General features: G+C 46.5%; 1 protein-coding gene across 1 annotated transcript; it reads right to left on the minus strand.

The window, feature by feature from the left end:
- Positions 1 to 25,243: 25,243 nt before the first annotated feature.
- Positions 25,244 to 42,848, minus strand: LOC123091706 (proline-, glutamic acid- and leucine-rich protein 1). Its single transcript, XM_044513305.1, has 13 exons — positions 42,412 to 42,848; positions 41,725 to 41,841; positions 40,411 to 40,475; positions 40,117 to 40,216; positions 39,960 to 40,031; positions 38,887 to 38,946; positions 38,580 to 38,709; positions 38,314 to 38,504; positions 38,009 to 38,190; positions 37,654 to 37,781; positions 36,667 to 37,010; positions 26,656 to 26,890; positions 25,244 to 26,252 (listed from the first exon to the last, which is right to left on the minus strand). The coding sequence occupies exons 1-13, from the start codon at positions 42,676 to 42,678 to the stop codon at positions 25,513 to 25,515; spliced, it is 2,631 nt and encodes an 876-aa protein (XP_044369240.1). The 5' UTR covers positions 42,679 to 42,848; the 3' UTR covers positions 25,244 to 25,512.
- Between the last annotated feature and the right edge of the window lie 29,241 nt (positions 42,849 to 72,089).

Below are 72,089 nucleotides of genomic sequence, written 5' to 3' on the forward strand. Positions count from 1 at the left end.
TTCCGTTCGACATAACATATAAGCCACGGCGAGCCATCAAGTCGCAAGCCTTGGCCGACTTCGTCGCTGAATGGACTAAAGCCGAACTCCCTAAAGAGTACGGCACATATTCCAACTGGACCATGCACTTTGACGGCTCTAAAATGCTTGCAGGTCTGGGGGCTGGCGTCGTCCTGACGTCCCCAACAGGAGATACAGTCCAATATGTACTCCAGATAATGTATACGGACTCCAACAATGCAGCCGAATACGAGGCCCTTCTACATGGCCTCCGGATGGCAGTCTCCATGGGCATTCAACGCCTAGAGGTGCATGGGGATTCGAACCTCGCGATATCCCAAATAAATGGAGACTTCGACACCAAAGATCCAAAAATGGCAGCCTATCACAATGTCGTCCTAAATATATCAGCTAGGTTCAAAGGACTGGAATTCCACCATATAGCCCGGGAAAATAATCAGGCAGCAGACGTCTTGGCACGCATCGGCACAAAACGTGATGCAGTCCCCCCCAACATTTTCCTGGAAAGGCTATTTAAGCCATCCGTACAGTGGGACGGGGGATCCGGAATTAACAATCCGGATCAAGCCGCATCACCTCACCCCGAACACCCTGACACAATGAAAGATTCCTTCAATGGAGTCACACCCTCAGCCCATGTAATAATGGCAGTAATTGCCCCGTGGACAGAACCATTCTTAGCCTACTTAACTAGGCAGGAACTCCCCGAGGTCCAAAATGAGGCACGCTGCATGGTGCGGCGATCTAAAGCCTATAAAGTCCACGAAGGAGAGCTTTATAGGAAAAGCACCACCGGAGTCCTTCAAAGGTGTATCTCCGAAGAGGAAGGGCGGAACCTTCTGGCGGAAATTCACGCCGGACTTGGCGGGCACCACGATGCAGCCCGAGCCCTTGTGATCAAGGCCTTCCGTACCGGATTCTATTGGCCGACGGCCCGGGCAGATGCTCAGGACTTAGTCCAGCGATGCGTAGGCTGCCAACTATTCGCTAATCAAAGCCACATGCCGCCTACCGCCCTACAAACCATACCCATCACCTGGCCTTTTGCGGTCTGGGGGCTTGACATGGTGGGACCCCTTAAAGGAGGAACCCACAAGCAAAAATATCTACTGGTCATGGTGGATAAATTCACCAAATGGATAGAGGCCAAGCTCGTTAAGACGGCCGAATCCGGACCGGTGATAGACTTCATATCCGGGGTTGTACACCGTTACAGCGTCCCCCACAGCATCATTACTGACAACGGCACAAACTTCACGGCCGATGAAGTTAAACTTTGGTGCAAAAACATGGGCATTAAGCTCGATTACGCTTCAGTCTATCACCCACAAACTAACGGTCAAGTCGAGCAGGCCAACGGTCTAATCATGAGCGGCATCAAACCCAGATTAGTGCGATCCCTTACGGAATCCAACACGCACTGGGTAGAGGAGCTTGACTCTGTACTCTGCGGGCTGCAGACCATGCCGAATCGCACTACCGGATTCACACCATTCTTTATGGTATACGGCGTAGAGGCAGTCCTTCCCTGCGACATAATTCATGACTCACCTCGCGTGCGCATGTACGAAGAAAGAGAAGCCGAGCTCGATCGGCAGGACAGCTTGGACGCATTGGAAGAGGAGCGCGACGTTGCAAAGGCCCGTTCCACATTCTATCAACAGCAGGCTCGAAGATATCAAAGCAGAGAAGTACGGGCCAAAACTTACAATGTTGGCGAACTAGTTCTACGCCTGCCGGACAAGAAAAAGGACAAACTCAAGCCCAAATGGGAGGGTCCCTTCATAATCGACCAAGTCCTGACTGGTGGAGCGTACCGTCTGCGAAATGCATCGGACAACCAACTCGAGCCAAACCCATGGAACGCAGCACGCCTACGAAGATTCTACGCCTAGCGCCGGACTCTGTGTTCGTCTCCTTCCTCTGTCACCTTCCTTTTTTTAGCTGCCTGGTATTTTTCTCCTCTTTCCTCCCTTCCTTCTTCCAAGCCTTTAGGGGCTTTCTTGCGCGATTTGTTCGCGCATAATTGACGTGCTATCCGCGCTCATTATACCTGGGGGCTTCTTTATCAGAAGCTTATACACACGAGCTTCAGGCCCAAAACATGTGTGACACTTCTGCATGAACCTTTTATGCACCATTATATGCATCGATATGACTTAAGTTTTGGCCAAGCTGGGTTGCCTGGCTCCTGTGCTTACCCCTACGTTCCCGTTTGTACGGCTAGGTGGTAAAGGGAGCACCTCTGCGATTGTTACTGCCGGGTCAGCCGGACGTGTACCTCAGACTGGGTGAAGCCAAAAGCTAGCGTTCTTAAGGGAATATTCGGTCGGTGAAATAAAAGATGACTTTTCACTTATTTATTTATCTGCCCCCAGATGCTTTTCTGCTTTTTTCGCAGTCCGGACATGCACTTTAGGGCATGCCTCCCAGGGAAAGGAACCCTTAACGGAACTATTCTCCCTGGAAGATGTTTCTTAATAACCATGTAATATAACATAACAAGTTGGGCACTTGTCTGCTAAAGCACTTATGACCCCTACGCCTGGTCTCCATGCATTCCCCGGTTCTTACATAACCGAGAGGGTATTCGGACACACTCCGGACTATCGGGTCCAGGAGGTTGAAGCGAAAAGGTCCGCACTGACAAACGATCTACAATCCGTCTAGAAGGCATCATACATGTCATTTTAAAATTACATAGTCAATTTGACTGGGTATATTCTTCTTCAATACCATCTAACAGGTTGTCTAATTTACAGTCCTGCTAGGAATACTTGGCAGCAAGCTCTACCTGGCCGTACACTAAACTGACAGGAATCTCTTTCCCGTCGGGCCCCACAGGGCCGACCTTGGCCATGTGGTTTGGGTCAGCCTTCGCGTACCGCGTCTTCACCATGGCCCAGGCCTCCCTGGAACCTTGACGGCAGGCCGATATCTTCCATAATCGGAAGCACTGCCGCACTCCCTTCAGCTTCTCAGCAAGCTCTCCAAGGCCTTCGGGCAAGGAGAGGGATGGCCACAACGCCTGGAAGGCGCCCTGCATCACCTGCCGAACTTGTTCGTGCAGCCGCAACAATTCGGGAAGAAGGTCCCCCGCATAACCGGGCATTTCCTCACCCGGCCGACCTGTCAGCATGCCTGCGGACATAGCCCTGTCAGTCGACTTCCTCGCCGAACTCTTTTTTGAAGATTCATTTAAGCACTTACTAAAAATGTCACGCCGAAGTCGCCGATTCTCCTTTACAGAATCAGACAGCTGAGCACGAACATCCTTTAGTTCCTCGCCCAGCTGGGTGTTGGCGTCTTGAAGCTTGTCCTTCTCCTGCCTCACCCTCGTCAGCATGCTCTCACTGGCCTTCAACTAGCGCGGGAGTTGTTGCTCGTCCGGATTCACTCCGGCCCTATCTGCATCGTTATTGTCAGAATTGCACACATGCCGCACGTCTCAGCGGAATTATCTTTCGAAGCATATATTACCTGAGCGTATTCTTCTTTGTAAGATCCTGCATTTCATATGATCCTTAAATCAATTATCTTAACTGCTTCAAGTCTCGGGGGCTACTGATATATATAACCATCGGACTTACTTACCCGTATGTCTTTCACATACTGCTTTGTGGCTCTGGCTAGACCATTTTGAGCGGCACGGAGGTACGCATCTCCCGTATTAAAGGCGTCCAACGCCTCTTGGGAAAAACATGCGTCGCGAAGAATAGTCCGGCGACGCCTGTGGTTCATGACACTCTCCACCTCTGAATTGGTGGCAGATAGCCCATTTGCGTCCTCTGTCGGAGGAACGTCCGGTGCGCGCCCCATGTTCGCCTCCGCTTCCGGATCTGGCCTTGAAGCCTGGCCGGTAGATATAGTCCGGCGGGCGCTCTTTTTCCTGAGGAAAGCATGAGCGTTAGTGCGACTCGAGGGCATAAACCCTAGACGTTAAAATTGCACGCCGTACCGTTGCGCCAGAGTCTTGATCCGGTCCGCACTTCTTTTTGTCCCGCCTGGCTTCGACGGCCCTTGTTGGCTACCCACCGTGGGCTCGGCCCTCCGCCGCGAGGATTTCCCCTGCAAAATGAAACACTATTGGTTTATGACAATCAAAATGAGCATGGATGGATCCTCCGAAGAGTACTGGGACTTCGATCTCGGTCACCTTTGAGGCTGGAAGTAGTCCGGGGTAATCGGCCGTAATGGCCACTAAGGTGTTGTCCTTACTTAACTGATGAAACACCCCATCAATTAGCTTCGCACATAGGTCCGGGTCCTCCTGGGAGTCCGGGTCGAGGGCCTGTTCATTTCCTTCATGCTCTGGCGCAGCTCCTGCGTTGCAACTGCTAGATTAAATACTTAACCATGGGAATTTGAAAACACGTAGGCAAGTGAAAGCGTTCGCTCACCCAACTTGGAGGATTGTACATGGAGAATCCGCCTTCCGGGTTGACACGGAGGAATTCCTTTTCTTCTCCCTTGTACAAAGCGGATAAGATTCTTGTTAAAGTGGCGGCCGAATCCGACCCCTTACGACCGCACCAGGTGGCATCATCCTCCCCGTTGAAATCCCACATGGGGTGGCCTCTGTATTGAAGCGGCTGCACCCCTCGCGTAATGCATATGGCCATGACCTTGATCATGGTCAGTCCGGAATGAGCCAACAACCTTATCCGGTTCATCAGGTAAAGGACGTCCCTGTCGGTTTCCCTCTGAGGGTTCCACGGGCGCCAGCTCAGGCGCTTCTTCAACGGAGCATTATTGAACTTAGAGAGGCCAATCCGTACAGGGTCCGGCAGGGGGACGTCATCTATATAGAACCACTCTGAAGGCCAGTCCTCGGACGCCCTCTTTGGGGTACCGGATAGATATCTGGTCCCAGCGATGCGCCATAGTTCGGCTCCGCCCACTTGATAAATAGACCCCTCCTGAGAGCGGAACACGAGGCAAAACAACCTCTTCCACAGCGCGAAATGGGCCTCAATGCCCAAGAACAACTCGCAGAGGGCCACGAAGCCTGCGATATGCAGTATGGAGGCAGGTGTGAGGTTGTCTAGCTGAAGGCCATAGAACTCCAATAGCCCTCGGAGAAACAGGTGAATTGGAAATCCGAGTCCTCTTATTAAGTAAGGGACTAGGCACACCCGCTCTCCTCGGGGGGGATTGGGAATGCTCTCCGCCTGCTCTCCGTTGCTATAGGTGGCAATCCCGGCTTGAACCGGGACCATATATGCTGGGGGAAGAAGCCCCTTGGACTGAAGCACTACTAGCTCGCTATGCGGGACAGAACACCGCCCCCAATCTCCGGGCCGAGGGCTGGAGAGGCGAGAGGAGGAGCTGCACCGACCGGCCATGGTGGAATGGATCCCTGTCGAAGGCGCTCTAATGAAGGCTCACGGAGGGAAGATGGTGTGGGCTGGATCTAAATCCCCGTCTCTTTTATGGGCAGCTTGTTCACGCGGCTAGGGGGTCAATGAAATAACTCCCTGGCTTTTCGCATTCATTTGACACGTGGAAGATGGTCATTATTGGGCACAGAAGTTGAGGAGTACAACATGCACTGGAAGCCGGACACTATTCGACGGGTACATGGGATTTGGAGAAGAACCCGCCTTGCAATGCCGAAGACAAATTTGCGCACCGGACTCGTCGTCATTGAAGCCTGGTTCGGAGGCTACTGAGGGAGTCCCGGATTAGGGGGTGTCCGGATAGCCGGACTATGACCTTTGGCCGGACTCCCGGACTATGAAGATACAAGATTGAAGACTTCATCCCGTGTCCGGATAGGACTTTCCTTGGCGTGGAAGGCAAGCTTGGTGATTCGATATGAAGATCTCCTCCCATTGTAACTGACTCTGTGTAACCCTAGCCCTCTCCGGTGTCTATATAAACCGGAGAGTTTTAGTCCGTAGGACGAACAACAATCATACCATAGGCTAGCTTCTAGGGTTTAGCCTCTCTGATCTCGTGGTAGATCAACTCTTGTACTACCCATATCATCAATATTAATCAAGCAGGAGTAGGGTTTTACCTCCATCGAGAGGGCCCGAACCTGGGTAAAAACATCGTGTCCCTTGTCTCCTGTTACCATCCGCCTAGACGCACAGTTCGGGACCCCCTACCTGAGATCCGCTGGTTTTGACACCGACACCCTCCGTCGTGGCTGAGGCCAACAGGTGTGAAGCGCCTCCATGACGAGGATGAACAAGAGCGGCGAGACCGGGTCTCCTTGCCGCAGACCCTGTTGGTTGAAGATGATATCCCCAGGTACACCGTTCAGTAGAACCCTAGGTTAGGAGGAGGTGAGCAGGCCTGCAATCCACGAAATCCACTTGGCCCCGAAGCCCATATGTCGCATGACATCCATCAGGAAAGCCCAATCTACCGTGTCGAAGGCTTTAGTAATGTTGAGCTTGAGCATCACCGCTTCCTTCTTAGAAGCATGCAGTTTTCTAGCCATCCCTTGCACCATCATAAAGTTGTCATGGAGCCATCGTCCTCTGATGAAAGCGCTATGGTCTGGCCCGACCAGGTCCGGCATCTCACCCGCGAGCCGTAACACCAACACCTTGGCCGCCAGCTTTGGAAAACTATGAATCAAACTGATCGGCCAAAACTCACAAATCTCCAAGGCAGCGGGGGACTTGGGAAGCAAGGTGATGAACGCTTGATTGATGGAAGTTAGGCCATGGAAATCCAATCTTTGAAGGGAGGCAAACACATCCATCACATTCTCTCTAATGACCAACTAGCAAGCCACATAGAATCTGGCTGGGAACCCGTCGGGCCCCGGCGCCTTGTCCAGCCCTTGCGCGCGAACAGCCACTAGCACCTCCTCCTCGGTGAAATCACAGTCGAGGTGGGAGAGATCCTTGCGAGGGACGCCAATTTCCTCCAAATCCAAGGTGAACTCACGCTCAGTGGTTTCCCCAAGCAGTTGGGGGAAGAAGGAGTCCACAGCCCCGGCCATCACCTCGTGATCCGTCGAGAGCACACCGTCCACCTTGAGCTTGGTGATGTAATTTTTGCGTCTTCTGTGGCTGGCATGTGCATGGAAGTATTGGGTGCAAGCATCCCCCGCTCTAAGCCGTAGAAGCCTGGCACGCTGCCTGGCAATCTTGCGCTCCAGCGAAGCAGCTTGCGCTTGAGCAGCCTCCTGAGATCCACCTCTGCCTGCGACAAGGTCCTCCCCTCCATGGCGATATCCAAGCGTTGAATGACCTCGTTCGCGACGCGAATCTATTGTTTGACACTCCCCACATACTTATTGCTCCACTTGGCGAGTTGCTTTGCCGTAGCCTTGACCTTAGCTGCCAGCCTCTTCAAAGGGTTCCTGATCCACGGCTAGCTACTCCACACTGCCTGGACCACCTCCTGGAAGCCATCTACCTTCGTCTAGAATGATTCAAAGTGGAACCTCCTGCCAAGCTTCAAGTTGGCCTCTAGCATGAGGTGCATAGGGCAATGATCTGATATATTCGTGCTTAGGCCGATAGGAAAGAGGTAGGGTACAGCGCCTCCCAATCCAGGGAGACGAGGGCACGATCCAGTTTCTCGAACGTTGGTTTCGTCCTCTCATTTGACCAAGTATACCTCCTACCGTTGAGGTAGAGCTCGTGCAAGTCCTGGTCTGTGATGCACCTTCTAAACCTCCCCATCATCCGCCTATTAGTCTGATCGTTGCTTTTATCAGATGGGTCCACAATCAAGTTGAAATCACCAGCGACCATCAAGGGACCTGCATGTAAATATCAGATGTCTTTGAGCTCCTGCATGAAAACCACCTTGCCGCCATCCTCCTGGGCCCCGTACACCCCAGTGAACCACCATCCCACCGAGTCGTGAAATTGCACCCACGTTGTCACCGCGTTCGTCGTGATGTGAGGGTTCGACAGCTGCGCGCATGTGGACTTGCAAGCCCATAGAATCCCGCCGCGGGTTCCGAGGGCCGCGCGTAGAAGAACTGGTCAAAGTCTGGCCCGAGGCAGTGTCACACAAGCTGCATGTCCACGTCCTGTATCTTTGTCTCCTGGAGGCAAACCACACTCGCGCCCGAGCTCGAAATGGCATTATTAATAGAATTGTGCCTAGCAGGGTTGTTAGCCGCGCACGTTTCACACAACCACCGTATGATTTGGATCTTCCATATGAAAAGATCTACAACAAGCCACCAGGCGAGAAGCATCTAAAATGCTACCCTCTCCGCATCTCGACCAAGCGGCAGCACGTGCGCCTACCAGCCGAAGAGCCCAACAATGGCCGCAATGTGAGCTTGTTGGAGCGGCTTCGAAAAGAGCTCCAGATATGCCTGCATGGCCTCCTCACCGATTACCTCTCCCTCGCGCGCGATCCCAAGCTGCACCATGAGCGTGCATTGTTGGGATTTCACCAAAGCGCCACCTGCCAGCTGCCCATTGGTCCTCAGGCTACGCTGAACCGTGGAGGGCGGCATCCTACGCTTCCTCTTCTGCCTCATGCTCTGCGGCCTGGGCAGGACATGCGTCACCTTTTTCACGTATCTTTCCTGAACTTTGACAGAGGACAGTTGGTCGAGCATGTCGTGGAATGCCCGTTGCTGGCCCCCGAGCCTGAGATGCTGACGACAAAAGTGTCGAGCGCCCCCACCTGCCCACCAGCCGAGCAGGCTAGCCCTGAGCCGTCCGAGCTGGCGCTGGCAGCCGAGAAAGCGCGGTTCGAAAATTGAAACTCGTCGCTCTCCACCGATCCTTCCCCAAGCGATAGGAGCCACCGATCCTAGCCACTCATGAACTACCGCGGCGTATCTACCGGATCCTCCTTGTCCCCGCATGGGACAGGTGTCGAGAAAGCACCGGCTGGCTCGAACTCTGGCATCCCGTCCACCCTGGTCAAAAGTGGGTCGCTGACCCTGACCTGGTCCGCGGGCCCCGCCACGTCTACCGACCCGCCAACATCGGCCCGCCTTTGGACCTGCACGGGCCCTACCAACCCAACGGCCATGGCCGCCGGCATGACCGGCTGGGCGACCACCATCTCCACCTAAGTCGTCGTGGCGCCCTGGGCCGTGCCGTCACCTGCCGGTAGCGGAACCGACCTGTCAGGGGGAGCCACGTCCACCTCGCCGCCGTTGGCGTCCAGCAGCACCACGCCGCCCGAGACCAGCCCCACCAGAGAGGCAACCTCACGGCCGGCCGGCCTCGCAGCGGCACCCGAAGTAGGCCGCAGCGCACGGGGCACAATTGTCGTGGGCAAATCCACCGTCACCCTGCAATGACCAAACACATCGCCGCGGCGGCCAGGATGTTGCCGCCGCCCCTCCTCACCGTCTTGCGATCCCCTGGAATATGTGAAGCGATGGCGTGCATTGCGCGCGCCGCCCGGTCCATCCGGGTCTGCCGTGGGCGGATCAAAGCCACCACCATCACCGTCATCTCCTTCGTCGCTGGAGGAAGGGATGGACCCCTCCAGCGTGTTCTCCGTGGTGACCAAATGAACCTTGACAGCATACTCCAACATGTTCTTCTCTAGTGGCACCAGTGCGACCGCTGGCAGGACAAGGCCGTCCGCCAGCTCCACCTCCATCGCCTCATCGGGCTCCTCCACCAAGATTAACTTCTCGATGGGCAGCTGGGAAGGATCGTCCATCCAAGCGTACGCCTCGAAGCTACCCAGGTTAGTGCGGCTCACCGTCAACGTACCAAGGAGCTCCACCCACGCTGCCGAGCCGAGCACAATCTGAGCCGAGTCGCGACTCCAAACGTGCGGCGGCAGCCCCTCCATGTCGATCCGAACGCGGTAGTGGAACCTTCGCTGAGTGGCCTGCAGCTGGCGGTTCCAGGGAGAGAACCTCGGGGAGAAGCCCCGCCCGCACACCTCGCCGGTGTCGGCCACCGCATCGCGCGCCACCGGGAGTCGAAGACGAGCAAGAAATCTGCCAGACAAAAACGATGCATTGTGAATGCCTCCACCACCACAGGGATGGCCTCCTCCACAGCCACGACGACCGCACTCGGCATGACCCATGGCCTGTTGCCCGTAACCACGGCGACCAAACTCCAGCACAACGCCTCCTCAGCCGACGTCATGGCGGCCGTGCGCGGAATCACAGAACGCTCCAGCACCGGCCACAACGAAGGAGAGCCCGGTCGTCCCCGCCTGCTAGACTCGCCCACCTCCGGTGCCAACTCCGAGGGCACTCTGCCGGCCAGCGGTGCAGCAAGCCCAGGCGAGCCGGCTCCAGAGGGGAGCATTGTTGCGGCCGCCCAACCCCACCCGCGGGGCCGCCGTGCTCCGAGGGATCCCTACCAGGTGCATGGACTGTAGTTCCCAAGCGAGCATGCACTGGCGTGGCCCACTACAGGGGAGGTGGGGACGCGCGATGAGGAGAGGGCGCGGGCAAGGAGAGCGGGGGGGGGTCCCGACACGGGAGCCAAGGCGCTCGCGGACCGGACGAGCAGGGGGAACCGGGGGGAACGAGAGCGGGGGAGACAACACTCCATGGCCAGATGGCCAGGCTGACGGCAGCGGAGGCAGACCCGCTCGTTGGTGCACATGTCGGCGATGTGCTCCTAACTGAGGCAGTTGAAGCAGAGGCTCGCCGGATCCGGAGGCAGGCCGGGGCAGATGTTCATGGAGGGGAGAGGCGAGGAAACCAGACGACGCCGCGGCCTGCGACGCTTGCGGCCCGTGGTCTGCCATCCACCGCGGGAGGCCGGAGGAGGGTCCGCCTCCCGGACAATGATGGAGGCCAAGCGCGGAGCTTGGGACGGTGAAGCGCCCGGCGCATGGCGCGGGGAACCCGCGGGGCGGGGCACCGGCGCGGGGGATTGGCGGGGCGACGAGGGTCCAGACGGCGGCGATAAGCTCCGCAGAACCTCGCAGTAGGAGCGCGAGCGGTCGAGCCCCTCGTCCTTCGATGAGGGCACATCTCCCCAAAGAAGTGGGCTAGCCATGCCATGAGACAGGGAAGGGTCCTGGGCGGGAGTGGAGGCTGGACTAGAGCGGCCATCGGCGAGGGGGGCGTCGGGGTCGGAGTGGCCGACTGCGCGGGCTAGGGGACGCCGCCACCGGAGTGGCAGGCGGCGGGGGCAAGGGAAGCGGGGGAAGCGAGGGCTAGGGAAGCGGGGGAAGCCGTAGTATTCATTATTAGTAGTACTGGAAAAGTCACACAACTTGGTGTTTTCTTGAGACATAGCGATTCTCAAGATCATAGGGCATCGAATTATTATTATTATTATTATTATTATTATTATTATTATTATTATTATTATTATTATTATTATAGTTATTATTGTTATTATTACTATTATTGTTGTTGTTGTTGTTATTATTATTATTATTATTATTATTATTATTATTATTATTATTATTATACGAATTACCATAGGAATTGCCATAATTATTAGAGGAATTTCCAGGAAATGGCCTGGATTGAAATTACCCCTATAAGTGTTGTTGTTGAAATTTCGAGAGACAAAATTCACATCAATAACATCATTATTTTGCTTAATCAAAGTAGATAACGGCACATCATTAGGACCAACATGACCACTCTTACTAGCAACCATTTTCATAAGCACGTCCATTTTATCACTCAAAGTATTAATTTCTTCGACAGACTTTACCTTCTTACTAGTTAGGATTCTTTCAGTGTGCCATTGTGAATAATTTGTCACAATATTATCAAGGAGTTTTGTGGCTTCTCCTAATGTGATGTCCATAAAGGTACCCCCTGCGGCTGAGTCTAAAAGATTTTTAGAAACAAAGTTCAATCCCGCACAAATATTTTGTCTTATCATCCATAAGCTTAAACAAAGAGTGGAGAAAATTCTTATCATTAATTTCATTCTCTCCCAAGATTGTGCAACATGTTCATGCTCAAGTTGCTTAAAATTCATGATTTGATTTCTAAGAGAAATAATCTTAGTGGGAGGAAAATACTTGGCAATAAAAGCATCCTTACACTTATCCCAAAAATCAATACCATTTCACGGCAAGGATGAAAACCAAGTTTTAGCATGATCTCGTAGCAAGAACGGAAGTAATTTCCATTTAACAATATCATTATTCACATCTTTTTTCTTTTGCATATCACACAATTCAGCGAAAGTATTAAGATGGGATGCAACATCTTCATCAGGGCTACCCAAAAATTGTTCTTTCGTAACAACATTTAACAAAGAAGCATTAATATCACACGACTTCGCACTAGTGGCTTGAGGAGCAATTGGAGTATTAATAAAAAATATTATTAGTATTGGAAAAGTCACACAACTTGGTGTTTTGTTGAGACATAGTGAATCTCAAGATCAGAGGGCATCATATTATTATTATATGAATTACCATAGGAATTGCCATAATTATTAGAGGAATTCCCATGAAACGGCCTAGGATTGAAATTACCCCTATAAGCATTGTTGTTGAAGTTATTTCTAGAGATAAAATTCACATCAATAGCATCATTATTTTGCTCAATCAAAGTAGATAATGGCACATCATTAGGGTCAACATGAGCACTCTTACTAGCGACCATTTTCATAAGCGCATCCATTTTATCACTCAAAGTATTAATTTCTTCGACTGAGTTTACCTTCTTACTAGTTGGGGTCCTTTTAGTGTGCCATTGTGAATAATTTGTCATAATATTATCAAGGAGTTTGTTAGCTTCTGTTAATGTGATTTCCATAAAGGTACCCCCTGCGGCCGAGTCTAAAAGATTTCTAGAAACAAAGTTTAATCTCGCCTATTTTTTTGTATGATCATCCATAAGCTTAAACCATAAGTGGGGCAATTTCTTATTATTAATTTCATTCTCTCCCAAGATTGTGCAACATGTTCATGCTCAAGTTGCTTAAAATTCATGATTTTATTTCTAACAGAACTAATCTTAGTAGGAGGAAAATACTTGGCAATAAAAGCATCCTTACACTTATCCCAAGAATCAATACTATTTCACGGCAAGGATGAAAACCAAGTTTTAGCATGATCTCATAGCGAGAATGGAAATAATTTCAATTTGACAATATCATTATCCACATCTTTTTTTCCTTTTGCATATCACACAATTCAACAAAAGTATTAAGATGGGATGCAACGTCTTCATCAGGACTACCAGAACATTGTTTTTCGTAACAAGATTTAGCAAAAGCATCATTAATATCACATGATTCCCCACTAGTGGCATGAGGAGCAATTGTAGTACTAATAAAATCATTATTCATAGTATTGGAAAAGTCACACAACTTGATGTTCTTTTGAGACATAGCGACAAAGTGAGCAAACAAGCAAACGAAAATATTTTTATGTTTTTGTAAAAATTGTGTTAGAAGTTGGGGAAATGAAAACGAGGCGAATGGAAAATGAAAGTAAGAACAAGTAGATAATAGTTTATGCGAAGGTACTTGATAGGTTTTGGTGATGTCTCCCCAGTAACGGTGCTAGAATTTCTCCCTGCTACTTGTGAGCCGCGTTGGGATTTCGTCGAAGAGGAGAGAATGATGCAGTACAATAGATATAAGTATTTACCTCAGTTAAAACCAAAGTTATAAATCTACTAGGAGAACCACGCGAAACCTCATTAACAACACCTACACACAGAAAAGCAAATACTTGCACCCAACGCAAGTAAGGGGGTTGTCAATCCCCTTGGCGGTTATCTACAAGGATCAAATCTCATAGTGATAGATAGAAAGGCGCATAGTTATGACGATATTCAAGGCAATGATCATGTATATAGGCATCATGTTAGAGACAAGTAGACTGACTCTTGCCTGCATTTACTACTATTACTCCACCCGTCGACCGCTATCCAGCATGCATCTAGAATATTAAGTTAATATAAAAAAGGAGTAGCGCCTTAAGAAAGATGACATGTGGTACGTCCATTTTGCATCATGTTTTCCTACTATTATTTATAATGTTTTTAATCAATATAACACTTTGTTGAGCAATTCTAATGCATTTTCTCTCTTAATTTGCAAGATTTACATGAAGAGGGAGATTGTCAGCAATTAGAATTTTGGACCGGAATAAGTTATGCCAAAGATACCTATTCTACACATCTCCAAATGAGCTGAAATTTCACGGAGAATTATTTTGGAATAAATAAAAAATAATAGAATAAATAAATGCCAAAGGGGGCCACCCAGGTGCCCACGAGACACCAGGGCGCGCCCTGGTGGCTCGTGGGGCCCCTGACAAGCCTTCGGTGCCCATCTTCTGGTATATAAGACCATTTTCCCTAGAAAAAATAAGGAGAGGGCTTTCAGGACGGAGCGCCGCCGTATTGAGGTGGAACTTGGGCGGGAGTACTTTTGCTTTTCGGTGGAGCGATTCCGTTGGGGATACTTCCCTTTGGGAGGGGGAAATCGAAGTCATCGTCGTCACAAACAACCCTCTCATTGTGGGAGGACCAATCTTCATCAACATCTTCACCAACACCATCTCATCTCAAACCCTAGTTCATCTCTTGTATTCAATTTTTGTATCAAAACCTCAGATTGGTACCTGTGGGTTGCTTGTAGTGTTGATTACATCTTGTAGTTGATGCTAGTTGGTTTATTTGGTGGAAGATTATATGTTCAAATCCATTATGCTACTCAATACCCCTCTGATCTTGGACATGAATATGATTTGTGAGTAGTTACTTTTCTTCTTGAGGACATGGGAGAAGTCTTGTCATAAGTAATCATGTGAATTTGGTATTCATTCGATATTTTGATGATATGTATGTTGTTGTTTCCCTTAGTGGTCTTATGTGAACATCGACTACATGACACTTCACCGTCTTTGGGACTAAGGGAATGCATTATGGAGAAGTAATTAGATGATGGGTTGCTAGAGTGATAGAAGCTTCAACCCTAGTTTATGCGTTATTCCGTAAGGGGCTGATTTGGATCCATATGTTTAATGCTATGGTTAGATTTATCTTAATTCTTCCTTCGTAGTTGCGGATGCTTGCGAGAGGGGTTAATCATAAATGGGAGACTTGTTCAAGTAAGAACAGCACCCAAGTACCGGTCCACCCACATATCAAATTATCAAAGTAGCAAACGTGAATCAAACAAACATGATGAAAGTGAGTAGATGAAACTCTCATGTGTCCTCAAGAATGCTTTGCTTATTATAAGAGACCGTTCTGGCATGTCCATTGCTACAAAAAGGAATGGGCTACCGTGCTGCACTTTTGTTACCGTTGCTACTTATTTCCCGTTACAAATTTGTGACGCCCCCAATTCAATCATACACTAATCATACATTCAAACATGTACGGTCAAGATCAGGGACTCACGGGAAGATATCGCAACACAACTCTAAAAACAAATAAGTCATACAAGCATCATATTACAAGCCAGGGGCCTCGAGGGCTCAAATACAAGTGCTCGATCATAAACGAATCAGCGGAAGCAACAATATCTGAGTATATACATAAGTTAAACAAGGTGCCATAAGATGGCTAGCACAAAGTGGGATACAAATAGAAAGAGGTGCAGGCCTCCTGCCTGGGATCCTCCTAACTACTCCTGGTCGTCGGCGGCCTGCACGTAGTAGTAGGCACCCTCGGTGTAGTAGGATTTGTCATCAACGGTGGCGTCTGGCTCCTGGGCTCCAGCGTCTGGTTGCGGCATCCGAGAAGAAAGGAAAAGAGGGAAAAGAGGGAGCAAAGCAACCGTGAGTAGTCATCCAAAGTACTCGCAAGCAAGGATCTACACTACATATGCATTGGTATCAATGAAATGGGTAGTATCTGTGGACTAAACTACAGAATGCCAGAATAAGAGAGGGATAGCTAGGCCTATCGAAGACTACGCTTCTGGCAGCCTCCATCTTGAAGCATGTACAAGAGAGTAGCAAGTGCAGCATCAAGGAACAACGCATAGCATAAACCTACCCGCGATCCTCCCCTCGTCGCCATGTGGGAAAGCAATCACCAGGTTGTATCTGGAACTTGTAAGAGGTGTGTTTTATTAAGTATCTAGTTCTAGTTGTCATAAGGTCGGAATACAACTTCGGGTCGTCCTTTTACTGAGGGACACGGCTATTCAAATAGATAAACTTCCCTACAGGGGTGCACCACATTACCCAACATGCTCAATCCCTCCGGTCGGGCACACTTTCCTGGGTCATGTTCGGCCTCGGAAGATCAACACATTGCAGCCCTACCTAGGCTCAATAGAGAGGTCAGCATGCTGGTCTAAATCCTAAGTGTACAGGGGTCTGGGCCCAACGCCCATTGCACTCCCGCATGTTGCGAGGGCGGCCGGAAGCAGACCTATCCTCCCTAATACAAGAGCGGGAGTTCCAGTCCAATCCGGCGTGCGCCGCTCAACCATTGACATCAAGAAGTCTTTGGTTGATACCACGATGTCGGGAGCCCATAACTATTTCCGCATAGTTGGTTAGTGCGTATAGGCTTGTAGCCAGACTCAGCTCAAATACAAAGTTATCGTTAAGCGTGTTATTTTGAAGTAACTGCGGACGCCGACCAGGGACCAGCACCACATGTCTCCTAGGTGGTCACAAACTGCCCTGTCGCTCCACCACAAAGTAACAATCACTGGGGCTGCCGGAAACCCAGGCCCACCACTACCTGGGTGGAACCACCTGCCCCTTCAGCCCCCATCTCCGAATCATCAACATAAGTGTGTAATAGTATAGTATATACCTGTGATCACCTCCCGAGTGATCACGGCCCAGTAGTATAGCATGGCAGACGGACAAGAGTGTAGGGCCACTAATGTAATACTAGCAACCTATATTAAGCATTAGGATAGCAGGTAATGGTATCAACAATTGTAGCAACAATGACGGGCTATGCAACATAATAGGAGCTGAATCAACAACAATAGCAAACCTAATGTAAGAATAAGAGAGAAGAGAGTGGGCGATATCTGGTTGATCAAAGGGGATTTTCTTACCTGGAAGCTCTGGCAAGAAGGAGGGGTCGTCAACACCGTAGTCGATTGGGGTAGCAGCGGCGTCAGTCTCGTAGTCTACGGGATTTAAGAGGGGGAAGAAACAATGAATATAATGCAAGCAGATGCATGACGATGCATGACAGGACATATAATGGTGCTAGGTGTGACCTAACGCGGTATTAGGTGATACTGACAAAGGGGGGAAACATCCGGGAAAGTATTCCCGGTGTTTCACGTTTTCGGACAGTCGAACCGGAGGGGTACGGTTGCATGTTCGCTATGCTAGGGACGTGTGGCGGACGAACGGAATGCGTATTCAGATTTGTCTTGTCGTTCTGAGCAACTTCCATGTACAAAGTATTTTCATCTGATGAACGGTTTATTTTATATTAATTATCAAAGTTTTAATTCATTTTTAGAATTTAACTTAATTCGAAAATAAATGTGAAATGCTAGGTGCACCCAACTTTGGTTGTACCAGAGGGGCTAACATGTGGGACCAGGGGGACCCAGTTGACCAGTCAAACTTTGCCTGTCGGTGGGGCCCCCTGTCATTGCCTGCCTAGTTAACTAACACATTCAGTTAGACTAATTAGGTAGTTAATAGGTTAATTAACAAGATTAATTAGGTTAATTAATTAATTAATTTAATTATTATTATCTTTTTTTAAATCTCGTTCTGGGGTGAACCCCTCGTGGGAATGGCCCAGGGGGTGGCCTAATGGGCGTGCGCGCGTCGGCCGTCGCCCGAACGGGCGAGTTTGTGCGGGACTGGACCCGGGCACGGCCAGCGGGTGCCGGCGCCGGCGGCCACGACCGCGGTGGCTGGGGGTGAGGTTAGGGGCGGCCACGAGCGAGGCCGGCCGAGCGCAGGGATGCGGTGGCCGGCACGAGGCGCATGGGAGGGCTGCCGGAGCGTAGGGCAGGGGCGGTGAGGCAGAGGCGATTGAGGCGAGCGAGGCGGCGAGTAGCGCGAGCAGCGCCGGTAGCGCCATGTGCAGTAGTAGCAGCAACAGCAGCGACAAGCGGCGGGATGGTCGTGGTGCAGGCGAGCACATCGGGCATGGCTGGGGGGCTGCGGGTTCGGCAGCGACGAGGCGCGGGCGGGTGACGGCGCGACCGTGGCGGAGTAGGGGAGCGGAGGGGGTGCAGGGGATGACGTCGTCAGCCATGGCGCCATGAGGTGGGCACGAGCAGCAGAGCGTCGATGCACGGCCGGCCGAGCGGGTGGCAGGCGGAGGCCGCAGCGGGCAGACGGGAAGGAGAGAGGCCGGAGCCCGAGGCCTCATCCGCGTTGGAGGGACAAGGGCAGCGAGGGTCGAGGGGGGCGGCGGGGAGGAGATGTGGATGGGGCGAGGAGGCGGTCGAGGGGGCATCCAACGCGGGGCGGGGCGTGGCAACACCGGCGAAGACGATGGGGCGGCGTTGAGGCGGTGGAGATCGGCGACGGGATCGGGGCCGTGCCCCGATTCAGATCGGGCAGAGGGGGTGAGGAGCGAGGGGAGTGGGGGATCTGGGGATTTAGGGTTAGCGGGGGGAGGCCGACCTAAGTAGGCCAGAGGTGCGCTGGTGGGCCGGCCAGTCAGGTCTGGCTGGGACCAGATGGGCCTAGCGGCCCAGTGGGCCATGGGGGGTTCCTTTTATTTAGTCTTTTTTTTCATTTTTATTTTATTTATTTCTTTTGTATTTTATTACATTCATCAATTTATTTTAGTTTTGTAAAATATATTATTAGTACCTAAATTAGTTTTACTAGTTACACCACTGCTACAAAAAGTTTAAACCCCAAATAAAATAGTTTAATATTTTATAATTAATAAAAGGCATTTATTTAATTGTTTAAGTTGTCGTTTTATTTATTTTAGTGCATTTAAATAATTTATTAAAATTTGGTTTCACCACCGTAATCATCTATGATTTATTTGCTACATTTCGAACACTTTAGTTTTACTATTTGAAAACTTTTATTGTTTGACTTGATTTTGATTTTGAATTCGAACTAGATTTGAATCATCATGAAACTAACAATAGTAATCGTGATGACATGGCATCATTAGTAGAGGGTTGTTGTAGCTTAATTATCCGGGCGTCACAAAATTATCTTGCTATAAAACTACTTGTTACCAATAATTTCAGTGTTTGCACAAAATACCTTACTGAAAACCGCTTGTCATTTTCTTCTACTCCACGTTGGGTTCGACACTCTTACTTATAGAAAGGACTATGATTGATCCCCTATACTTGTGGGTCGTCAAGGCTCTTTTCTAGTGTCGTTACCAGGGAGTTACGCGCCTTTGGTGAGGGGAATTTGATAAGGAAACATTTATATTACATGCTCGAATTTACTGTCACTTGTTACTATGGAAAACAATCGTTTGAGGGGTTTGTTCGGGGTATCTTCACGTCGACCGGAAGCACAAAGATTTTCTTCTCAAACTACTGCACCTACTAAAATTATTTATTATGAGATTCCTTCGGGTATGATAGAGAATCTGCTGGCTAATCCTTATGCAGGAGATGGAACAATACATCCTCATATGCATCTAATATATGTGGATGAAGTTTGTGGATTATTTAAGCTTGCAGGTCTACCCAGAGATGAAGTTAAGAAGAAGATTTTCCCCTTATCTTTTATGAGGAAGGCATTGACATGGTATAGGCTATGCGATGATATTGGAACGTGGGATTGGAACCGATTGAGATTGAAATTTCATCAAAAGTTTTATCCTATGCATCTGGTTCATCGTGATCGGAATTATATATATAATTTTTGACCTCGTGAAGGAGAAAGCATCGCTCAAGCTTGGGGGAGGCTTAAGTACATGATGTACACATGCCCCAATCATGAGCTCTCAAGAGAAATTATCTTACAAAATATTTATGCTCGACTTTCTCATAATGACCAAACCATGCTCGATTCTTCTTCAACTGGTTCCTTTATGAAGAAAACTATTGAATTCAGATGGAATCTTCCGGAAAGAATTAAACACAACTCTGAAGATTGGGAACTCGACAAAGTTAATGAGTCAGGTATAATACTTGAGTTCGATTGTGTTAAATCTTTTATGGATACCGATGCTTTTCATAAATTTAGCTCTAAATATGGACTTGACTCCGAGATAGTAGCTTCCTTTTGTGAATCATTTGCTACTCATGTTGATCTCCCTAAGGAGAAGTGGTTCAAATATCATCACCCTATCAAAGAAAAGATTGAGGAACCCATTATAATTAAAGATGTCATTTACAATGTTGATCCAGTTGTGCCTATCGCTTATATTGAGAAACCACTGTTTCCTGTTAGGATAAAGGAACATGCGAAAGTTTCAACTGTGGTTAACAAAAGTAATATTAGAGCACCTAGACCCTCTGAACAAATTAAAGTTAAACCAAATGTTGTTATGGTCAAAGATCTCTTGGTCAATAATATATATGGGCATATTATTTACTTTTATGGTGAAGCCGCTAGAATTGCCAAGCCTGGTACTAAAGACAAGAATAAACAGGTCGTTGTCATGCCTATTGTCTCAGTTAAAATAGGAGATCATTGTTATCATGGCTTATGTGATTTATGTGCTATTGTGAGTGCTATTCCAATTAGCTTATATCAAGAGATTATGAACGATATTGCGCCTGTTGAGATAGAGGATATTGATGTTACTAGTAGGCTTGCGAATAGATATATTATTTCATAGCTTGGGATTATTATAGATATTGAAGTTTTGTGTGGAAAAATAAAATACCCTACTGAGTTTCTAATCTGTGGTTCTCCACAAGATGATTTTGGTCCTATTATATTTGATGGACCCTTCTTGAACACCGTTAATGCTAAGATTGATTGCAACAAAGAAACTGCGAGTGCTAACTTTGGTGATGTATCTCATGAGTTTAATTTCTCTAAATTCCATAGACAACCTAATGATAGAGAATTGCCTAGTAAAGATGAAATTATTGGTCTTGCTTTTGTTGTCGTACCTCCTACTGATTCATTGGAACAATATTTGCTAGACCATGAAAATGATATGCACATGAATGAAAGAAATGAAATAGATAAGATGTTCTTTGATCAACCACCTATCCTTAAACACAATTTGCCTGTTGAAAATTTTGGAGGCCCTCCTCCTCCTAAAGTTGATCATGTGTTTGAATTAAAACAATTGCCTGATACATTGAAATATGTTTATCATGATGAAAAGAAAATATATCATGTTATTATCAGTACTAACCTTTCAGAACATGAAGAAAAGAGATTACTAAAAACTCTAAGGAAGCACCATGCCGTTATTGGATATACTCTTGATGATATTAAGGGCATTAGTATCACTCTATGTCAGCACAATATTAATATGGAACCTGATGCTAAATCGGTTATTGATCACCATCGATGGTTAAATCCTAATAAGAAGGATGTGGTAAGAACTGGAATATTAAAGATTCTAAGTTTTGCTCGTTGTTTGTATTTCCTTTTTGAAGGGGAGCCTTGGCGCAGTGGTAAAACTACTGCCTTACAAAAAGTGGGGAAAGGCTGCGTACAATAGACCCAAAGTGGTCGGACCCTTCCCGGGACCCTGCACAAGCGATAGCTACATGCACATGGTTTCACTTTTTGTATTTCCTTTTTATTTTGTTTTTATTTTATTATCTATGTACCACTATCAGATTTAATCCTTGCAATTGGTGAGAACAAGGGGATTGACAAGCCTCTTGTCTTTGTTGGGTGCAAGCATTTGCTTTGTGTGTGTGCAGGTACCGCTTATCTTTTTTGTGTGATATCTCCTATTGGTTTGATAAACTGTGGTTCTTAACTGAGGGAAATACTATCTGCTACTATAATACATCACCCTTCCTCTTCGAGGAATCCCATCGCCTATCACAAGTAGTAGGGGCAGGCATCGCAGAGCCTGGGCGCGTGAGCTAGAGGCGTGCATCAAGGTCGTCTGCGAGCTTCTTAATGACGGTGAACTTGTCGAGGAAGCCGACGAGGGCCTCGTCAAATAAGGGTACGAAGATGTCGTCCAAGAGGCTCTCGCCCTGGCGGCTGCAAGCACCACCTGGAGATGTTTCTCGGTGCTGGGCCGCAAGCTGGCGTCGTGGATCATCTGGCACAGCCGACTGATGCTCGCGCTCATCGCCTCCGTGGGTCTAGCATCTTTTCACTTGATCTTGCGATTGGAGTGATCACTTTTGCCCTTGGTATAGGTGTGTAGGTGCGTACGATTTCGTAGAAGGATTGGACTGGTGGGGAGCCTTTATATGAGAAGCACAAGCTTCGTTGTATTCACGTGTGCATTGGCCATCTACTCCTCGGTCCATACTAGTAGTAGTATACTAAACGGCATCGACTCGTTGCATATTGCTTCTACCACTATTACTTCCCTCAGCATGCGAAGGATGATGCATCATTGGTCGTCTACGTATTGGGAACCGCTTCTCCTCGCCTTTTTACCCTCATTCAAACCATATCAGCTTCGAGTGGCCGTCAATTTATCTAATAAAATAAAGTTTATATGTAACAAAACCTCCCTCCTTTCCGGTTTAAAGGGTTCATCTAAATTTTTCGGATTTCCACTATATTACGCTCACTTTGAGTCCAATTAAGTTAAGGTTCTTTGACTCTCACGCCACATTTAATTCATAGAAATAAGAGATAGGGAATTAGTGGTCATGCATGCATCTTATTCCAAATGCACCATGTGTTCGAAGTATGCCCTAGAGGCAATAATATTGTATTATTATATTTCCATGTTCATAATTATGAGTTTATATTCTATGCTATAACTGCTATGATCTTGTAATGTGCGATTCAGTTGAAAACTTATATACACGTGTGAAATGATAAACGACAAAATAAGATTTCTAGTCTCGCTTCTAAAACTAGCTCAAGTGTTGTTTGTTGTTGGTGATCATGTTTTCTCGAGCTTAGGATATCATGAAGTATAACATCCTAAAACAACATTTAAAGCATGACGTTAGACGAACGATCATATTGAATTGACCCAAACTTGGTTGTTATACTTTGAGATAATACCGTTAGAAGTCAATTGTTATAACACAGAGTGTTTTTTTACAAACTACTACAGGGCAAAGCCCAACGGTCTTTTATTAGCAACCAAGAAACCAAGTTCAATTGTACAAGCTAGCTACTAAAGACAGGAAAGAAGGAAACAAAACTACCTACCTATTACATGCCTCAAGGGAGGCCAGCTAGCCAGGCTTAGAGCTTGGGTCTAATAGAAGCATTAACCCTATGTGCTAGCAAGAAAAAATCATATACAAATTTACATCTGTAGACACCAAAAGTGACCCTTTCACCCCTAAAGGCCCTCCCATTTCTAAGGATCCATATATTCCATGCTGCTGTGAATATCACTTCAACGAAGTAGGGTGTGTAAACCTCCTCCTAGCCATGATAATGCACTGTTGAATATCATTGCCACCAGACCAATCAATCTGCAAGTAGTTTCATATCCTAACACTGAAATTGCAAGAGAAGAGGTATAACACAAAGTGTTAACGTGTGATTTAGTTTCTTAGACCATGAGAGTGTCGTAGCCACTTCTTACTATACGATGAACTTTGAGGTTGCTCAAATGTCATCTGTAACACGATGATTATAACGACAACTTACGGGTTCATCGGGAAGTTTGACAAAGGACTAGATAGCTCGAGAGTGGAATTTGCTCTTCCGATGATGAAGAGATATTCTTACAGCCCTCTTAGTGTAACGACATCCATCATCGTCTGGCCATACACAGGTGACTATGTCACAGGGATGCCGAAATATGTCAACGCGGAAGAAGAACAAAACCGATAACGAGAACACCGATATAGTAAGCATGTGTATGACTCAAGAGGATACCGATATATCCACCTCGGGTTTTATAAATTGTATCGCGAAGCAAAGGGAATAGCACATTATAACCAAGGGTTCACTCGAATGTCATTTGTGTAATCATAAGGATCAATATGGATGTCCACGATTCCGCTATCGGTCATTGAATAAAGGGGTTTTGTTCATGTCTATTTATTACCAAATCTACAGGGTCACAAGCTTAAGATAATCACAATCCGTTTCATGATCGTTGGATGTTGATAGGAGGGAAAACTTTGTTATTGCCACTCTAGTTTTTGCCAACTTTGCTTATGCCACTCTAGAATTTGACATTTCACTTTTGCCACTCTTAGCTTTTGATAATATATCACTTTTGTCATTCCATGGCAAAAGCAAAAAAAATAGAGTGGCAATTGTGATACATGTCAAAAGCTAAGAGTGGCAAAAGTGAAATGAAAAATTATCGTTTTTGCCACGAAATGGCATCTGTGATGTATTGTCAAAAGCTAAGAGTGGCAAAAGTGAGATGTCAAATTCTAGAGTGGCATAAGCAAAGTTGGCAGAAACTAGAGTGGCAAAAACAAAGTTTTCCCTTGATAGGACAGGAGTAACGAGGAAATATTTTTTAAATTGTTTTATTAATATTTAAAATAGTTTCAAGAGGAACCGGAAGCGTTTTGGGATCACCGGAAGAGTTTCAGAGTTTATCAGACAATACCGGGTATTACCGTTGCTCATCGTCGGCCATGTCCCGTCCATCTCCGGGGAGCAAGGGATACCCCACCGAGTCCACATGGAGTAGGAATGGTTGGAGGAGCTCTGACGGTGGAGGAGCATTCGGAACCGGGAAACGAAGCAGGCTGCGCGCGTGCGTACAGACGAGCTGCGTGACTTTTCTGTAATTTTGGAGATCTTGGTCGAGGCAGGTGACGTCTTCACCTATCTGTAATTGTTGTATAACTAAAGAGAGCTGGTTATTTTTAATATGGGGCATTTTACATGCGACATATCAAAGATGGGGTATACAATCAATTGCAATATGACCTTAAAAAAAATCAATTGCAATATAACATGGGTCATTTTGACCGAGGCAGAGCAAAGGCGGCAAATGATTAATTGGCCCAATAAATTTGCCCTCGTCTATGGCGATATAAACTGTATGGCGTTTCTTTCATGCTGCCGTGAAGGATACAGAACTTGGCAGCGCAGAATACCTTTTGATGCCATGTTTCTTTTCGTTGCTTCTACCGTTCTACGATGATCAGACGTAATTAACAATTGTTAATTTACTGATCTGATGTCAAAAACAAGTGCTTGTACTCAGGCTTTCGTGCATGGAGTCTAGATTAATTAGTTTTACCCAACTCAGCAAGTGTTATACAGTCAACCATTGGCGTTTTATATTATTGTTCTGCTTGAACAGCTGGTTTGTATCACCACTCATTTTTGGCTTGGAATTCATGGTTAACGTTTGTCAACTTGTCCCTCTTCAGGTTCTCAAAAAAAGTAATAACTAATCCTCGTATAATTTTTCTACAGAGCTGCCACATCTTCCTTGCACTGGGCACAAAGGCGCTGGCAAACCATGCAAGTGTCATATGTACGGAAAGCAACAGAATACTCGAACGTTAAGCCGATGGTCATTCTTAGATAAACAGAGCCATATACTCGGTATACGTTTTGGGAATGGCAAAAATGGCTCGACCCCAAGGGATATGCTGATAAAGATGGACGAAAAAAGGCAAGGGTATATGTTTATCCTTGATTGAAGGAAGCTCAATAGTCAGAATCCGGGTCGCCGTCTTGTATCTCTGGCATCGAGTCTACTGACTCTGTATCAGACAAGTCTGCCTTGATGGGCTGAATGAAGCGGGTTGAAGAGACATCTTTATAGCTGCTCGGAGCAGCAACACCTGGGTCAGATGGTTTTTCACCTGAGGTTGCCAGATTGCGGAATGGTAGGTTGACCACAGCTGAGCTTTTATTCTGAAGAAGAGAATCAACATGATCCGCACGCTTTTCCTCTCGAAAGGGGGTAGCTGCAGCTTTCTGTGCTTCAGGTGGCCTTGAGTAGATTGGATTTGAAGCAACATTGGAGCTAGAAGGATTATCCACTGTCATTGGCTCGGAGGTTTTTTCTGTGGCCGCAACCACCATAATGGTATCACTCCTGTTGCATGCAGGAACATCTTCTTCTGCCTCAGCAATTGTATGTGAATCAATTTGCGGAACTTCTTTTACAAGAGTGGACTTTTCTGACGGTTCATTATCCTTGATGGATGGCAACCAATCATCATAAGTATCTTCATCCGCAATAACCTGCCGCTGCCCTTGGGATGGTGAAAAGTTAAATGTGCTAGCACCAAAAATTGCCTTTTCTGGTTCACTGCGGTTGAGTCCAGGAACTAAAGGACCTGCCTTTTCTAGAGAAAGGGCTCGTGGGTGCGTAAGAACATCCAAAGCCAGCAAAGCATGCGAACAAAACTCTGCGAGCGTAGTGCCTATCTCTAGCTTCCCTGTAATAAACAAGAGATGATAGTTGTTACTTTAAAGGATATCTGGAACCCCCCTAGCCAACACTATTACTTTCATGAAAATATGGAGCCACCCTAGCCAACTGCTAACTCCTTCCATATACCAAATCCACAGGCCAAAAAGGCAAATCAAGCTCATGCCTAACGTGGGCAGGCATGAACCATGAGTGTATGAATGTACCAAGTATATTTTATCTTTTGTTCTTGCTGCAGATTGCACCATGTCATAGAGCTAATAGTACAAAGCCTGCTTTTGTTGTATATATCCAGAGATAGTTCAAGCAAAACTCTCCCTTTTTCCTTTCAATTAACCATCTATTAATTACGAGATACAAAATTAATTACTCCATCTGCAGAAAAGTAAATGATAGACATGAGATTTTACCTTTTCTAAATAGTTCAGTTCCTTGGGCTAAATAAAGTGGCCGGGCATGAGGAGATGAAAGAAAAGATGCCAGCAATGCTTTCAATGAAGCAAGTCGATAGTCTGATATGCTTGTCTCCCCGACTTTGGATATTGATGGATCATACCCTGCTCCTGAGTCGCAAGCACTTGTAGCTATGTTAATTAGGAGCAAGTCCACTTTTGCCCTCCAGTGATCTGTCCTCAATGAACCCCCCTGATAAAGGCAATAAAATGTATATTACATCTAACTGTTGCAATTATACATCAGACATTGTAGCCAGAGAATTGAGACCCAACCACCATTGTGACAATTAGATAACATTGCAATTGACTCTAAATGATATTGTAGTGCACAGTGTCATTATTTCATGATAAAACCTATCCCCATTCCAAAGGGACTCTACATCTTTAGCATGGAAAATTGACAATCAAGAAAATTATTTCTAAACCCTATATTTTATTGTCATCCTATGTTGTCTCAACATAGGCGGTCCCAAGCCCGGGTAAAGGAGGGTTATGGTAGGCTTGGCGAGGCAACGTCAAAACTCAACTACTCTTATGGAGATGAAACCCAAAAGGTTTTGGTTGGGGCGTAGCCCTCTCGGCGACGTGCCACATCGGAAGGCCGTCAAACCACCCCCACCCACCCCCCACCCCCCCGGGTGGCGCGCCGTATCTTGATCTGGATACGGTGGCAAGTGAGCGAGGATCGAGTCGTGTCATCCTTAGTGGCGCGCTACATCTGCGCCCGGATGTAGTGGAAAATGAGCAAGGGCCTTCGCATTTGACTTGACGAGTGCGAAGGGCAAGGAGAAATGGAAAACGACTACCGAAATTGCATTGTACATCCAGAATAAACCTAAGAAAACATGATCACAGGCGGATACTTGACATGTTCCCCCTCGGCCATGCCCATCGCAAGGAAAGCGAAAACCTAGATTTGCTTTATTGAGTATCAAACGGGAACTCCGAGCAAATAAAACTAGCCGAGCTTAGGTGGATCCGCTTAGGTAGTTGGAACGTAGGTCTATGACAGGGAAGCTTCAGGAGCTAGTTGATGCAGCGGTGAGGAGAGGTGTTGATATCCTTTGCATCCGAGAAACCAAATGGAGGGGACAGAAGGCGAAGGAGGTGGAGGATACCGGCTTCAAGCTGTGGTACACAGGGACAGCTGCAAACAAAAAATGGTGTAGGCATCTTGATCAACAAGAGCCTCAAGTATGGAGTGGTAGACGTCAAGAGACGTGGACACCAGATTATCCTGGTCAAGCTGGTAGTTTGGGGACTTAGTTCTCAATGTTATCAGCGTGTATGCCCCGCAAGTAGGCCACAATGAGAACACCAAGAGGGAGTTCTGGGAAGGCCTAGAGGACATGGTTAGGAGTATCCTGATTGGCGAGAAGCTCTTCATAGGAGACCTCAATGGCCACGTGGGTACACTAACACAGGTTTTGAAGGGGTGCATGGGGGCTTTGGCTATGGCACCAGGAATCAAGGAGGAGAAGATATCTTGAGCTTTGCTCTAGCCTACGACATGATCGTAGCTAACACCCTCTTTAAAAAAAGAGAATCACATCTAGTGACTTTTAGTAGTGGTCAACACTCTAGCTCCTCTCGAGAAGAGAAGATAGGCGTGCGTGCCTAGACTAAAAGGTGATACCTAGAGAGAGTGTTATCCCTCAGCATAAGCTGGTGGTTGCTAACTTCCGCTTTCGAATTCGTGTCCAGCGGGATAAGAGTGCCAAAGTCACTACAACAAAGTAGTAGAAGCTTAAGCGGGAGGTAGCTCAGGCGTTCAAGGAGAGGGTCATTAAGGAGGGCCCTTGGGAGGAAGAAGAGAAGTACAAGATGTCAAAGAAGGCCGCAAAGCGAGCTGTCAGTGAAGCAAGGGGTCAGGCGTCAAGCGTATGAGGACATCTACCAGCGGTTAGACACAAAGGGAGGCGAAAGGGATGTTAGGAAAGCAACTTAACATTATTGAAGGCCCAAGGGGCATATATATATTACACATAACTTGAGGTGCAAGGAAACTAAACATAGACTAATAAGGACTCCTAGACCAATACTAATACTCCTTAACACCTCCCCTCAAATGCAAAACGTCTGCAATAGCATTGCATTTGAAGAAGTGTAAAACAAAAAAAAATGATAATCTAAATCGGCGTCTTGAGTGTCATCATAGCATGAAGAGTCTTCAAAACCTGTCGAGTCGCCAAAGGGGATAACGAAGAGATGGCACATCAGAGGGAGACACCGCATCAATAGAAGATACAAGAGAAGTATCAAGAGAAGATGGGTTGTCGAAAGAAGATGGCACATCAAGAGAATGAAGCATTGCTTAAAGAGTCATGGCCCATGAAAACCGACGGCGAAGAAGCTCGGCGGCAAGGGAATGGGCTTAGATCAACAATGCAAAGAGAGGCCACATAAAGCCTATATGGAGGACAATGACCAGAAAAAGGCTGACGGACAAAGGTATGTTGGACTCACATGGCATGAAAAACACACAATATCAACGAATTTGGTGGACGCAGCGGAAATTGTAGAAAACTAGGAAGCTAAAAAGAGCACACTGGTGAGATATGATGGCAGCGAAAGAAAAACAATATCTTGACGGCGAAGGCCAACGAAGCAGAAGCAGCAGCAACAGGAGCAAGCAACCCATACAGTGCTATCAGTGGCAATCAGGCAAGCTAGACGGAGCAGCACCAACCCGTACATGGCACGAGAGGCATACTGCATGCACGCGCAAGGAAGAGCAACACGCTAGGAGTAGCGCAGGCAACTCTGCGCTGTTGTAGGACAGCGGACAAAGATACATGCTGGACAGAAGTGGACGCGTGTGGCACGATATGAAGAGATGCTCGATCTGAACATGAGCAGCTGCGGCGGAGGCCAGACGAGGCGATGGCACGCCTTGAAGAGCTGGCGCGGAATCCAGCGGGAACCGATGACTGGCGGCGGGATGAAAACGGCGGACGAGCGGTAGGAGTCGCAAGCATGGGCGAACACCGGCGGAGGTCGTTGGATGCGGCTGCGTTGACCTAAAGTACCGGGCTGATTTGGATCGAGAGCAGGATCAGAGTGACCCAAACGGAAGCAGCAGCAACACAACAGCGGCTCACCGGATCGATCAGATCGGGAGCTAGGAATCTCCAGATCGATTAGATCGAGCGCAACTTGACGGGCGAACGAATCGGATTGGAACAATAGGCCCGCCGATCAGACGGACCAGGGTGGGAAGCAGCACGCGGCCGTGGAGGAGACTTCGATGACAGATCGGGCCAAGACGTGGAGATCGAGAGGAGAACTCGATCGGGAGGGCGGGTTGCGGCGCCAAAAAAAACCCTAAACCTGGGCTCTAATACCATGTTAGGAAAGCAACTTAACATTATTGAAGGCCCAAGGGGCATATATATATTACACATGACTTGAGGTGCAAGGAAACTAAATATAGACTAATAAGGACTCCTAGACCAATACTAATACTCCTTAACAAGGGACATCTATACGATGGCCAAGATCCGAGAGAGTTAGACGAGGGATGTTGACCAAGTCAAATGCATCAAGGATGGAGCAGACCAACTCCTGGTGAAGGACAAGGAGATTAAGCATAGATGGCGGGGGTACTTCGACAAGTTGTTCAATGGGGAGAATGAGGGTTCTACCATTGAACTGGACGACTCCTTTGATGATACCAGTAGGCGTTTTGTGGTGAATCCAAGAGTCTGAGGTCAAGGAGGCTTTAAAAAGGATGAAAGGAAGCAAGGCGATGGGCCCTGATTGTATCCCCATTGAGGTGTGGAGAGGCCTCGGGAACATAGCGATATGGCTAACCAAGCTTTTCAACCTCATTTTTCGGGCAAACAAGATGCTAGAAGAATGTAGAGGGATTATATTAGTACCAATCTTCAAGAACATGGGGATGTTCAGAGTTGTACTAATTACCGTGGAATTAAGCTGATGAACCATACACTGAAGCTATGGGAGAGAGAGTCATTGAGCACCGCCTAAGAATGACAAGCGTGACCAAAAATCAGTATGGTTTTATGCCTGGGAGGTCGACCATGGAAGCCATTTTCTTGGTATGACAACTTATGGAGAGATACAGGGAGCAAAAGGACCTGCATATGGTGTTCATTGACTTGGAGAAGGCCTATGATAAGATACTACGAAATGTCATGTGGTGGGCCTTGGAGAAACACAAAGTCCCAACAAAGTATTACCCTCATCAAGGACATGTACGATAATGTTGTGACAAGTGTTCGAACAAGTGATGAACACTGATGACTTCCCGATTGAAATAGGACTGCGTCAGGGTCAGCTTTGAGCCCTCATCTTTTTGCTTTGGTGATGGATGGGGTCACAAGGGATATACGAGATATCCCATGATGTATGCTCTTTGTGGATGATGTGGTTCTAGTCAACGATAGTCGGATGGGGGTCAATAGGAAGTTAGTTATGAAGACAAACCTTGAAATCGAAAGGTTTTAGGCTCAGTAGAACTAAAACCGAGTACATGAGGTGTGGTTTCAGTACTACTAGGCACGGGGAGGAGGTTGGCCTTGATGGGCAGGTGGTGCCTCAAAAGGACACCTTCGAAGTTTGGGGTCAATGTTGCAGAAGGATGGGGGTATTGATGAAGATGTGAACCATCAAATCAAAGCCGAATGGATGAAGTGGCGCCAAGCTTATGGCATTCTCTTTGATAAAGAGAGTGCCACAAAAGCTAAAAGGCAAGTTCTATAGGACAGTGGTTCGACCCACAATGTTGTATGGTGCTGAGTGTTGGCCGACTGAAAGGCGACATTTCAACAGTTAGGTGTGGCGGAGATGCGCATGTTGAGATGGATGTGTGGCCATATTCAGCGTAGGCCTCCAGAAGCTCTAGCCTGCTAGTGCATAGCGAACGGCTAAAGCGTGATAATGTCAAGAGAGGTCGGGATAGACCGAACTTGACATGGGAGGAGTCCGTAAAGAGAGATCTCAAGGATTGAAGTATCACCAAAGAACTAGCCATGGACAGGGGTGCGTGGAAGCTTGCTATCCATGTGCCAGAACCATGAGTTGTTTGCGAGATCTTATGAGTTGGTCGCGAGATCTTATGGGTTTCACCTCTAGCCTACCCCAACTTCTTTGGGACTAAAGGCCCAGTCGTTGTTGTTGTTGAAGTTATTACCCAACTCTATGTATATGATTAAAAAAAGGAATTGCTTCAGCAACCACACTCTACGTGACAACGATGAGCGGGTGGAAGCAATCAAGAAAATTACTTCTAAACGCTAGATTTTATTGTTATATGAATAAAATTATATAAATTTCAATTTATTCCCTAACTCTATATATAAGATGAGAAAAAGGAAGTGCTTTAGCAACCACTCTCTACGTGACAATGATAAGCGGGTCGAAGGATGGTATCTCAATACCGGCGCCACCAATCATATGACAGGCCACGGCGATGCTTTCGCCGAGCTCAACCACACGATCATCAACATCGTCCAGTTTGGTGATGGCTCCATCGTCAAAATCTGCGGCATGGGCACAATCATCTTCACTGGCAAGAACATCTAACACTAGGCCCTCAGCAGCGTCTACTACATCCAAGGCTCAAGAACTCAATCATCAGCATTTATCAGCTAGATGAGAATGATGCATGTGCGCTGATCAGAAGAGGTGTGCTTCCAATCTGGGATCAGCAAGGTCGACTCCTTATTCGGTTTAGACGTGGCTGGAATCACCTTTACTTACCTCCTACATCTTCAGGTGACCCAGCCAATATGTCTCTCTACCCACCATGACGACATGGCTTGGCAGTGGCATGAGATATGGGCATCTCAATTTCGACGCATTAGGGTGTGTTTGGTAGCCTGTACAAAGGGTGCATGAGCCTAAAAGTTCTCCATCGTGCCCACTTTTCGCTGTTTGGTAGAGTGCATGGGCTCTTGTGGGCTATGTTGAACCGATGGAAAAAGGGCCCTCAACTATGCTCGAGCGAGCACCCCCAGCGAGGCGAGCCGGGGCCAGCTAGGCTACGTTCGACCCACCACCCCCTCAAACGACCACCCTCCCGAATCCCACTCTCCCTCATGACCCCATTTTTTGACCTAGCCGCCCCTCTTCAACCTCGTCACCGCCGTCGTGGGAGGTAGCGCCTCCACCCGTCCTCCCTTCTTTCACCTCCTTCTCCCTCCTCCCTTCCTTACTTCCTTCCACTAACCCCTCCCCCTTCCCCTCCAGCGCCACGCCTGAGCTCCAGCCAGTCCGTCCACCCCCGTGGCGACGGCGACCGGCGCGCGAGGCCTCGCGGGGCTGCGCTCACGGGGCCGCAGTAGACGCTGGAGTTTGCCAACGAGCTGATGTTGGTGGTCAACGGGATGGAGGTCGACTGCGTCCTCCGCGCTATGCGCCTCTGTAGTGCCTGACAGTGGTCCTCGATCTGGAGATGCTGCCACCGCTGCACCTCACACACTCCCCGTTGATCCATTCCTCACTCCGTTTCACTTGTTCCTTCCTCTTGATTTTGATGCATTCATCAGGTTCAGGTTCAGTAGGTTCAGTAGTAGTAGCAGCACTACTGAAGCACAAGAAGAAATCGATTTCTTCAGTGTTATGCAACTGTTATTGTTCAACTGGAATCCAATGAAGCTATGTAATATGAATCTAGTGATGTTATATTGCTGAGATTATGTTTATTGTTCCAATATGCTGAGATATGAATCTAGTAATTGTTTCTTCATATTTATATATAGCCGAAATAATTGTTCATTGTTCAGATTATGTTGAAACGGTGAAGTTTTATTGCTTGGATTATTAGTGAAATGTAGAAATGTTGCTCGGAATTGTATTAGCACCAAAAACTTTATTGATGCAGCCCACCTTAGATACAGGCTACCAAACAGAGTCTCTGACAGAGCATGTCTCAACACATACATCACAACCAAACGACTGCACATGCATGTACCCAGCATGTCTAGACTTAACATGTCTCAAAGAGGAACGACTACGCTAGGGTGGGAACAGCTGCCAAACACACCCTTAGAGAAGATGTGATGCCTCGCCATAACACGCAGGCTGCCAAAGCCGGATCACGTGGAGCAGCTCTGCGACACGTGTCATCACCAAGCATCGTCGCGTGGCACAATTCCTCGGCAAGCAAGGTACCGCGCGCAGCAGCTACTTCTTGGTCGTCCAGTGCAACCTCTGCGGTCTTGTTTCACCGGTGACACCTGGAGGACAGCCCTACTTACTACAGGTGGACAACGCCACTCGCTACATGTGGGTGATGCTCCTGGATGGCAAGAGCAGCGCACCTGATGTCATCAAAAGGATTCAGGCACCTGATGTCGATCAACCACAATGGCCGTGCTCTGCTGAAACAGAGGAGCACACCAGCTGAATTTTCGGGGGAGGCTGTGAGCACTGCTGTCTTACTGCTCAACCGTACTCCCACTAAATCCCTTGCTGGAACGACACCTTGTGAGGCGTGGCAAGGCCACAAGCCAGCTGTCCACTACCTTCACACCTTTGGGTGCTTGGCGTATGTTAACAGGGGAACCTGCATAAGCTCAACGGCCGCAACTCTCCCGCTGTGTTAATTGGCTATGAGGAAAGTGTGAGGCGTACCGGTTGCTAGACCCTGTGACAAGGCGCATCCGCATTGCCCACGACATCATCTTCGATGAAGAACGTGGCTTGGGATTGGGCAGCAGACGACTGCGCACACTCAGGCAGCAACTTCGATATCCAGTACATCTGCCGTCACGCAGCAAAGGCATCTAGCTATGTGTCCAGCTCAGGGCGAGCTGAGCCTGTGTCAACAGGACATGTGACTCGGGGTACTTCACCTGTCACACCACCATCACCTGCATCAGCTCCAGCAACTCCAGAATTTGTCACGACACCAGCACATGATGATGATCGACTCGATGCCGCTCACAGCGACACGCCAGTTCGATATTGGATGGTCCAGAATCTGATTAGAGAACCACTGCCTGGACTTGCACCGCGCAACATCGACGCCAAGCTACACTTGTCGAGCATGGGGGAGCCGTGCTAATTTGCGGAAGTTGAGAGAGGCAAGGCATGACAAGCAGCCATGCGCAAGGAAATGGGCGTGGTGGAGCAGACAAGGTAGCTCGTCGATTTACCACATGGGCATCGACCAATAGGCCTCAAATGGGTCTACAAATTGAAGAAAGATGTAACTGGTGAGGTGATCAAGCACAAAGCACAGCTGGTCGAACGCGGCTTCGTGCAGCAAGCCAGCATTGACTTTGATGAAGTATTTGCACCTGTGGCTCGCATGGAATCCATCCGTCTGCTTCTTGCTTTGGCTTGCTTCTTGCTTTGGCTGCCCAGGAGGGGTGGCCTGTCCACCACATGGACATAAAATTAGCCTTCCTTAATGGAGAACTGAAGGAGGAGGTCTATGTGGAGGAGACGCCCAGTTCATCATCACCGAAGAAGGAAAAGTCATGCTGCTGCATAAGGCCCTCTATGGCCTTAGGCAGGCGCCACGAGCATGGAACGTGAAGCTTTACTGCACGCTCAAGGAAATTGGCTTCAAACATCGTGGGCACAAACACGCGATCCACCGGTGCGTCACCACGCCATGAGCATGGAACGTGAAGCTTTAATGCACGCTCAAGGAAATTGGCTTCAAACATTGTGGGCACAAGCACGCAATCCACCGGTGACGAAATCGTGCTTATTAGAGTCTATGTAGATGATTTGATCATCACTGGTTCATCCAAGGGAGCAGTGGAGAGCTTCAAGGACAAGATGGAAGCAAAATTCCAGATGAGTGACCTTGGACTGCTGTCATTCTATCTCGGAATCGAAGTCCAGCAAGATGGCGATGGCATCAGACTATGTTAGGCACACTATGCCTCACGCATCCTTCAGCTTGGAGGAATGGAAGGCTGCAACCCAGCTCACACTCCAATGGGGGCGACTCAAACTGAGACGTGAGAGCATGGTGAAAAAGGTGGATGCCACAGAGTATCGATCGTTGGCAGCCTACAAGAGCACAAGGCCGGATCTGGAATTCGCCATCGACTTTGTGAGTAGCTTCATGGAGCAACCTACAAGAGCACATGATGGCAGCGAAGCGCATCTTTCGCTATGTCGCTGGCACCAGCTACTACGGTCTAAGCTACAGGTGGAAAACTGGAAAGACACTGCTGATTGGCAATATTGACAGTGAGCATGCCGGTGACAGTGACCTCGCCGGTGACAGTGACACCAGGAAGAGCACGAGTGGCCCAATGTTCTTCCTCAGTAGCAGCTTGGTGAGCTGGCAGTCTCTCAAGCAGCGAGTGATGGCTCTGTCCTCCTGTGAGGCAGAGTATGTGGCTGTCACATCTGCTGCAACACAAGGACTTTGGCTGGCTCGGCTGCTTGGTGAACTCCATGGGAGAGAAGCTGAGGCAGTCGAGCTAATGGTGGACAGCAAGTCCGCCTTGGCGCTGACCAAACCCAGTCCTCCACAAACGCAGCAAACATATCGATCTACAGTACCATTTCATCAGGGACTGCTTGGAGGATGGGAGTGTCAGTGCCAACTACATCAACACCACAGACCAACTGGCTGACATTCTAACATAAGGACTAGGGAGGGTGAAATTCCATGAACTGTGTGCTATTTTGGGATTGATCCAAATGTTAGTAACCCTTGCTGCAGTCAGTCAATGAGTCAAGTCTTTTCCTTAGGTAGTAAGCTAGTGGGTCAAGTCTGTGTCTCATCTTAGGTTAAAAGTCAATGGCTCAAGTCAGGCTGTAAGAAAGCCACTGAGGTAGTTCTGTAGTAGTTCCTTTCAGCTATAAATAAGGGGTAAAGCCAAGCCAGCTACATTCATCACAGCCCAGAAATTGAGTCCCAAATCAGCGTTACCTGTACTCTTTCTACTAACAAGAATAACAAGAGAAGTAATAAGAGAAAAATTCCGAATAATAGGCACGTGAGAAAAGGAAGATAAATTTTAGGCATACCACATTCAGAAGAATTTCCAAGGTTTCTAGTGCAGCTATTTTAACAGAGAGTGGTGTGAACATTCTAACATCTCCTGGAGTTTCAGGGGTCATTCCCTTCGATGAAGTTGGCATGGAAGAGGTTTTCATTTTCTTTGGGCTGATTGCTGCTTTCTCCATACCCAAGGCATGTGAATTTTGCATTTGTGGTTCTTGCTTCCTCTTCTTGGAGTAACTTTTTGACAAAGATTCACTATTCCCTTTTGATGGATTTGTGCTGAATAGAGTCATTTCTTTTACACAATTATCATCCAGATCACCAACTGCATTGCTGACTATTACCTCTAACAAATGGAGAGACATTCCTGGTAAAAAAAGACATCATTTATTCAGCCATGGGTGTGACTTGCAATCGACTAAAAGACGACCAAGGCTATGTACCAAACATGTGTATGGATGCAGCTCGAAGTGTGACAGTCAATCAACAAAGAAAAACACGAGACAGACCAGTGCAGGGAATGTGAATGTTAACTTATGGATTCATGTTTTGAAGACATGGAGGAATGGTTAGACCATAGGCCCCTGGATGCAGCATGGTCATGCCTCAAAGATCTAGCCTGTTGTTAAATTTGAGTTCTGAGAGAACATCATTGCCAAAGGTTTGTATGAACAGAAAAACTATATCCCTCAAACATATGATAGTTTTACCACATGTGCAATGCCATAGATAATAAGGTATTTGAAGGATGATGCATTTCAAATTATTTCTCTGCAGTGGCAACAGGAAAAAATAAGGCAAGAATTAGTGTTCTATCTCCACTCTGAAATAAGCGGAATCATTGTTAAATTGTTACCAACTCTGGAAACAGGCAGTCCCCATATTCATTTCAAGCCTGAGGTATGATTAAACATAATTATGACAAAACAACTCGCTGTTCAAATTAACATTAAAATATAAAATCATGCAACTGTGAGCATACAAACAAATAAACAAAAGGAATCACCTACCAACACCCATGGAGGTCAGCAACAGCTGAACAATGCTGTAAACTTTTGTCCTCGTAGTAGGCAGCTTCGCAATTTTGAAGTAATCAGTTACAAGCCGTACAATATTAGCAGCATGCGGTAAAAGTTGGCTGCAATATGACAAGTAGATAATTTAGATATTCCTTTTCCAGTACAAACTCAGATCCAGACCAATGTTAATTCTATAATAAATCCAGTTTCCGAAGTTACTTCAAATTCAAGTATTATCAAACGCTTGTGTCTATGTCACTGTATTTGACGCAAGCTTAAAACTTGTGGAAAATATACATTGAGATGTGTCTTAGATAATAGTGATAAGAGGCAATACACATGGTACCTTCGCATTCCTTTAATAGTTGCATGGAGCAAATCCAAGAAAGATGAATGCAATGATGGAAGCTCAAAACAAATAAGCTCTTGGTGCAAGGAAGTAGTTGAAGGGAACGACTTCTGCAATGATCCATCAACTAAGAGCACTCTCCGTGACAGAGCTATCAAAGCACGGACAGGAACGGTGACCTTTTTTGGCAATGACAGGTAAAAAAATATAGTTTAGAGCAATTTCATGTTTAATGGTAAGCTTATTAGCGCCATTAGGTAACAAGTAATGATAATGTACCAAGAGATGAGGCTTGGACAAACCTGAACCGGGTAATGACTAGTCAGCATCATGCAGCAGCAATGGGCAAGCGCTGAAATAGTAGGAACAGTGAAGACACGAAATTTCTTTGTCACATGCAAATTGCCTCCCAACTTTACTTGATCTCCCAACACTGGTGGAGGGTCATTACCAGGTGGAACTAGAAGCATCATAATCTCACGCCCTTTCTTTTCTGCAAAGATAATTTGTTCAAAGCCAACCTAAAATGGTACAACCGAAAATGAAAATAGCTCATCACAAGCATTACCTTCTTCCAGCCCAACAAAAGCATCATTCAGAAGATTGTTTATACCCATCAGTACTTTCTGAATCATCAATGACCAAGTGCCCTCAGATACTCGGACAGAAGGAAGCATTGCTAAGACTCTCGCAAATTTCTGAAGGATTGGAAGATGCAAAAAAAACAGAGGTTTGTCAGCACAATGAGAAATTTCATGGCAATGAGCGACAGAAGAAAGAACATCAAAATGGAGAATGGAACACATAAATGTTACTTTGCACAGCCTCCCGAAAAGATTAATTCGAAGATAAAGCATGAAGCATACAGTGCTCACCTTTGATAATTTTACATTGACTTCTGTACTCATAATCTTGGATGCAATGGTGGATTCGACCTGAATTTTGTAAATTAAGCACAATATGACATAATATAACAGGCAGTAAAATAGTAGGGAGCTGTACATCTGCTGTAATTTCAGAGGTACTCCCTCCGTCCCATAATGTAGGACGTTTTTTGACACTACACTAGTGTCGAAAAACGTCTTACATTATGGGACGGAGGGAGTATGTACTAGTAACTGATTAGAAAAATGGTAAATAAGTGGCACATGATAAATAAACCTAAAAGGAACATGTTACATAAAGAACTCTTGCGTCCCACGCGCCTACATTTAAATCACAATTAGACATATTGATAGTAGCTCATGTGGATCATCAATAAAGATGTTCCAATTCAGTAACGAAAATAGATATTGAGAGTGGTTTTTCTACACCCCAGCTCGGTGCACCCCTCCTTCTACACCCACGCAAGAAAACATACTCCCTCCATCCATATATATAGGGCCTAATGCATTTTTCGAGACTGCCTTTGACTATTGATAAGTTTTATAAGTTTTGGCTAGACGCGTATCCAAAACATCAAGTTTTTTGTAACTGGAGGAAGAATATGGGAAAAGATTCCCTTCAACCGATAGATTTTGTGCGAGCGTCCGCCGTCTCTATGTCCGTCGGATGGACTCTTAATCAACGGTGGGGAGCTAACCTATCCGTGCCCACTTTCTGCAACTGATCCATTGTTTCAGAAAGGTATTCTGCAACTAGCCCCTTGTTGCAAAGTGGCCAGCGGCTAGATACTGTTGTGGCTCGCACTAGGGAGGGCAATTGTTTTCTGCAACACGACTCATGTTGCAAAAAAAAAAAAACCTGTAACACGATCCGTGTTGCAAAAAAATTCCCGCAATACAACCTATGTTGCAAAAAAAAACGCAACATAACCCTTGTTGCAAATGTTTCCGCAACAAGTCCTTTGTTGCAAAGTAGAGAAAGATGTTTAGCGGACGCGTAGCAGTCCCCAAAGAATATATGTACTCACAATAAGAAATGAATTACAACATGAATGTAAACATACTTTATTGTAGTGTCGATTTACAGATGAGGGATACAATTTAATAACTGTCCTTAGCAAATCAATTGCTTCATCCTGCAAATACAGACAGAAGTAGTAAATATTTACTCTTGCATGCTTGGAGTCAAACAGAGTAAGCCTGTGGATGAAAACAACATACCGCCACTGGACCATTTTCATTTAAAAGCAGCAGCAATGGTTCAACAACTCTTCCAGCAAAGGATGATGCCTCTTTCTTTAAATTCAAAAATTTCGCCAATCTAATCAGAGAACAAGTTATGTTGCTTTCGACTGAACAAAAAAGAGTAGCACACAAAAGAAAGGGCAATGGATATGGATATAATGTCGAGCTTTAGTTTCAAATAATCACATTCACAATACTACAAAGTACCGACAATCCAACTATGTGCTTGACAGCTTGAGCGAGTAAAAGGACATAGCTTTCATGACATACCTCGCAAATAGATCAGACATGGAAGTACAAGAGACCACAGTAACAAGTTGCAAGCTAGACGGTCCCTGCTAGGTGGGAAAAAAGATATATCAGATAAATAATAATGTATGAGAATGTTTAATCAAAAGAAAACTAGAAAAATATTTCTCTCTGGGGATGTGCAGACTATGGATTATATGAACTTCTGCAAAGCGTTATTTAAGATCTTCGATAAAAACTTTTTTTTGGGGGGGGGGGGGGGGGGGGTATTGTTGTTGTTGAAATAGGCCATGCTCAATCTCAATCAGTCAAACTTGCTAGTGTATAAAGCCAAGCCAATGAGCTCAGTGAAGCGATAAAGATAACTAGCACTACTACAGACCTATCAAAAGCAAAATATACTGAATAGGTAATAATGAGAAAAAAATGCCATCATCTGCAAGTTCAATTTGTGATATAATTTTCCAAATGTAAAGGTTTATACTTAGATCAATATGGAATAACATGGATGGCGTTATATAATTTCCGATTGATTGGTTGCGGTGGTAGCTTAGCATGCATCAGATATATATAATAAATTTAGAGAAAAGTGATCTAGTGAACAAATGCAGTTTTATAATAGACTGAACACCTACAATTTAAATATAGAAGAAAATGCTGACTGGTATTTCATTCTTTGGTTTAGATGTGACCTCAAAACAATCACAATATAATACTAAAAAATAAGGGAAAATAGCAATATCCACAAAGAAAGTTGTGAACAACCACAAACACAGGCAGTCAGAAGGTGCTAAGCCAAACAGACTTAGTTAACCCGAGGGACACTAAATTTACAAGGATATCACTCCCACAGAGAGCAATGCCGAGGACAGACTTCTTCATCTGCTTTCTCGTAGGTGTAGTAAATCTCAACATCACATTTAATTTCATGGAAGTTGTCTTAGGCCAATCAACTAGTATGACGTCAAATGTAATTCCAGCAAAGGTTGATCACATCTGGAATATCTAAATAATTCATTTCGTGGAAGTTGTCTTATCCATGAAGGAGGTCAATCAAATAGTATGACGTCAAGTGTAATTCCAGCAAAGGTTGATCACATCTGGAATATCTCTATACTTCAAGATATTCACTACCTTCATGTCTATAATCTGCTTGGAATTTAATTAGCTCAACCAATTCAAAGTTAATAATGGGATTCTCAAGACATTAGAACAGTGATGAAACATGGGGTTGGGGGGGGGGGGGGGGGGGGGGGGGGGACACAATAGCTCAGAATAAAAACAAAACAAGAACATAAAATTCCACGTAAAACTGAAGCAAACAATGTGCAATACCTGCAAGTTCCTCAGAATCTTCTCAAACCAATCAGAGTATGATTCAGCAAAGCGCTCACTGCTGCATTCTTGGAAAGTCACGCCAAGAAAACAAGTTCCCAACCAACGACTATATGGCTAAAGATTTATAAACAGAGGACGCCAATATTAGTAAAGCATGTCTGATGCATTTTCTTTTACATCGAAGATTTAAAAACTGTTAAAGCTATCAGAAAAACAGTTACAGATGTTTAGATTTTATTCTCAGAATATGTTGTATATTGTTCGAGCATGCATGTTTCTGCAGCACAGAAGAACAAAAATATAATACATGCCAGAGTAAAACTATCTAACCAGATGACATAATTCATACTCCCTTCATTCCGAAATATAGGCCTTTTTAGAGATTTCAATACAGACTACATATGGAGCAAAATAAGTGAATCTACGCTCTAAAATATGTCTATATACATCTGTATGTATACAACTTTAAAAGAGGGTGGTAACAAGTAGCACTGAGGAAACATAACAGAACTAAAGTTTCAGTGGTGTGTAGCAACAACTAGCTCAAATCCGCACACCTTGTCACATTGGGTTTAGTATACAAGTGCAACACAAGTTCAGCATTATGATAGAGAGATTTTTTTAAAGTAGCAAATTAGCCCAAATTAGCAAAGTACGGTGAGGGGGGGGCATAAGGCAACATACCGAGTCGCTCTCCACGAGCTCGCCGACGCGCTCGACCCAGGCGTCGACCGTGGCGCGCCACGCCTCGGCGAGCTTTTGGTCCGACGGGTCCTGGAGGACCTCGTTGAGGAGGCCGTGCGTGCGCACCGCCTCGAGGATGGAGGCCAGCTCCTCCGGCGGGACGGTGCTCCCCGGCTGCGGCATCCGCTCGCCAACCACCACTCGGAGCAGACGTGGCTTAAGCCAGTTGTCGTTCACGTCCGCGAGGAAGCCGACGGCGCCGGCCATCGCTGGTTAGTGAGGGGTCTGTGACTGGAGGTGGGCTGAAAGACGTCTCGGCCGGACTTGGGGTGGACGATAATAGGGACGGGGTGCAGGCGGAGCGCGCGGTTGGAAGGAGAGACCGAAGAAGGCGGCGGCTCCGGGACGGAGGGATGGGACGCTGTAAAACCCTAGCGGCTTTGAGCAGCAGAGTTTGGGTAGTTTAAAAAGAAAACTAACTTTGGTCTAAAAATAAAAAGAAAACTAACTACTTTCTCAAAATTCATTTACAAAATCAAAATGTGACGCATACAAGTTTTGTACATATTGTTATTTTTCTGAAAAATATATTCTTAGGCTTGATCAAGTTTTCATAAAAAAACAAAATGTCTATAATATTGTATTGTACCCGATAAACAAACTATAAAAGGTGGGTTGGCTTCTGAATCGCTTTCCTCCTACGCGAGCAGCCAGAATCCCTAGCCGCCGCCGGGGAGCCAATCCTTCTGGCGGCTCCCCTCCGTTGGCGACCTTTTTGTCGTCAGTGGTCAGGGGGATCGTCGAATCCCGCGCGTGCGGTCGTTTTAACTTTAGGTTAGGGCCCTAGTAACTTAGGATTTGGGGTCATTCTACGTCTTGGCTTTGGCAGCGGCGACAGTGATGCTGAATAAAGAAGTTTTAGATTCTTCCGCGATGGGGCAATCGTCTCTATGGCCGGTGATGGATTTGGGAATTAGTTTGTTCAAGTGGGGATGTTGTGGCGGTGGCAACGTCCTTGTGGTGGACTTGCATCCTCGGTCTCCGCCGTTGCGACAACATCTGCTCCAACGTCGGCGCGGAGCTTGGGAGGTAGTCCAGGAGCGGATGCATGTTATGGTCTACATTGACGACATCTGGAAGACGAAACATGTACTGGGTTCGTGGTTGCTAGCTGGCAAGTATGGTTTCCTCTGGCGTCTTAGTCGTGATGAGGTGTCGGATCTGGAGTTCACTGGCGTGTCTGGGTGTTGCCTCGGCTTGGTTCGTTCAATGGCAATGGCTTCGCCTTTGGTAAGCCACCTTGGAGGTCGGCAAAGCTGCATATCAGCTATGGAGTCGCGTCAAGCTCGGGTGAGGAGGTGATTCATTTTTTTTTCTTTGTGGTTGTGGTGGGGGTGCCGGAGAAGTGACGGGCATTGGTGTCAAGTTCAGAGGATTCTTCGGCTTGATTGCAATTTTACTTCTTGGCTGGTGGTCATGTGTGCAAAGGTTAGCGTTTTGTTGTCTTCTCAGCTTTGTCATGTCGGTTTTTATGTGACTTGTACTATAATCTTTATGATATAAATGTGACACGTATTACCATGAAAAAAAAGAAGTTCAAAATAATGGTATTAGGTTTTCCTTCCCTGTCCCTTGACGACTAGGGCAAACTCTCCCCTCCAAGCTTTGCTAGTGAGCCTGTGGATTCGCTTCCCCTCTTCTTGCCACTCTAGCGGCCGGTGGCGGGGTGAAGAATCCCAGTGCCTTCACTCTGATTAGTAGTTTAGGTTAGGTTTTTTAGTCCTCGAATGTGCGGCGCTTCTTCTTTGTGTATGTCTTTCGCGCTTCAATACTCCTCGAGTTCGTCCATCTGACGTACTCCACGAAGCTTCGTCGCAGATTCCTGTCGCCTTCTTGGGGCGGTGACGTTAGGGTTTATCCTCATGTGGCGAGATTTGATGTCAGGTGCTTCAGATCTATTCAAGGGTTCAACGACGACGATTGCAGCTCCAGGGCAATGGTCCTTATAGACACGTGCACAAAGACTTCCCAGCTATCATCGACAAGGTCAAACCGGCTCCGATAGGGGAGCGCCGACAATAGTGCGTCGGAGGCTCGTTCTGGCGATGGTAGTAGTTGTTCAGTGCCCTCAGAATGTTGATGTATTTTTTATTTTGTTTAAGATGCTTTATACTTCCAACGAACTTTAAAAATACCTCAAAGGTGTCGTATACTTCGACACTAGATCGTAGATCATCCCAGAAAAATTCTCACAACTTGTAGGTATATGCTAGCCGCGGGAATCGTCCTGCTTCATCAACATCTACTTCTTCCATTGTGTGGACTATTAGTGCGATGATCATTATCTTTACCACTATGGTGATTCTGGGCATGTTCGCGTGTAGTTATTTTTTTGTTGCATATCACGTTCCCCTACAAAGAATTCACCGCCTAAACTTACTTAAGTCACAAGTTAATAGAAGTGGAACCTCTATATCCAACAAACAAGTAAAGGAAAGCAATAACACAAGGATAATTCATCCTCGAATCCTTGCGGGAGATGAAGATCTTGAGAGATAGTTCTTCCCCGATCCGAAGAGAGGAGGGCTTGAAATTCGGAGGGACTCTTCTCCATGTAGAAGGTTTAAATTGAGCAAATCTGAAAGGATCGAGAAGAGGGGTCTAGAGGGGGGTGATTAGACCCTGAACAAGCAAAAGTGGTTGTTTTTAGTTTCTTCAAGTTAAGGTTGAGATTTAGCACAAGTTTAGGCACTCGTAATACATTTCTAGCAAGCGTGACAAGAGTATATGCAGCGGAAAGAGTAAAGCATGCTAATTGCAAGAAAGTAAAGGGATGGGTTTGGAGTGTGCAAAAGCAATGAAGACACGGAGATTTTTTGTGTGGTTCTGATAGGCGGTGATATCGTACATCCACGTTCATGGAGAGTTCGACCCACGAAGGGTAATGTTTGCGCGAGTCCACGGAGGGCTCCGCCCATGAAGGGTCCATGAAGAAGCAACCTTGTCTATCCCACTATGGCCATCGCCCACAAAGGACATGCCTCACTCAGGTAGTTCTTCACGAAGTAGGCGATCTCCTTGCCCTTACAAACTTCTTGGTTCAACTCCACAACTTGACAGAGGCTCCCAAGCGACACCTAACCAATCTAGGAGACACCACTCTCCAAAAGGTAATAGATGGTGTGTTGATGATGAACTCCTTGCTCTTGTGCTTCAAATGATAGTCTCCCCAACACTCAACTCTCTCTCACACAGACTTGGATATGGTGGAAAGATGATTTGAGTGGAAAGCAACTTGGGGAAGGCTAGAAATCAAGATTCTTGTGGTAGGATTGGAATATCTTGATCTCAACACGTGAGTAGGTGTTTCTCTCTCGGAAAATGTATGGTTGAAGTGTAGGCACGTTCTGATGGCTCTCTCGCGAATGGAGAAGGGGGTGGAAGAGTATATATAGCCTCCACACAAAATCCAACCGTTACACACATTTTACCCATCTCGGTGAGACTGAATAGTTAAACTCGGTGGGACCAATTGTTGGGGAACGTTGCAGAAAATAAAAAAAATTCTACGGTTTCACCAAGATCCATCTATGAGTTCATCTAAGCAACGAGTGAAAGGGGAGATGCATCTACATACCACTTTGTAGATCGCGAGCGGAAGCGTTCAAAAGAACGGGGTTGAAGTAGTCGTTCTCGTCGTGATCCTATCACCAGAGATCCTAGCGCCGAACGGACGGCACCTCCGCGTTCAACACACGTACGGTCAGCGTGACGTCTCCTCCGTCTTGATCTAGCAAGGGGGGAGAAGAGGTTGATGATGATCCAGCAGCACGACGGCGTGGTGGTGGATGCAGCAGAACTCCGGCAGGGTTTCGTCAAGCTGCTGCGGGAGGAGGACGAGGTGTAGCAGGGGGAGGGAGCGCCAAGACTTGGGTGCGGCTGCCCTCCCCCCTGCCCTCCTTTATATAGGCCCCCAGGGGGGGCGTCGGCCCTGGGAGATCAATCTCCCAAGGGGGGGGCGGCGGCCAAGGGGGGTGGAGTGCCCCCCAAGGCAAGTGGTGCACCCCCCCCCTCACCTAGGGTTTCCAACCCTAGGCGCAGGGGGGGCCCAAGGGGGGGCGCACCAGCCCACTAGGGGCTGGTTCCCCTCCCACTTCAGCCCACGGGGCCCTCCGGGATAGGTGGCCCCACCCGGTGGACCCTCGGGACCCTTTCGGTGGTCTCGGTACAATACCGGGTGACCCCGAAACTTTCCCGATGGCCGAAACAGCACTTCCTATATAGTTTTCTTTACCTCCGGACCATTCCAGAACTCCTCGCGACGTCCGAGATCTCATCCGAGACTCCAAACAACATTCGGTTTGCTGCATACTCATATTCATACAACCCTAGCGTCACCGAACCTTAAGTGTGTAGACCCTACGGGTTCGGGAGACATGCAGACATGACCGAGACGGCTCTCCGGTCAATAACCAACAGCAGGATCTGGATACCCATGTTGGCTCCCACATACTCCTCGATGATCTCATCGGATGAACCACGATGTCGAGGGTTCAAGCAACCCGTATACTATTCCCTTTGTCAGACGGTATGTTACTTGCCCGAGACTCGATCGTCGGTATCCCAATACCTCGTTCAGTCTCGTTACCGGCAAGTCACTTTACTCGTACCGTAATGCATGATCCCGTGACCAGACACTTGGTCACTTTGAGCTCATTATGATGATGCACTACCGAGTGGGCCCAGTGATACCTCTTCGTCATACGGAGTGACAAATCCCAGTCTCGATCTGTGTCAACCCAACAGACACTTTCGGAGATACCTGTAGTGCACCTTTATAGTCACCCGGTTACGTTGTGACGTTTGGTACACCCAAAGCACTCCTACGGTATCCGGGAGTTACACGATCTCATGGTCTTAGGAAGAGATACTTGACATTGGAAAAGCTCTAGCAAAATGAACTACACGATCTTGTGCTATGCTTAGGAATGGGTCTTGTCCATCACATCATTCTCCTAATGATGTGATCCCGTTGTCAACGACATCTAATGTCCATAGTCAGAAACCATGACTATCTGTTGACCAACGAGCTAGTCAACTAGAGGCTTACTAGGGACGTATTGTGGTCTATGTATTCACACGTGTATTACGATTTCCGGATAATACAATTATAGCATGAATAAAAGACAATTATCATGAACAAGGAAATATAATAATAATCCTTTTATTATTGCCTCTAGGGCATATTTCCAACAGTCTCCCACTTGCACTAGAGTCAATAATCTAGTTACATTGTGATGAATCGAACACCCATAGAGTTCTGGTGTTGATCATGTTTTGCTCGCGAGAGAGGTTTAGTCAACGGATCTGCGACATTCAGATCCGTATGTACTTTGCAAATATCTATGTCTCCATCTTGAACATTTTCACGGATGGAGTTGAAGCGACGCTTGATGTGCCTGGTCTTCTTGTGAAACCTGGGCTCCTTGGCAAGGGCAATAGCTCCAGTGTTGTCACAGAAGAGTTTGATCGGCCCCGACGCATTGGGTATGACTCCTAGGTCGGTGATGAACTCCTTCACCCAAATTGCTTCATGCGCTGCCTCCGAGGCTGCCATGTACTCCGCTTCACATGTAGATCCCGCCACGACGCTCTGCTTGCAGCTGCACCAGCTTACTGCTCCACCATTCAACATATACACGTATCCGGTTTGTGACTTAGAGTCATCCAGATCTGTGTCGAAGCTAGCGTCGACGTAACCCTTTACGACGAGCTCTTCGTCACCTCCATAAACGAGAAACATGTCCTTTGTCCTTTTCAGGTACTTCAGGATATTCTTGACCGCTGTCCAGTGTTCCTTGCCGGGATTACTTTGGTACCTTCCTACCAAACTTACGGCAAGGTTTACATCAGGTCTGGTACACAGCATGGCATACATAATAGATCCTATGGCTGAGGCATAGGGGATGACGCTCATCTCTTCTTTATCTTTTGCCGTGGTCGGGCATTGAGCCGAGCTCAATCTCACACCTTGCAGTACAGGCAAGAACCCTTTCTTGGACTGATCCATTTTGAACTTCTTCAAAATCTTATCAAGGTATGTGCTTTGTGAAAGACCTATGAGGCGTCTCGATCTATCCCTATAGATCTTGATGCCTAATATGTAAGCAGCTTCTCCAAGGTCCTTCATTGAAAAACACTTATTCAAGTAGGCCTTAATGCTGTCCAAGAATTCTATATCATTTCCCATCAAAAGTATGTCATCTACATATAATATGAGAAATGCTACAGAGCTCCCACTCACTTTCTTGTAAACGCAGGCTTCTCCATAAGTCTGCATAAACCCAAACGCTTTGATCATCTCATCAAAGCGAATGTTCCAACTCCGAGATGCTTGCACCAGCCCATAAATGGATCGCTGGAGCTTGCATACTTTGTTAGCATTCTTAGGATCGACAAAACCTTCCGGCTGCATCATATACAGTTCTTCCTTAAGATGCCCGTTAAGGAATGCCGTTTTGACGTCCATCTGCCATATCTCATAATCATAGTATGCGGCAATTGCTAACATGATTCGGACGGACTTAAGCTTCGCTACTGGAGAGAAAGTCTCATCGTAGTCAATCCCTTGAACTTGCCGATAACCCTTAGCGACAAGTCGAGCTTTATAGATGGTTACATTACCATCCGCGTCCGTCTTCTTCTTAAAGATCCATTTGTTTTCTATCGCTCGCCGATCATCGGGCAAGTCAGTCAAAGTCCATACTTTGTTTTCATACATGGATTCTATCTCGGATTGCATGGCTTCAAGCCATTTGTTGGAATCTGGGCCCGCCATCGCTTCTTCATAGTTCGAAGGTTCACCGTTGTCTAACAACATGATTTCCAGGACAGGGTTGCCATACCACTCTGGTGTGGAACGTGTCCTTGTGGACCTACGAAGTTCAGTAGCAACTTGATCAGAAGTACCTTGATCATCATCATTAATTTCCTCTCCAGTCGGTGTAGGCACCACAGGAACATTTTCCTGAGCTGCACTACTTTCCGGTTCAAGAGGTAGTACTTCATCGAGTTCTACTTTCCTCCCACTTACTCCTTTCGAGAGAAACTCTTTTTCCAGAAAGGATCCGTTCTTGGCAACAAAGATCTTGCCCTCGGATCTTAAGTAGAAGGTATACCCAATGGTTTCCTTAGGGTATCCTATGAAGACGCATTTTTCCGACTTGGGTTCGAGCTTTTCAGGTTGAAGTTTCTTGACATAAGCATCGCATCCCCAAACTTTTAGAAACGACAGCTTAGGTTTCTTCCCAAACCATAATTCATACGGTGTCGTCTCAACGGATTTAGACGGTGCCCTATTTAAAGTGAATGTAGCTGTCTCTAGAGCGTATCCCCAAAATGATAGCGGTAAATCGGTAAGAGACATCATAGATCGCACCATATCCAATAGAGTGCGATTACGACGTTCGGACACACCGTTACGCTGAGGTGTTCCAGGCGGCGTGAGTTGTGAAACGATTCCACATTTTCTTAAGTGTGTACCAAATTCGTGACTTAAATATTCTCCTCCACGATCCGATCGTAAGAATTTTATCTTTCGGTCACGTTGATTCTCTACTTCATTCTGAAATTCCTTGAACTTTTCAAAGGTCTCAGACTTGTGTTTCATCAAGTAGACATACCCATATCTACTCAAGTCATCAGTGAGAGTGAGAACATAACGATATCCTCCGCGAGCCTCAACGCTCATTGGACCGCACACATCGGTATGTATGATTTCCAACAAGTTGGTTGCTCGCTCCATTGTTCCGGAGAACGGAGTCTTGGTCATTTTGCCCATGAGGCATGGTTCGCATGTGTCAAATGATTCATAATCGAGAGACTCTAAAAGTCCATCAGCATGGAGCTTCTTCATGCGCTTGACACCAATGTGACCAAGGCGGCAGTGCCACAAGTATGTGGGACTATCGTTATCAACTTTACATCTTTTGGTATTCACGCTATGAATATGTGTAACATTACGTTCGAGATTCATTAAGAATAAACCATTGACCATCGGGGCATGACCATAAAACATATCTCTCATATAAATAGAACAACCATTATTCTTGGATTTAAATGAGTAGCCATCTCGTATCAAACGAGATCCAGATACAATGTTCATGCTCAAACTTGGCACTAAATAACAATTATTGAGGTTCATAACTAATCCCGTGGGTAAATGTAGAGGTAGCGTGCCGACGGCGATCACATCGACCTTGGAACCATTCCCGACGCGCATCGTCACCTCGTCCTTCGCCAGTCTCCGCTTATTCCGCAGCTCCTGCTGTGAGTTACAAATGTGAGCAATGGCACCGGTATCAAATACCCAGGAGTTACTACGAGTACTGGTAAGGTACACATCAATTACATGTATATCAAATATACCTTTAGTGTTGCCGGCCTTCTTGTCCGCTAAGTATTTGGGGCAGTTCCGCTTCCAGTGACCCTTCCCCTTGCAATAAAAGCACTCAGTCTCAGGCTTGGGTCCATTCTTTGACTTCTTCCCGGCAACTGGCTTACCGGGCGCGGCAACATCTTTGCCGTCCTTCTTGAAGTTCTTCTTACCCTTGCCCTTCTTGAACTTAGTGGTCTTATTGACCATCAACACTTGATGTTCTTTCTTGATTTCAACCTCTGCTGACTTCAGCATTGAGAATACTTCAGGAATGGTCTTCACCATCCCCTGCATATTGTAGTTCAACACAAAGCTCTTGTAGCTCGGTGGGAGCGACTGAAGGATTCTGTCAATGACCGCCTCGTCCGGGAGGTTGATCTCCAGCTGGGACAGGCGGTTGTGCAACCCAGACATTTTGAGTATGTGCTCACTGACAGAACTGTTTTCCTCCATCTTACAACTATAGAACTTGTCGGAGACTTCATATCTCTCGACCCGGGCATGAGCTTGGAAAACCATTTTCAGCTCCTCGAACATCTCATATGCTCCGTGCTTCTCAAAACGCTTTTGGAGCCCCGGTTCTAAGCTGTAAAGCATGCCGCACTGAACGAGGGAGTAATCATCAGCACGTGATTGCCAAGTGTTCATAACGTCTTGGTTCTCTGGGATGGGTGCTTCACCTAGCGGTGCATCTAGGACATAATCTTTCTTGGCTGCTATGAGGATGATCCTCAGGTTCCGGACCCAGTCCGAATAGTTGCTGCCATCATCTTTCAGCTTGGTTTTCTCTAGGAACGCGTTGAAGTTCATGTTGACATGAGCGTTGGCCATTTGATCTACAAGACATATTTTGCAAAAGTTTTAGACTAAGTTCATGATAATTAAGTTCATCTAATCAAATTATTTAATGAACTCCCACTCAGATTAGACATCCCTCTAGTCATCTAAGTGTTACACGATCCGAGTCGACTAGGCCTTGTCCGATCATCACGTGAGACGGACTAGTCATCATCGGTGAACATCTCCATGTTGATCGTATCTTCCATACGACTCATGTTCGACCTTTCGGTCTCTGTGTTCCGAGGCCATGTCTGTACATGCTAGGCTCGTCAAGTTAACCCTAAGTGTTCTGCATGTGTAAATCTGTCTTACACCCGTTGTATGTGAACGTAAGGATCTATCACACCCGATCATCACATGGTGCTTCGAAACGACGAACTTTAGCAACGGTGCACAGTTAGGGGGAACACTTTCTTGAAATTATTATAAGTGATCATCTTATTTACTACCGCCGTTCTAAGTAAACAAGATGCATAAACATAATAAACATCACATGCAATTATATAAGTAGTGACATGATATGGCCAATATCATATAGCTCCTTCGATCTCCATCTTCGGGGCTCCATGATCATCTTCGTCACCGGCATGACACCATGATCTCCATCATTGTGTCTTCATGAAGTTGTCACGCCAACGACTACTTCTACTTCTATGGCTAACGCGTTTAGCAATAAAGTAAAGTAATTTACATGGCGTTCTTCAATGACACGCAGGTCATACAAAAATAAAGACAACTCCTATGGCTCCTGCCGGTTGTCATACATCGACATGCAAGTCGTGATTCCTATTACAAGAACATGATCTCATACATCACAATATATCATTCATCATTCATCACAACTTATGGCCATATCACATCACATGACAATTGCTGCAAAAGCAAGTTAGACGTCCTCTAATTATTGTTGCATCTTTGACGTGGCTGCAATTGGGTTCTAGCAAGAACGTTTTCTTACCTACGAATAACCACAACGTGATTTTGTCAACTTCTATTTACCCTTCATAAGGACCCTTTTCATCTAATCCGCTCCAACTAAAGTAGGAGAGACAGACACCCGCTAGCCACCTTATGCAACTAGTGCATGTCAGTCGGTGGAACCTGTCTCACGTAAGCGTACGTGTAAGGTCGGTCCGGGCCGCTTCATCCCACAATACCGCTGAAGCAAGAAAAGACTAGTAGCGGCAAGCAAGTTGACAAGATCTACGCCCACAACAAAATTGTGTTCTACTCGTGCAATAGAGAACTACGCATAGACCTAGCTCATGATGCCACTGTTGGGGAACGTTGCAGAAAATAAAAAATTTCCTACGGTTTCACCAAGATCCATCTATGAGTTCATCTAAGCAACGAGTGAAAGGGATATGCATCTACATACCACTTTGTAGATCGCGAGCGGAAGCGTTCAAAAGAACGGGGTTGAAGTAGTCGTTCTCGTCGTGATCCTATCACCGGAGATCCTAGCGCCGAACGGACGGCACCTCCGCGTTCAACACACGTACGGTCAGCGTGACGTCTCCTCTGTCTTGATCCAGCAAGGGGGAAGGAGAGGTTGATGATGATCCAGCAGCACGACGGCGTGGTGGTGGATGCAGCAGAACTCCGGCAGGGCTTCGCCAAGCTGCTGCGGGAGGAGGACGAGGCGTAGCAGGGGGAGGGAGGCGCCAATACTTGGGTGCGGCTGCCCTCCCCCCTGCCCTCCTTTATATAGGCCCCCAGGGGGGGCGCCGGCCCTGGGAGATCAATCTCCCAAGGGGGGGCGGCGGCCAAGGGGGGTGGAGTGCCCCCCCCCCCACCTAGGGTTTCCAACCCTATGCACAGGGGGGCCCAAGGGGGGGCGCACCAACCCACTAAGGGCTGGTTCCCCTCCCACTTCAGCCCACGGGGCCCTCCGGGATAGGTGGCCCTACCCGATGAACCCTCGGGACCCTTCCGGTGGTCCCGGTACAATACCGGGTGACCCCGAAACTTTCCCGATGGCCAAAACAGCACTTCCTATATAGTTTTCTTTACCTCCGGACCATTCCGGAACTCCTTGCGACGTCCGGGATCTCATCCGGGACTCCGAACAACATTCGGTTTGCTGCATACTCATATTCATACAACCCTAGCATCACCGAACCTTAAGTGTGTAGACCCTACGGGTTCGGGAGACATGCAGACATGACCGAGACGGCTCTCCGGTCAATAACCAACAGCGGGATCTGGATACCCATGTTGGCTCCCACATACTCCTCGATGATCTCATCAGATGAACCACGATGTCGAGGGTTCAAGCAACCCCGTATACTATTCCCTTTGTCAGACGGTATGTTACTTGCCCGAGACTCGATCGTCGGTATCCCAATACCTCGTTCAGTCTCGTTACCGGCAAGTCACTTTACTCGTACCGTAATGCATGATCCCGTGACCAGACACTTGGTCACTTTGAGCTCATTATGATGATGCACTACCGAGTGGGCCCAGTGATACCTCTCCGTCATACGGAGTGACAAATCCCAGTCTCGATCCATGTCAACCCAACAAACACTTTTGGAGATACCTGTAGTGCACCTTTATAGTCACCCAGTTACGTTGTGACGTTTGGTACACCCAAAGCACTCCTACGGTATCCGGGAATTACACGATCTTATGGTCTAAGGAAGAGATACTTGACATTGGAAAAGCTCTAGCAAAACGAACTACACGATCTTGTGCTATGCTTAGGAATGGGTCTTGTCCATCACATCATTCTCCTAATGATGTGATCCCGTTGTCAACGACATCTAATGTCCATAGTCAGGAAACCATGACTATCTGTTGACCAACGAGCTAGTCAACTAGAGGCTTACCGGGGACGTATTATGGTCTATGTATTCACAGATGTATTACGATTTCCGGATAATACAATTATAGCATGAATAAAAGACAATTATCATGAACAAGGAAATATAATAATAATACTTTTATTATTGCCTCTAGGGCATATTTCCAACACCAATTAGTTCAAAATGTGAACGTTAGGAATCTCGGTGGGACCGACTGGAACAACTCAGTTGGGACCGATGTGCTAGGGCTTTAGGGCAAACATCATCTCGGTGGCACCGATTGCATCAACTAGGTGGGACCGAAGTGAAGCAATAAGCAACAGAGAGAATGTCAAGCTAACTCGATGAGACCGATTGCATAACTTGGTGAGACCGAAATAAATGCAACGAGTCACAGAGTGTTGGCAAGGCCATCTCGGTGAGACCGAGACCCGTATCGGTGAAACCGAATTGCTAGGGTTTCTGGCAATGGCTATGTCACATGAACTCGGTGGCGCCGAATAGAAAGAATCAGTGGGGCGGAGTTGGAGTTTAGGGTTTTGACATATTTGGATGGAGAAAGTGGTTGAGGGTTTTGCAGCAATATCACTAAGCATTTGAGCAAGCAAGCCATTAAGAAACACCTCATCCCATTTTAAAAGTATTGGCTTTCCTATGGACTCATTGTGATCTTGGATCACTAAAATAAGGATGAAGAATCTTGAGATTTAGCCAATGTAGGTCCTTAGCACCTTGAAGGGGCTCCACGTCCTCTTGTCCTTTCCACACCATTGTTGAACTTGTCTGAAATACACTAGATAAAAGCATTAGTCCAACAAGAGATATGTTGGCATTAATTACCAAAATCACCCAGGGAGCACTTGTGATTGCAAAATCTCTCTCAAGTTCTTAGTTTATGATTTGCTAACCCTTGGTCTAAGGAGGTGTACGGTTTAGTCTAGTAACAAAGCGGATTCGTGGGACAAAGAGATACATGGTCAGGGGTCTGTTGACTATCCGTACGCAGCTAGCCAGAGAGTCCGACTCCATTCAGCCCAGACAGTCCTGCCCCCCAGAGCGGACTCAACTTTGGGCCGGTGTGGGTGTTGGGTGGCTGGCATAGTCAGACAATCCGGGTCCATTATGGATGGACGATTTGACCCCTAGTGCCAATGAAGAGCGCCAGGGACCATACAAGATGCAGGCGTGTCTGGTTGCTGGAGCTGACGGGGGGTTGGACAATCCAGGCGGCTAATGTTTGGATGTGAGAAGGTCCACACAGAGGAGAGACTGCCCAGGTGCTCTCGACCTAGATCATACATGTGCCGAACTATCTGGCCTCCTAGCTACACTGGTACAGCGAGGTGCTATACAAACGGTTTTTAACCCATTTCCGCAATGGCATTTCGAACCATCGCTAAGTGAGTGACTGCGATAGGGGGGTCCTTCCCACACAAACCAGAAACCATCGGGGATAGGGAGCCTTGATGCATACAGTTGTCCCTACTGAACTATTTCTAATATCTTGAATATCCGAAATGCTCCATCCTTGCAACTCGTTTATGCTCGGATTGCCATCGCAGTCGGTATTCTGTGGTGCTACATTTACGATGCATGACCCATCACAAACAATTCAGGATTATAGAAGCAGACAATCACAAACATTTACTTTTCCTCGACTGTATGCGATTCGATGTAAGAGCACACACAGTTGTCGCTATAAAACTATATGCGAAGCTTGAATACATCCCACACGATCCATCCGTCGTACCCGCGTCGGATGATCGACCTATCCCACGCGTTCTTCTATGACCAAACGTTTGCGACGCGCACAACTTCACAAATAATCCATAATCACGAAGCATGTGTGATAAGGTGACTATGGCAAACATTTAATAAGAAAGAACTCTGTGCGATGTTGATGTTAATCGCACACATTTTTTCTTGGCTGGTCGTGTGTGCAGTAGAGATTGATTGCACATGTAGTGGATCCTAGAGACGTGTCTGATCTCCACGTCTATCGCAGACGTTTCGCTTTCGCAAACCGTGTGGAGTGTAATCCCTAATTTAAAATCACATGTTTTGAATTTGAAAATAGGCAATCACTTATTTCACATCCAACCATGTTTATTACAAATATAGGTTCAACCACGAATGCATAATTCGATGCACAGGTACATATACTGAAGAACTGCAGAAGCACCAAGTAAAGAATGATGAACCACAATTGTACTAAAGACTGTAAGAGAGAGGCGAAAGACATTCTGGTTGCTAGAGAAGGTGAAGCGGAATGCCCATATTGTGCCCTCCTCCATGCGTAATGAGCGCACGACTCTAGACAAACCCCTTGTGATGGCTTCCCGTCCATCCTTCACTGTCTTCATTAGGACTTCTCGTTGCTCATTGTAGTCTGGATGAAATAGTTTAACCTTCATTGCGTGTCCACCAATCATGTACTTTGCGAGGTAATCTTGAGTGAACTGCTTTGGGATCCACTGCAAACAAAAAAAATTCAGACATTATTGTCTAACAACTCATTATGGGTAGTAAAAAGAGAAGGTTGCAGAGTTTGTAGTTACCATCCTAAAACTAACTGTTATGTTGGATAGACCATAAACAAATAATTTGCTTGCCACCATTCATATCTTTTTGCTAATAATCCTTATCACTTTCCTAACTTGATGCTTGTTCATGAATATCTTATTGCCCCATACCTAAAAAGGGTCGATGCGTGGATCCTTGCCAATGGCATATGTACCTACAAGCAACAAGTCAATATTAGAAGCTAACAAGTGTCTAGGCCTGGATCTATATGCACTACATTATGGAACGACGGGGGGAGTACAGGCCGAGGGATGAAACTAACCTCGGCAGAAAATGGTGGCCACTCCTGTTGTTGTCCTGCATAAGTAGTGGAAAGGCATGATAAGTACAACAACCTTAACATCAAACAAATATAGCAAAGGTAAACAACATCATCTCCAAATGATAGCTTGAATGTGTTAGTTTCAGCATGCTGTTAAAGCAGATATAAATGGAAGGCAATGTTACCGACAACAGGCTTAACGTCCATCAAATATTGCAATTCAAACTGGTATTGTTGAAAATGAATAGAATGTAGGTAATGCTTAAACATCACACTGGATAAATGTGTAAAACTGAAATAAAGGGCATGTGTTAACTACACCAGGCATAACTAGAACCAAATATAGCCGTTCAAACTGGTATTGATGCAGTCGAGCGGCACAATTCCGACTTGCACATAATGAATATCACATTGTGAATGACTGAAATAAACAAGGCATAAATGATCAGTATAACAACCAAATATAGCCATTGAAAACTAGACAGAGTCTCGCTGCAACCAACCTAACAAGCAAATACAGATAAACATGGCATATGCTTGAAAACTAGACAAATGCTCACTACAACCAACCTAACAAGGAAATACAGATAAACAAGGCATCTACTTGAAAACTGGACAAATCCTCACTGCAAACAACCTAACAACCAAATACAGATAAACAAGGCATCTGCTTGATAACTAGACAAATGCTCACTGCAACCAACCTAAGAACCAAATACATATAAACAAGGCATCTACTCAATAACTGGAAAAATGCTCATTGCAACCAACCTAACAACCAAATACATATGAACAAGGCATCTACTCACTATAAAAAACCAAATATAGCCATTCGTGAAACTAAAGTGGACAATTCATACTTAAACATCACATAGCCCTATTGAATAATACATTTTTGCATAACTGAATAATTAAACACGGCACAGTTAAAACACTGCAAGGCAAATGCTACTACAATAAAGGGTATGGGTTGGCAAGCTAGAAAAAGGTAAGATTTGCTGATAGGACGTTGCCTCACATGTCATGGACGGGATCCTTCCTGTTGGAAGAGCACAAACCCATGGTGCGCTTTCTGACGTCACAGATGGGTTGTTTCACCTTGGAAGAACCTTTGTGGGTGCCCTCCTCGTGGTCGTGGTCGATGAGATCTGACTTGGCAATTGAGGATCCCAAGCCACCGTTGTAGAATGTGTCCTTCCGAAATGACAAAATGGGCTCGATGGCGTACAAGGATCACAAATCCTTGATCGCGTGGCGGAGGAGATCGGCGGCAAGGCCGTCGAAGAGATCGATGGTGGTTGAACCAGAGGGGTTGGGGATGGACCACTTAACCTGTGACATGGCCCGCGTGAGGCCATCGTTGTTGACGAGCTTGATGTCGTAGCCAACTTTCCCAAGATACAGTAATACGCTAGTCCGCTGACATGAAGCCTTCAGCATGGCAACATAGTCAACGTCTTCGCGGGCTTCCACGCCGATGTGTTGCTCTGGGATCGGCAGGTCGGGGCGAACGGCGGCCACCTCGCCAACGTCCACCGGAGAGGCCATGATAAACCTCTTCTTGGCCGAACACTCATCGGGCTCCCTTAGATACGTGGTCGAGCTTAGGCTGCGACATTCTGGAGCAGGGGGTGTGGATCTAGCGGGGAGGGACACCACAAGCCTCATCTAAAGACTCATGGGAGTGGGACGACGGTATGGGAATCGTTGGGTAACCTGGACTTTATTATCTAACCTAGGAGGAACGGGCAACCAGTAGGGGTTGGCGGCGGCGGCGGCGAGCTAGGGTTCGAGGGGGAGACGGGGGTAGGTGGGGGACTATGGAGGGGTGGTGGTGTTTGAGGATACGCCGCGGCTACTGAAATTTTTAGTAATGGTGGGTGGAGATGGTGGTGGACGAGGGAGGGCAACGGTTCAAATGCCTCAACTACTGCATTTTTACTATAAGGTCGGTGCTAGAGGAGTGTGGGCAACGGTTCAAGTACGGCGGCTACTAAAATTTGGGTAAAGGAATTGATGCGGGGCGGGAGTACCTAAGATCGTGCATGGTCCAGTAAGAATATGCGTGTATGATAATAAGGAAAAGTGGCAAAACCGCTGATTTTTGCAACGCTCAAGACGGGTAGTTTGTTTTTAGATTTCTAGCTAGCTGGTCTATCGCACACGGTTCGTCCTAATTTTTAGACGCGGACGTGGAATTCAATCTAAATAAACTACCCGCCTTTAGCTTGCGCATGTGGTGATTTTATAGCGTACTTGCATCGCACATGGTTGAGCCAGTACCTCCACCTTTGCTCGCGCTTGCGTAGTCGTGGTGATTCACAACACACTTGCGTCGCACACGGTTAAGACATTATACCCGTGTCCGTTGAGTGTCATCAAAGTCTTTGCAGCAAAAAAACGTTAGAGAGGGTCAGAAGACAGCCACACCAGCATGTGGCCCAAATATATATGAGTGAAAAGGGTGGTTTGTGATGTTCAAAATTCCAATGAACAACTTTGACCGCGCGGGCCCATGATTGGGCGTGTCGTCGAAGATGGATGAGAAGGGCCAGAAGTCAAGAACCACTTGGAAGTGGCCAAATATATGAAGGAACATAGGGTGTGTTTTTAAAACTTTAAATACACAATGCACAACTTTGGTGGCACCTGCCTCGCAAACCCGAAAGCACCCTTGAATATATCTATAATGACATAATGTTGTAACTAGCTAGGGTGCTTGACCCACCTCCCACTTCGTGTCAACGGGGCGGATGCACGTAATGATACTTTGGTCATACATGCATGTCGCCATGACCTACTATAAGACGGACCAGTGAATCTATCATTTGGTCAAACAACAATTGTTGTTGTCGATAAACCGCTTGGGCCAATAGATTGAACCATCATAAAAAATCGCACGAGAGGGACCACAAACCCAGCACCTCTTGCATGCGGCCCAAAATGATGTATGTTGGAAGGGGTGATGTGTGTTTCCAATATAGAATAATGTACAATTTAGATGTGGTGCCTACCTCACAACAACCATGAAGGCAAGGTAGTTAAGGACAAGATACGTAGGGACACATGTGTAGGTCAAAACAGCAATCCGAGCATGTGGGAGGGAATCCTAACAACGCATGAGCTCAAGCTTTGGTTGAGCGACATGTGACGGTGACCGGCCCTAACATGAACTAGGAGGAATCCATTCATGGCCAACACATACCCCTCGTTACCGGTCAAAGGGATGATATATATACACTCGGGGAGCCCACAAATATGCGTGTCGTCACAAAAAACCGCACAAGGAGACATGGTCGATCAGAAGACCCCGTATACACTACATGCGGCCCGAAAATATGTATGGGTACGGTGGTGTGTGATGTGTTTAAATCCCAAATGCACAACTTCGATGGGCCACCAACTATATTACAAACCGAACACCGTACTCGACCCCAAGCCTGGTTCAATATGTACAATGTCGGTTTCCCAACTTCGAGACGACCGGGGGGGGGGGGTGTTGTCCAACGCATGCGCTCAAACTTTATTTGGTCTAACATGGCACACAAAGCAATAGGAGACCGATATCTTGTATATGGTCTCAAGTCTCTCTCACACAGACTTGGATATGGTGGAAAGATGATTTGAGTGGAAAGCAACTTGGGGAAGGCTAGAAATGAAGATTCTTGTGGTAGGATTGGAATATCTTAATCTCAACACATGAGTAGGTGTTTATCTCTCAGAAAATGTATGGTTGAAGTGTAGGCATGTTCTGATGGCTCTCTCGAGAATGGAGAAGGGGGTGGAAGAGTATATATAGCCTCCACACAAAATCCAACTGTTACACACATTTGACCCATCTCGGTGAGACCGAATAGTTAAACTCGGTGGGACCAATTAGTTCAAAATGTGAATGTTAGGAATCTCGATGGGACCGACTGGAACAACTCAGTTGGGACCGATGTGCTAGGGCTTTAGGGCAAACATCATCTCGGTGGCACCGATTGCATCAACTAGGTGGGACCAAAGTGAAGCAATAAGCAACAGAGAGAATGTCAAGCTAACTCGGTGAGACCGATTGCATAACTTGGTGAGACCGAAATAAATGCAACAAGTCACAGAGTGTTGGCAAGGCCATCTCGGTGAGACCGAGGACCCGTATCGGTGAAACCGAATTGCTAGGGTTTCTGGCAATGGCTATGTCACATGAACTCGGTGGCGCCGGATAGAAAGAATCGGTGGGGCGGAGTTGGAGTTTAGGGTTTTGACATATTTGGATGGAGAAAGTGGTTGAGGGTTTTGCAGCAATATCACTAAGCATTTGAGCAAGTAAGCCATTAAGAAACACCTCATCCCATTTTAATAGTATTGGCTTTCCTATGGACTCAATGTGATCTTGGATCACTAAAACAAGGATGAAGAGTCTTGAGATTTAGCCAATGCATGTCCTTAGCACCTTGAAGGGGCTCCACGTCCTCTTGTCCTTTCCACACCATTGTTGAACTTGTCTGAAATACACTAGATAAAAGCATTAGTCCAACAAGAGATATGTTGACATTAATTACCAAAATCACCTAGGGAGCACTTGTGATTTCAAAATCTCTCTCAAGTTCTTAGTTTATGGTTTGCTAACCCTTTGTCTAAGGAGGTGTACGATTTAGTCTAGTAACAAAGCGGATTTGTGGGACAAAGAGATACATGGTCAGGGGTCTGTTGACTATCCGTACGCAGCTAGCCAGAGAGTCCGACTCCATTCAGCCCAGACAGTCCAGCCCCTGGAGCGGACTCAACTTTGGGATGGTGTGGGTGTTGGGTGGCTGGCATAGTCGGGCAATCCGGGTCCATTGTGGATGGACGATTTGACCACTGGTGCCAATGAAGAGCGCCAGGGACCATACAAGATGCAGGCGTGTCTGGTTGCTGGAGCTGACGGGGGTTGGACAATCCAGGCGGCTAATGTTTGGATGTGAGAAGGTCCACACAGAGGAGAGACTGCCCAGGTGCTCTCGACCTAGATCATACATGTGCCGAACTATCTGGCCTCCTGGCTACACTGGTACAATGAGGTGCTATACAAACGGTTTTTAACCCCTTTCCAGAATGGCATTTCAAACCATCGCCAAGTGAGTGACTGCGATAGGGGGGGTCCTTCCCACACAAACCAGAAACCATCGGGGATAGGAAGCCTTGATGCATACAGTTGTCCCTACTGAACTGTTTCTGATATCTTGAATATCTGAAATGCTCCATCCTTGCAACTCGTTTATGCTCGGATTGCTATCGCAGTCGGTATTCTGTGGTGCTACGTTTACGATGCATGACCCATCACAAACGATTCAGGATTATAGAAGCAGACAATCACACACATTTACTTTTCCTTGGCTGTATGCGATTCGATGTAAGAGCACACACAATTGTCACTATAAAACTATATGCGAAGCTTGAATACATCCCACACGATTCATCCGTCGTACCCGCGTTGGATGATCGACCTATCCCACGCGTTCTTCTGTGACCAAACGTTTGCGATGCGCACAACATCACAAACAATCCATAATCGCGAAGCATGTGTGATAAGGTGACTATGGCAAACATTTAATAAGAAAGAACTGTGTGCGATGTTGTTGTTAATCGCACACATTTTTCTTGGCTGATCGTGTGTGTAGTAGAGATTGATTGCACATGTAGTGGATCCTAGAGACGTGTGTGATCTCCACGTCTACCGCAGACATTTCACTTTCACAAACCGTGTGCAGTGTAATCCCTAATTTAAAAATCACATGTTTTGAATTTGAAAATAGGCAATCACTTATTTCATATCCAACCATGTTTATTACAAATATAGGTTCAACCACGAATGCATAATTCGAAGCACATGTACATATACTGAAGAACTGCAGAAGCACCAAGTAAAGAATGATGAACCATAGTTGTACTAAAGACTGTGAAGAGAGAGGCGAAAGACATTCTGGTTGCTAGAGAAGGTGAAGCGGAATGCCCATATTGCGCCCTCCTCCATGCGTAATGAGCGCATGACTCTAGGACAACCCCTTGTGATGGATGCCCGTCCATCCTTCACTGTCTTCATTAGGACTTCTCGATGCTCATTGTAGTCTGGATGAAATACTTTAACCTTCATTGCGTGTCCACCAATCATGTACTTTGCGAGGTAATCTTGAGTGATCTGCTTCGGGAACCACTGCAAACGAAAAACATACAGACATTGTTGTCTAACAACTCATTATGGGCAGTAAAAAGAGAAGGCTGCAGAGTTTGTAGTTACCATCCTACAACTCACTGTTATGTTGGATAGACCATAAACAAATAATTTGCTTGCCACCATTCGTATGTTTTTGCTAATAATCCTTATCACTTCCCTCACTTGATGCTTGTTCATGAATATCTTATTGCCCCATACCTAAAAAGGGTCGATGCGTGGATCCTTGCCAATGACATATGTACCTACAAGCAACAAGTCAATATTAGAAGCTAACAAGTGTCTAGGCCTCGATCTATATGCACTACATTATGGAACGACGGGGGGAGTACAAGCCGAGGGATGAAACTAACCTCGGCGGAAAATGGTGGCCACTCCCGTTGTTGTCCTCCATAACTAGTGGAAATGCATGATAAGTACAACAACCTTAACATCAAACAAATATAGCAAAGGTAAACAACATCATCTCCAAATGGTAGCTTGAATGTGTTAGTTTCAGCATGCTGTTAAAGCAGATAGAAATGTAAGGCAATGTTACCGACAACAGTCTTAATAACCATCAAATATTGCAATTCAAACTGGTATTGTTGAAAATGAATAGAATGTAGGTAATGCTTAGACATCACACTGGATAAATGTGTAAAACTGAAATAAAGGGCATGTGTTAACTACACCAGGCATAACTAGAACCAAATATAGCCGTTCAAACTGGTATTGATGCAGTCGAGCGGCACAATTCCGACTTGCACATAATGAATATCACATTGTGAATGACTGAAATAAACAAGGCATAAATGATCAGTATAACAACCAAATATAGCCATTGAAAACTAGACAGAGTCTCGCTGCAACCAACCTAACAAGCAAATACAGATAAACATGGCATATGCTTGAAAACTAGACAAATGCTCACTGCAACCAACTTAACAAGGAAATACAGATAAACAAGGCATCTACTTGAAAACTGGACAAATCCTCACTGCAAACAACCTAACAACCAAATACAGATAAACAAGGCATCTGCTTGATAACTAGACAAATGCTCACTGCAACCAACCTAAGAACCAAATACATATAAACAAGGCATCTGCTGAATAACTGAAAAAAATGCTCATTGCAACCAACCTAACAACCAAATACATATGAATAAGGCATCTACTCACTATAAAAAAACAAATATAGCCATTCGTGAAACCGAAGTGGACAATTCATACTTAAACATCACATAGCCCTATTGAATAATACATTTTTGCATAACTGAATAATTAAACACGTCACAGTTAAAACACCGCAAGGCAAATGCTACTACAATAAAGGGTACGGGTTGGCAAGCTAGAAAAAGGTAAGATTTGCTGATAGGATGTTGCCTCACATGTCATGGATGGGATCCTTCCAGTTGGAAGAGCACAAACCCGTGGTGCGCTTTCTGACGTCAGAGATGGGTTGTTTCACCTTGGAAGGACCTTTGTGGGTGCCCTCCTCGTGGTCGTGGTCGATGAGATCTGACTTGGCAATTGAGGATCCCAAGCCGCCGTTGTAGAATGTGTCCTTCCGAAATGACAAAATGGGCTCGATGGCGTACAAGGATCACAAATCCTTGACCGCGTGGCGGAGGAGATCAGCGACAGGGCCGTCGAAGAGATCGATGGTGGTTGAACCAGAGGGGTTGGGGATGGACCACTTAACCTGTGACATGGCCCGCGTGAGGCCATCGCTGTTGATGAGCTTGATGGCGTAGCCAACTTTCCCAAGATACAGTAATACGCTAGTCCGCTGACATGAAGCCCTCAGCATGGCAACATAGTCAACATCTTCGCGGGCTTCCACGGTGATGTGTTGCTCTGGGATCGGCAGGTCGGGGCGAACGGCGGCCACCTTGCCAACATCCACCGGAGAGGCCATGATAAACCTCTTCCTAGCCGAACGCTCGTCGGGCTCCCTGAGATACGTGGTCGAGCTTAGGTTGCGACATTCTGGAGCAGGGGATGTGGATCTGGCGGGGAGGGACACCACAAGCCTCATCTAAAGACCCAGGGGAGTAGGATGACGGTATGGGAATCCTTGGGTAACCTGGACTTTATTATCTAACCTAGGAGGAACGGGCAGACCGGTAGGGGTTGGCGGCGGCGGCGGCGAGCTAGGTTCGAGGGGGAGAGGGGGGGGGGGTAGGTGGGGGGACTATGGAGGGGTGGTGGTGTTTGAGGATACGCCGCGGCTACTGAAAATTTTAGTAATGGTGGGTGGAGGTGGTGGTGGACGAGGGAGGGCGATGGTTCAAATGCCTCAACTACTGCATTTTTGCTATAAGGTCAGTGCTAGAGGAGTGTGGGCGACAGTTCAAGTACGTCGGCTACTAAAATTTGGGTAAAGGAATTGATGCGGGGCGGGAGTACCCAAGATCGCCCACGGTCCAATAAGAATATGCATGTATGATAATAAGGAAAAGTGGCAAAACCGCCGATTTTTGCAATGCTCAAGGCGGGTAGTTTGTTTTTAGATTTCTAGCTAGCTGGTCTATCGCACACGGTTCGTCCAAATTTTTAGATGCGGACGTGGAATTCAATCTAAATAAACTACCCGCCTTTAGCTTGCGCATGTGGTGATTTTATAGCGTACTTGCATCGCACACGGTTAAGCTAGTACCTCCACCTTTGCTCGCGCTTACGCATTTGTGGTGCGCACTTGCATCGCACACGGTTGAGCCAGTACCTCCACCTTTGCTCGTGCTTGCGCAGTCATGGTGATTCATAGCACACTTGCGTCGCACACGATTAAGACATTATACCCGTGTCCGTTGAGCGTCATCAAAGTCTTTGCAGCAAAAAAACGTTAGAGAGGGTCAGAAGACAGCCACACCAGCATGTGGCCCAAATATATATGAGTGAAAAGGGTGGTTTTTGATGTTCAAAATTCCAATGAACAACTTTGACCGTGCGGGCCCACGATTGGGCATGTCGTCGAAGATGGATGAGAAGGGCCAGAAGTCAAGAACCACTTGGAAGTGGCCAAATATATGTAGGGACATAGGGTGTGTTGTTTAAAACTTTAAATACACAATGCACAACTTTGGTGGCACCTGCCTCGCAAACCCGAAAGCACCCTTGAATATATCTATAATGACATAATGTCGTAACTAGCTAGGGTGCTTGACCCACCTCCCACTTCGTGTCAACGGGGCGGATGCACGTAATGATACTTTGGTCATACATGCATGTCACCATGACCTACTATAAGACGGACCAGTGAATCTATCATTTGGTCAAACAACAACTATTGTTGTTGATAAACCGCTTGGGCCAATAGATTGAACCATCATAAAAAATCGCACGAGAGGGACCACAAACCCAGCACCTCTTGCATGCGGCCCAAAATGATGTACGTTGGAAGGGGTGATGTGTGTTTCCAATATGTAATAATGTAAAATTTAGATGTGGTGCCTACCTCACAACAACCATGAAGGCCAGGTAGTTAAGGACAAGATACGTAAGGACACATGTGTAGGTCGAAACACCAATCCGAGGATGTGGGAGGGAATCCTAACAACGCATGAGCTCAAGCTTTGGTTGAGCGACATGTGACCATGACCGGACCTAACATGAACTAGGAGGAATCCATTCATGGCCAACACATACCCCTCGTTATCGGTCAAAGGGATGATATATATACACTCAGGGAGCCCACAAATATGCGTGTCGTCACAAAAAATTCACAACTTCAATGGGCCACCAACTATATTACAAACCGAACACCGTACCCGACCCCAAGCCTGGTTCAATACGTACGATGTCGGTTTCCAATTTCGAGACGACCGGGGGGGGGTGTCGTCCAACGCATGCACTCAAACTTTATTTGGTCTAACATGGCACACAAAGCAATAGGAGACCGACATCTTGTATATGGTCTCAACTCTCTCTCACACAGACTTGGATATGGTGGAAAGATGATTTGAGTGGAAAGCAACTTGGGGAAGGCTAGAAATCAAGATTCTTGTGGTAGGATTGGAATATCTTGATCTCAACACATGAGTAGGTGTTTATCTCTTAGAAAATGTATGGTTGAAGTGTAGGCGCATTCTGATGGCTCTCTCACGAATGGAGAAGGGGGTGGAAGAGTATATATAGCCTCCACACAAAATCCAACCGTTACACACATTTGACCCATCTCGGTGAGACCGAATAGGTAAACTCGGTGGGACCAATTAGTTCAAAATGTGAACGTTAGGAATCTCGATGGGACCGACCGGAACAACTCAGTTTGGACCGATGTGCTAGGGCTTTAGGGCAAACATCATCTCGGTGGCACCGATTGCATCAACTAGGTGGGACCGAAGTGAAGCAATAAGCAACAGAGAGAATGTCAAGCTAACTCGGTGAGACCGATTGCATAACTTGGTGAGACCGAAATAAATGCAACAAGTCACAGAGTGTTGGCAAGGCCATCTCAGTGAGACCGAGACCCGTATCGGTGAAACCGAATTGCTAGGGTTTCTGGCAATGGCTATGTCACATGAACTGGGTGGTGCCAAATAGAAATAATCGGTGGGGCAGCGTTGGAGTTTAGGGTTTTGACATACTTGGATGGACAAAGTGGTTGAGGGTTTTGCAGCAATATCACTAAGCATTTGAGCAAGCAAGCCATTAAGAAACACCTCATCCCATTTTAATAGTATTGGCTTTCCTATGGACTCAATGTGATCTTGGATCACTAAAACAAGGATGATGAGTCTTGAGATTTAGCCAATGCAGGTCCTTAGCACCTTGAAGGGGCTCCACGTCCTCTTGTCCTTTCCACATACACTAGATAAAAGCATTAGCCCAACAAGAGATTTGTTGACATTAATTACCAAAATCACCTAGGGAGCACTTGCGATTTCAAAATCTCTCTCAAGTTCTTAGTTTATGGTTTGCTAACCCTTGGTCTAAGGAGGTGTATGATTTAGTCTAGTAACAAAGCGGATTTGTGGGACAAAGAGATACATGGTCAGGGGTCTGTTGACTATCCGTACGCAGCTAGCCAGAGAGTCCGACTCCATTCAGCCTAGACAGTCCTGCCCCCGGAGCGGACTCAACTTTGGGCTGGTGTGGGCGTTGGGTGGCTGGAATAGTCGGACAATCTGGGTCCATTGTGGATGGACGATTTGAACCCTGGTGCCAATGAAGAGGGCCATGGACCATACAAGATGCAGGCGTGTCTGGTTGCTGGAGCTGACAGGGGGTTGGACAATCCAGGCGGCTAATGTTTGGATCTGAGAAGGTCCACACAGAGGAGAGACTGCCCAGGTGCTCTCGACCTAGATCATACATGTGACGAACTATCTGGCCTCCTGGCTACACTGGTACAGCGAGGTGCTTTACAAACGGATTTTAACCCCTTTCCGCAATGGCATTACGAACCGTCGCCAAGTGAGTGACTGCGATAGGGGGGGTCCTTCCCACACAAACCAGAAACCATCGGGGATAGGGAGCCTTGATGCATACAGTTGTCCCTACTGAACTGTTTCTGATATCTTGAATATCCTAAATGCTCCATCCTTGCAACTCATTTATGCTCGGATTGCCATCGCAGTCGATATTCTGTGGTGCTACGTTCACGATGCATGACCCATCACAAATGATTCAGGATTATAGAAGCAGACAATCACACACATTTACTTTTCCTCGGCTTTATGCGATTCGATGTAAGAGCACACACAGTTGTCGCTATAAAACTATATGCGAAGCTTGAATACATCCCACACGATTCATCCGTCGTACCCGCGTCGGATGATCCACCTATCCCGCGTGTTCTTCTATGACCAAACGTTTGCGATGCACACAACATCAAAAACAATCCATAATCACGAAGCATGTGTGATAAGGTGACTATGGCAAACATTTAATAAGAAAGGACTTTGTGCGATGTTGTTGTTAATCGCACACATTTTTTCTTGGCTGATTGTGTGTGCAGTAGAGATTGATTGCACATGTAGTGGATCCTAGAGACGTGTCTGATCTCCACGTCTATTACAGACGTTTCGCTTTCGCAAACCGTGTGCAATGTAATCCCTAATTTAAAAATCACATGTTTTGAATTTGAAAATAGGCAATCACTTATTTCATATCCAACCATGTTTATTACAAATATAGGTTCAACCACGAATGCATAATTCAATGCACAGGTACATATACTGAAGAACTGCAGAAGCACCAAGTAAAGAATGCTGAACCACAGTTGTACTAAAGACTGTAAAGAGAGAGGCGAAAGACATTCTGGTTGCTAGAGAAGGTGACGCGAAATGCCCATATTGTGCCCTCCTCCATGCGTAATGAGCGCATGACTCTAGGCCAACCCCTTGTGATGGCTGCCCGTCCATCCTTCACTATCTTCATTAGGACTTCTCGATGCTCATTGTAGTCTGGATGAAATACTTTAACCTTCATTGCGTGTCCACCAATCATGTACTTTGCGAGGTAATCTTGAGTGAACTGCTTCGGGAACCACTGCAAACAAAAAACATCCAGACATTGTTGTCTAACAACTCATTATGGGCAGTAAAAAGAGAAGGTTGTAGAGTTTGTAGTTACCATCCTACAACTCACTGTTATGTTGGATAGACCATAAACAAATAATTTGCTTGCCACCATTCATATTTTGTTGCGAATAATCCTTATCACTTTCCTCCCTTGATGCTTGTTCATGAATATCTTATTGCCCCATACGCAAAAAGGGTCGATGCGTGGATCATTGCCAATGGCATATGTACCTACAAGCAACAAGTCAATATTAGAAGCTAACAAGTGTCTAGGCCTGGATCTATATGCACTACATTATGGAACGACGGGGGGAGTACAAGACGAGGGATGAAACTAACCTCGGCGGAAAATGGTGGCCACTCTTGTTGTTGTCCTCCATAAGTAGTGGAAATGCATGATAAGTACAACAACCTTAACATCAAACAAATATAGCAAAGGTAAACAACATCATCTCCAAATGATAGCTTGAATGTGTTGGTTTCAGCATGCTGTTAAAGCAGATATAAATGGAAGGCAATGTTACCGACAACAGGCTTAGCATCCATCAAATATTGCAATTCAAACTGGTATTGTTGAAAATGAATAGACCGTAGGTAATGCTTAAACATCACACTGGATAAATGTGTAAAACTGAAATAACGGGCATGTGTTAACTACACCAGGCATAACTAGAACCAAATATAGCCGTTCAAATTGGTATTGATGCAGTCGAGTGGCACAATTCCGACTTGCACATAATGAATATCACATTGTGAATGGCTGAAATAAACAAGGCATAAATGATCAGTATAACAACCAAATATAACCATTGAAAACTAGACAGAGTATCGCTGCAACCAACCTAACAAGCAAATACAGATAAACATGGCATATGCTTGAAAACTAGACAAATGCTCACTACAACCAACCTAACAAGGAAATACAGATAAACAAGGCATCTACTTGAAAACTGGACAAATCCTCACTGCAAACAACCTAACAACCAAATAAAATAAACAAGGCATCTGTTTGATAAATAGACAAATGCTAACTCCAACCAACCTAAGAACCAAATACATATAAACAAGGCATCTGCTCAATAACTGGAAAAATGCTCATTGCAACCAACCTAACAACCAAATACATATGAACAAGGCATCTACTCACTATAAAAGACCAAATATAGCCATTCGTGAAACTGAAGTGGACAATTCATACTTAAACATCACATAGCCCTATTGAATAATACATTTTTGCATAACTGAATAATTAAACACGGCACAGTTAAAACACCGCAAGGCAAATGCTACTACAATAAAGGGTACGGGTTGGCAAGCTAGAAAAAGGTAAGATTTGCTGATAGGATGTTGCCCCACATGTCATGGACGGGATCCTTCCAGTTGGAAGAGCACAAACCCATGGTGCGCTTTCTGATGTCACAGATGGGTTGTTTCACCTTGGAAGAACCTTTGTGGGTGCCCTCCTCGTGGTCGCGGTCGATGAGATCTGACTTGGCAATTGAGGATCCCAAGCCTCCATCGTAGAACGTGTCCTTCCGAAATGACAAAATGGGCTCGATGGCGTACAAGGATCACAAATCCTTGACCGCGTGGCGGAGGAGATCAGCGATAGGGCCGTCGAAGAGATCGACGGCGGTTGAAATAGAGGGGTTGGGATGGACAATTTAACCTGTGACATGGCCGCGTGAGGCCATCACTGTTGACGAGCTTGATGGCGTAGCCAACTTTCCCGAGATACAGTAACACGCTAGTCCGCTGACATGAAGCCTTCAACATGGCAACATAGTCAACGTCCTCGCCGGCTTCCACGGCGATGTGTTGCTCTGGGATCGGCAGGTCGGGGCGAACGGTGGCCACCTCGCCAACGTCCACCGGAGAGGCCATGATAAACCTCTTCTTGGCTGAACGCTCGTCGGGCTCCTTGAGATACGTGGTCGAGCTTAGGTTGTGACATTCTGTAGCAGGGGATGTGGATATGGCGGGGAGGGACACCACAAGCCTCATCTAAAGACTCGAGGGAGTGGGACGACGGTATGGGAATC

The sequence above is a fragment of the Triticum aestivum genome, chromosome 4B (assembly GCF_018294505.1).
Source record: "Triticum aestivum cultivar Chinese Spring chromosome 4B, IWGSC CS RefSeq v2.1, whole genome shotgun sequence".
Classification (NCBI taxonomy): domain Eukaryota; kingdom Viridiplantae; phylum Streptophyta; class Magnoliopsida; order Poales; family Poaceae; genus Triticum; species Triticum aestivum.

What these genes read in the sequence shown, in the direction of transcription:
- LOC123091706 (XM_044513305.1), bottom strand. Translation starts at nt 42,678, where the DNA reads ATGGCCGGCGCCGTCGGCTTCCTCGCGGACGTGAACGACAACTGGCTT. An exon ending in TTTTGTTGGGCTGGAAGAAG is followed by an intron (nt 38,505 to 38,579) that starts GTAATGCTTGTG and finishes TTATCTTTGCAG; the next exon opens with AAAAGAAAGGGCGTGAGATT. An exon ending in AACTGAACTATTTAGAAAAG is followed by an intron (nt 26,253 to 26,655) that starts GTAAAATCTCAT and finishes TGTTTATTACAG; the next exon opens with GGAAGCTAGAGATAGGCACT.